Source organism: Miscanthus floridulus, chromosome 2 (genome assembly GCF_019320115.1).
Source record: "Miscanthus floridulus cultivar M001 chromosome 2, ASM1932011v1, whole genome shotgun sequence".
Classification (NCBI taxonomy): domain Eukaryota; kingdom Viridiplantae; phylum Streptophyta; class Magnoliopsida; order Poales; family Poaceae; genus Miscanthus; species Miscanthus floridulus.
The window spans coordinates 37,133,571-37,205,659 of record NC_089581.1 but is presented as its reverse complement, the minus strand read 5'-3'; the positions used below and the strand labels follow the sequence as shown (position 1 = coordinate 37,205,659).

The 72,089-nt window shown below is 46.2% G+C and overlaps 3 protein-coding genes across 3 annotated transcripts in view; all 3 read left to right on the top strand.

Moving 5' to 3' along the window:
* Positions 1–34,241: 34,241 nt before the first annotated feature.
* Positions 34,242–37,667, top strand: LOC136538480 (trihelix transcription factor ASR3-like). Its single transcript, XM_066530442.1, has 3 exons — positions 34,242–34,842; positions 34,940–35,342; positions 37,592–37,667. The coding sequence occupies exons 1-3, from the start codon at positions 34,242–34,244 to the stop codon at positions 37,665–37,667; spliced, it is 1,080 nt and encodes a 359-aa protein (XP_066386539.1).
* Positions 37,668–40,934: 3,267 nt separating this feature from the next.
* Positions 40,935–41,979, top strand: LOC136536352 (uncharacterized). The gene is made up of 2 exons (XM_066528679.1): positions 40,935–41,153; positions 41,245–41,979. The coding sequence occupies exons 1-2, from the start codon at positions 40,935–40,937 to the stop codon at positions 41,977–41,979; spliced, it is 954 nt and encodes a 317-aa protein (XP_066384776.1).
* A 27,851-nt stretch (positions 41,980–69,830) lies between these two features.
* Positions 69,831–72,089, top strand: part of LOC136521985 (ras-related protein Rab5A-like) — a 3,980-nt gene continuing 1,721 nt past the window's right edge. The window contains exons 1-4 of the mRNA XM_066515772.1: positions 69,831–70,016; positions 70,535–70,612; positions 70,692–70,859; positions 71,611–71,659. Coding sequence (XP_066371869.1) covers positions 69,975–70,016; positions 70,535–70,612; positions 70,692–70,859; positions 71,611–71,659 — 337 coding nt within the window. The 5' untranslated portion in view covers positions 69,831–69,974. The remainder of the gene's footprint in view (positions 70,017–70,534; positions 70,613–70,691; positions 70,860–71,610; positions 71,660–72,089) is intronic.

Genomic DNA, 72,089 nt, shown 5'->3' with positions numbered 1-72,089 from the left:
AATTCATGAGATACATGAAGAATGTAGGAGCATTGGTGAGACCAAAGGACATGACTAGGTATTCATACAACCCATACCTAGTAGAGAAAGCTATTTTTGGTATATTTTGTGGCTGGATTTTAATTTGATGATACCTAGAACGAAGATCAATCTTTGAAAACAATTTTGCACCAGCCAACTGATCGAACAAAGTATCAATACGAGGTAAAGGATACTTGTTCTTAATAGTTACCGCATTAAGAGGGTGGTAATCCACACACATCCGAAGAGTGTTGTCCTTCTTCACAAAAATAGCTGGATAACCCCATAGTGAAGAACTAGGATGGATAAAGCCCTTCTCCAATAATTCCTATAATTGTTTCTTCATTTCTGCTAGTTCTTTAGGAGCCATGCAGTAGAGACATCATGAAATAGGAGCAATGCTAGGTTCTAACTCAATACTAAACTCCACGTCCCTATCCGGTGGCAACCCAGGTAGATCTTCAGGAAAGACATCCAGAAACTCATAGACCATAGGAATAGAAGCAAGATCAAGAGAAGCTTCAACATGAGCAACAACTGCTAAGACTAGATCGGAGGGCATAAGAAGAGACATCCTATCCTCAGAAGAAGAAAGCCGTAAGTCAACAACTCTCTGCTTAAGGTTCAAGACTACCCCATAAATTTGCAACCAGTTCATGCCCAAAATTGTATCTATGCCTTGCCAAGGTAGCACCATGAACTAGAGGTAGTAAATGTGAGTGGCTAGCACTAATCTAATTGTGTCTGTCCGAGTATTAATGCACAATTGCACACCTAGAGTACTGATTCTATAGGCAATAGGAATAGCCATAAGACATATTGTGCCTCTGTGCAAACCCCTTGCTCATGAATGAATGTGATGCACTAGAATCAAACAACACATATGCTGGGTGGGAATCAATGATAAATATACCAGCCATCACAGGTTCATTCTACAAAATCTCCTCAACCTTAGTGAAGTTGACTTGTCTAGAGCGGCTTGCGGGCACCTTCTGCTTGATAATCGTTCTCTTGACCAAATGGGAGCTGGCTGAAGGCTAGGAAGACTACGCAGACTGGTTTTGTGGACACTCCCAAGCATAGTGGCCCTCCTTGCCATACTTGAAACAAGCACCAGACTTGTTCCATTGTCCCTGACGAGGCAGAACCTATTGTCCCTGAGGCTGCTGTTGCACCTATAGAGTAGGTGCACGGTACTGAGTAGGAGATGCCTAGTGAGTCTACTGAGTCTGGCGAGATGGTTGTCCACCCAGAGAGTGATAGGACATCCTCTTGACAACCTGCACCTTCTAAGCCTGTGGATGACTAGAAGATCCAGTGATCACCCGCTTGCGCTTCCACTCCACCTGAGAATCATGCTGAAGTCCCTCCATAGCAATGGCTACATTCATCAAAGCACCCAAAGTCTGATATCCCCCAGTGTATAGCTCCGTTTGCAAGATGCAAGAGAGGCCATGATAGAAATGGTCCCTCTTCTTCTCATCAGTGTCTACATGGGTCTCAGCATACTATGCAAGATGGTTGAAATTCTTCACATAATCCATCACAGTCATACTCCCTTGCTTCTGATCTAGGAACTTAGTCAACTTCCTGATCAGCAAACCAACGGGAATATAGTACTCACGGAAAGTAGTGGTAAACTCCCGCCAAGTCACATGGTGGTCCACATGCTGCATGGCATTGAAAGTATCCCACCACACACTGGTAGACCCCAGAAGCTGCTGTGCGGCAAAGCGCACCTTCTGCTCTTCAGTCATAGTGAGCAGCTGAAACTTCTGCTCTAGAATACAAAGCTAATGCTCCGCATCTAGAGGCTTAGCAGTTGGTGTGAACATGGGCGGGTGTGTCCTCAGGAAGTTCTGGTAGGAACAGGGCTCTGCAGGAGCGCGGGCACCACCCCCGTTCCTGCCATTACCACTAGGGCCTCCACAAATGAAGCCACCAATAGCCTGGGCAAGCATCTCCAAGGCATGTGTTGACTCACGCCGCTCTACCATCATCTCCGCATGGGTCATCGGAGGTGATGGTGGCGGAGGAGGAGCCAGAAGTGGGGCCTCATGGCTGTCCCCATTGGTGTTGCCAATGTCCTCACCATGATCGTTATCACCCTGGTCTACCCCAGTGCTGGTACTCCCACGACTAGACCTCAGGTTCATCTATAAACAGATAGGAACCAACCATTAGGGACAACCCTCCAGATTAGGAACAAGAGACTTAGAATATGATAAGACTTTTATTAAAGCATTCTTTTAGGTTATCCTATAAATTCACTAATCCAATTTATAAGTGGGGGAGTTTAGTTTAAGCAAGATTCTCTTTTCATAATGCATACATTGGCCTACCGTTCACTCAAGCCAGAATATAGCGACATTCGCAAAAAATTTCGGCACATCGCACACTCACTTTCCGCTTGCTAAATGATTCTTACACAGTGTAAGTTAGTGTACCTGCATGAAATTGATTAGATAAAACCAGTGCTGCTATCCTAGATAGACCATATTGCTAGGGATTATACTTATTTACATAATTTTATCGCATCCTACTTTTGGCAAAACTTTTCTTAGTCAAATTTTTGGTTTTAAAAAGAGTTATGAAACTCGTAGACTCATTATTGGCTCTGGTACCACCTATAGCAGAAATGCCCAAAATAGCATGCTTCCAGAGGCGCTCATCTTCCACTAGACGCTAAGCACCCCGAAAGTAAGCTACATCGAACGGTTCCATCGAGCACACCCCAAGGGAGAACTCGAACAATCCACGTTTTTCATCTAGGATCCAATACTGAGAACGAGTTTACAATACTTAGTCCATTTCTTACAACAAGAGTTCTCAGAATACATTATTACAATACCAAGTTTAGAGTGAAATTTAAACAACGGAATTGAAATAAACATCTAACGATAAGATACAAGGATCCATCTGTGCCCACCAGAAGAATCCTCCACACAACAGCCACTCCTCAAGCTGCACCTACAATAGTGGTAAATAAACCCTGAGTACATAATGTACTCGTAAGACTTACTCGACTAGTGGGAATAATTTCTTGACTCCAAAGGATATGATAAGCTTTATGGTTTGCTGGGTTTCCTTTTTGTGAAAAGCATTACTAGTAGTGAATCCTTAAGTATTTGTTTTATTAGCAGTCATGATTAGATGATTAGCTAACCATTCTATGTAAGCATCTGTTCTACTTTCAAGCAAGAGTGGAGCAATCAGATCCATTTATCCCCTTTCATCTTCTAGTTCTTACTATGATGTTAGATCATCGACAAGTCATACCATATCACACGATGATTCGTGAACCAATGTATCCTAGCTGGGTACCCTAAAACACACGTCCCGCTTGTACCCCAGGCACAAGCAAGACCAACCCACCACTCTCCTATCAGGGGGTCTAGGTCCCCATCCAAACTTGGACTCCAAGCCCCCACTCCTAACCCTCAGACTCAGTGTGGTGCTTAGATCTCCATAATCCCTGCCTCCAATCAGCCAGTTCGGAAAGAGCCAGAACCCACAACAAGAGAGCAACGAGCCTTCCCGCTCCCATAAGCAAGTATGTGCTCAGGATAATTAGTCTATGACCTGACTAGAATCAACAGCAACGGACGGTCCTTAACCAACACGGACAGGGAAAATAGTATAACCAAGCTATGCCACATTGGCCGTAGAACACAACCCATTATACCTACCAATACCCGTATCATATCCCTACCCAGTCTCCATTTCCTTTCACTATTTTATCTTGAGAGTAATAATAATAACCACTTATTATGAGTAACGACAGGTTACTCATGCTACCGATAGTCCAAGCATAGTAGCTACTCGACCTGTGCTAGTAGGGCTCATAGGTAGGTTTATCTATGCATGTAGTTTCAATATAAGTCTTGTAACGTAAATGCACATCACATATATATATCCAGTGATTATTTAAAATAAGAGTTATGCACCAGGACTTGCCTTGGGCAAGCGGATTATCAGCTAAGTCAGTCAGTGACGTCTTCGGACCTCCTCGTACTCCTCAATCACCTCCTCATACTTTTGCTCTCTGGTGGTCACGAACTCCACCAACTCGTTCTCTACATGCATGCAACGATAATGCAACACTTAGTATTTTGGCAACATCAACTCTTAAAATAAGAATACACATGCTAAGATACTAAGCTAGCTCTAATGACTATGATATTAAGCTAATCATTATCTCTACCAAATAGATTCCAAGCTCACCCTACAAGTGCTTAATTTTTATAAACCAATATAATGCCATTATTCATTTAGCCTTAATGGGTATTTAGTTACCATATTAAATAGTCTATTTTATGGCTACAAAAATTATAGTGAGCACATAATAATACAATGAAGCTACTATCAAAATTTTAGGGTTTTTGCTATCACCAATCTACCACAAAATTTTAGGATTGTCATCTAAGTTAGTCAGTGATGGCTCTAGGACCTCCTCCTGCACAAGGACCTCCTCCTCGTACTCCTCAATCACCTCATCGTACTCCTGCTCTCCGGTGGTTATGAACTCCACCAACTCGTTCTCTACATGCATGCAACGATGATGCAACACTTAGTATTTTGACAACAGCAACTCTTAAAATAAGAATACACATGCTAAGATACTAAGCTAGCTCTAATGACTAAGATACTAAGCTAATCATTATCTCTACCAAATAGATTCCAAGCTCACTCTACAAGTGCTTAATTTTTATAAACCAATATCATGCCATTATTCATTTAGCCTTAATGGGTATTTAGCTACCATATTAAATAGTCTATTTTATAGCTACAAACATTACAGTGAGCACATAATAATACAATGAAGCTACTATAAAATTTTTAGGGTTTTTGCTATCACCAATCTACCACAAAAATTCCTACAATAATTAACTTAATAATATTGAGCACTCTCAAATGATTTAATAGCTCCTGGTATCAACAAGCAAATATATGAACTAAATACACTAACAGATAGAGCATAATTTTAGGAACCTAACAAAATTTGTTTCACAATTTTTCGATATCTACATTATTTTATATCAATTACCAAAGTTCAGCTCAGAATTAAAATGAAAAGCTATTTCTATTTTCCACGAAAAAGATAAAGTGATTTCGGCCCAATGCGGCCCACGTAGGGCGCGGCCCACGCATGGAGGTGGCCCGCGGTGGGGAGCCCCGTGCGCGCTGGCACTCTTGCAAAAATGCCCTCGTGTTACCAGACAATAGCATGACACTACACGTACTATTTCTATAGACAGCGACTTTGCAATGGAGCCCTCGTATCTTTTCACCTTCACACTGGAGAGGTCCCCGCGACGCCCCGCGCTCGCCGGCGCGGCGGGCGGTGGCACTAGGTGGTACGCTGGCCACCCGAGACCCTGGCAGACCTAGCTAGGGGACCGATGCTCACCTATGGGCCGACACACGACGATGGGCGGTGGTTGCATGAACAGGGGTGAAGCAGAGCGGGCTCTCCTCGACGGCGCCGACCTGCAGCAGTGGTAACTGCGTTTTAGTGAGCCACAGCATACAACAGATAATAGAGGTGATGGGAAAGCATCAATGACGCACCACGATCCTACCCGTGGCGGTGTACTAGCCAGAGACGCCCCGAGCAAGTCTGGCCGCGTGCGGGCGGTGAGCTCGATGGCGAACCGCAGTGACACGGCTGTGTCAGTGGCATGGAGGTAGCACTAGGGCTATGGCTAGCGTGTGCACAACGAAGAAGGGTTCTAGGCGAGGCTAGTGGTGCGGTCAATTCGACGTGAGATGGCGAGGTTGGAGCTGGCCATGACAAGGCAGGCTGGGCCTTAATGTCGCGGCGGCAGGAGCAAAGATCCAAGATTAGAGCTCGGCCAGGCCATAATCAAGGCGGGGTGGGGGTGGTCGGTAAGAGGACGTAAAGGTGGAGACGTGGGCTTGAGGAATTGATGAGAGGTGTTCGCTCTCTGACTCGCCGTGACCGTGACTCGACGGTGGCGGAAAATAGAGGAAGAAAGAGAGAGATGGGGCACGACAGGTGGGCTCAGCTCGTCCTCGCCTTGGCGGGACACGAGCGGCGCGATCAGAACACCCACGCGCATGCGCTACAGACAAGGCGTGCGCGCGTTCAACCGGCGTGGCCCGTGCGGCTGTAGTGTCTTAATTGACACGGCGACAGCGGCTCGACCATGTGCGCGGTAGTGACGTAGGGGTACAGCAGATAGGTGTGGACACGACAATGATGCAACAGCAGTGGCAGCGTCGCGACATGAGACAGCAGTGGATGGATGCGACGACAGCGCAGCGTGGCCACGGCAGCACCAATGGTAGCAGCACGAGGCTGGGCAGTAGGGCGCGGGGCCAATGGCTCGCTGTGGCCGGCCTCGGCCAAGCCTAGGTGGTACAAGGTCACCGCATGGGACGCGGTTAGGGGTGCGGCTCGGGGTGGCCGTGCGGTGACCGCGCACATAAAGCCACCATCCCGAGACATGTGACGTGCATGGATTTTAAAGCGCTCAACACGACCTAACAGTTGCTTCCGGACCTAAACCATCTTCACCATGCTCAAGATAGCATATGAGACTACAAAATCAAGCTATAACACTACACCACTCCTTAATCTAATCTCTCACAATAAATTGTTAAACATAGCGATGTCTAACTGTTGACAAACTTGGATTTTCTAAGTTTTTGAGCTGGATTTGTTTTCAATTTGTGATTTCTAAGCTAGCGGAAATATAAGCTAGTGGAAATATTAGCTAGTAATATCATTTTTTGACCGCAAGTATTTCATTGCCTTCTACAAAGTTTGAACTTCAAACCTTATTTAAGTATCACACATGTTCATAGTATTTTTGTTCAATAAAAATTAGTTTACACCCCTACTTGTTAACTGTACAACTCGCGGAGCAACTTCCGTTTCACATTTTTGTTGATCGTTTTGAGTTACAGAAATTGATCTACACACTTTATCACATGCATTGACACATAAACATGATACTCATGACATAGTTTAGCAAGTTGTTTAAGCGGTAACACCGAGGGTGTTACACTTTAATAAACCATCTTATGTATGAGTGCAATACTCATTTAACAATTTGAGTATGCTTATATACTTATTGTAAGATACTTGCAATCTTACTATGTGAACAAATTTCAAAGGAGCCCATTCTTTAGTACATTATATAATATCATCATAATAATATATAGAATAAGTATAACTAAATACTCTATGTGTATACTTGCATACTTCCGACATATACTACCCATATGGTCTAGTATGATCACATATTCCATATATATACAATTTGTCAAGCCATATATACCCTAAATCTTGAGATACACACACGGGTAGCTACACCCTGGGAGTAGAAAAGGTTTTCCATATAAGTAATTCTTTGTAGCCCGCCACATAATAACTTATTCTATATTTACTTTGAGTTTTTTGTAACGATTGTACTAATTAATTTATGATATTACTATCGCTTCTCCTAAGTGATTTACTATAACATCGTGGTAAATATCATCATAAGTTAATGACAATAGATGTATCATAAATATATTTACTTTATTGTAAATTAGTACAAACATTATCCTAAATTGAGGTGGCTCTAGAATAAGCTATTCTAGGGCCAACTATGAATTATGCGTGTGTGTCACACTAATGTATGCATGTTAATTGTATACATGGTGACACAACATCTCTGTTACACTGAATTTAACTGTGAACATGTCATGTAATTATGTATTTTTCATAATGGTAGAAATAGGCAATCTTTTATAAAAACATATTAGATCCAATGGTCATTATTAATGATGACGATTGCAGTCTACCAGATTAAAGGTCAATTTTTTTAGTGTTGTGAGTATTTCTAGAATTTATCTTTTTTTACTATTGTGTCTCGTGAGGATTAACCATAGAGACTTCAATTACACATCTAATCAGTAATACTAAAACAGAACAATCAAGATTTATAATTTGCAACATATCAAAATTTGAACGATATTCTTGAATCATTATAGATATTTTCCATCCCAAATAATAGTTCAATTTAGCTTAATTTTTCTACGCCAAATGTTTCCTAGTTTTAACTAATCTACAAATGTCAAATTAGTTTAACAAGACTCTCTATGAAATATGCTTAATGACATTGCATCTATTATTTGAACTTGTACATGTTAATATTTTTTCTAAAAACTTACCAAAGTTAAAGAACTTTAGGCCCTATTTGTTTGAGCTTTTAACCACTTTTAGACTACTAGCTTTTGACTTTACAAAAGCCAAATAGCTTCTGGAAGCCAAGAGCCTAAAAGCTCACTATAATGAGCTTCTGGCTTTTTGGCTTCCGGGGGCTTTTTGCTCTCGAAAGGTCCAAAAGCTCACAGGAAGCCCACAAACAAACCCTTAATTTAGAATAACGATGCAAGCAAAGAATATACTTCTTTTTGCTAAAGCGGATCTATTAAACTCATGATTCATTAGATATCTTATAGCAATGTCAACTAGGTATCATAAGTGGATCCTACATGAAACTCTTTATCCTTGAATCAGGGTAATCTGGAAGCACAAGTTCTTCCAGCTAGATAGCGTCAACAATTACTAACTACTCGATTGTGCCACTCTACTTGCCGCTAATGCGGAATGTAGAGTGCTGAAAAATTTTAACAATATACCTTACCAATTCATTGTGGGTTTGTTATTTGTCAATATAGGTTTAGCTTATGACGTGTCTAAAAGTCCTCGACCAAATGAGTGTTTCGTTGAAAGGGTTTAGCTTATAATGTGTTAGGAAGTCCTTGCCCAAACGAATATTTCATGAAAAGCCAACAAAAAATACAGTAACGTAGAGTTGCTTCACATTTAAATTATGAAAAATAAAGAATTTTTATCAAAAAGAGATCTGCGAAGACTTTTGGGAAAATGTCATGTCATCGCTTGCTACACCCTTCCTTGTCTATGGGTGCCAGATATCCATATCCACCATAAGTCTTTTTCTTTTTTGAACCTCACCATTAATGTTAAGGCTATACCATACAAGGTGCTACTAATTAAATGGAAGGATCTTATCAACAGATGAACTATAATTTAGAAGATGAAGTAGATCCATTTGTATTAGGGTTGTTTGGTTCCTAGCCATAGGTTGCCACGACTAATTTAGGTTGGCAAGCCACATAAAGTATGGCTAGAAAATTTGGAGCCATACTTTACCCTACCTTAGAGAATCTTGCCATACTTTTTTATTCTATGACATATGGAGTCTAAGAGAATTTTGGCAAAGTTTAATTATCAACAAAACACTTATCAATTTAGTCAAACATGCATAAGGTGAGGTATGACAGAAACCAAACACCCCTTAATCTAGTTGGTCCCAACTCCCAAGCATAACATCGAACACAATGCAAGTCCGCTAGCTAGAATCCATTGGATAAATATGCAGTAACTTTGAATATCATATACCCCAAATAACTTGAGTTTGGCCGTTGGTTGTCTTTATTAGCCTAAGTGCAACTTGCTCGTGTTTGGTTGCCAACATATGCTCTTATGCATGTTTGCACAGTGCTCAAAGCAGGTCTAATGATGCATTAGTTAGTACACCAGATTTGGTCGTATTAGATAATATAGGATTGCATAAGCCGATGTGTACATAAAGATGAAATATTCCCACCCTCTATACCTCTAGAAGAAACATGAGACCTCAACTAGAACATTGAGGTGATTGATGCATGCAAAAAAAATATAAACAACCAAACACAGTTTTATCAAATGTGATTTGCCCGTGCTAACAGAGTATATGTTTACACTGGTTTTTTTATCAAAAGCTTCATTACTCAGAAGTTTCATTATAATAATCTAGCTATATACATCTCTGCTAATAGAATATATGTTTACGCTGGTTTAGGCTACGTAGCATAAGGTCTAATACAGGGTAAGACCGATGCAAAGATCCAATCACACCATATTTAGTGACTTGGGGCAGAGCAATGGTGTCAAATAAACCTTTTGTCTGTCAGTCGGTGCATGTACTTTCTACTTGAAAGATCACATGCACCTAAAAGCCTTGAGCTAGGTAGCTGCAATCAATCGAAAGATGTTAAAACCAACTCCGGTTCTACAAGCACCAGAGCATTCGGAGCATTGCTAGCTCCTTCATGTGATGACATCTGTCATTCTCTATTTTCCCAAAAAAAACCCTTATGATTCTTAGAATCAACCCGCAGTCCAACCCCTTCCCACCCCACAACCCTAGCCTGACCTCTCGATCCCTCTCTCCTTTCTCTCCTCTCCCCGTCACCGTCGCCATGTTTCTCTCCTCTCCCCACCGCCGCCTCCTCCTCCGCACCTCCACCCCTCCTGCGCAACCTCCACACATCCGTCGCTCGAGATGGAAGCCGCATGGCCTTTGTGGCATGGGGGCACACAAGATCAGTAGGCGCCTAATCGGGGAAGAGGAGGTAGCGCTGGACCCTCCCTACCCTCTCCTCCCCTCGCCGCCTACATGCCGGCATGAGCATCGTTGTTGCTCCTCGATCCGTGAGAGAGGGATCTCTGACTTCCTCATCGTGTCCTTGGACCCGACAACACACTACGGTCTTGCCCGCCTCTTCTAAAGCCATCATTTTCTTTCATTACAATCCCAACAATATAGTGCACAAGCAGCAAATCTTTATTCGTGAGTGGTGCCGGTAAACTTCCATTCCCCATTCCTACTGCTTAGATCCGCTGTCGTTGCGTGCTTCGTTCTTCGCTGTTGCTCTAGAAAAAATTATGGCCTCGGGTGCTCTCGTGCTGAGCAACAGCCCAGAGGCGACAAAGCGAATTAGCCGAGCAACTTATTATTTTCCCTTCTCCATCACTTAGGCTCTCTTGAGCATATTGTATACCAACTTTCTTATTTACCTAACTCAAAATTATTTGTTTGTTCAAGATTTTTTATTTAGTTAGCATTCACTACAGAGTTTGATAATGGCAGGGACAACTGTACTGAAGTGTCTAGGTGGGCATAATCACCATGGCAGGAAGCCATAACCAATACCATGGCTTCTGCATGCTTTATCACAAGCCAGCAAGGTCTCATTCTTTTTCTTTTACCGATTTTCTATGCTTTCCCACCCTACTTGGTTCAAATAGATTTTTCAAATGTTCAATATCTTGATTCATGAAAAAAGATAAACTATAAACGGATCTCGACATATCTATTTGCATTACTAAATAATTACTACATTGGTTGATACATATTTTCAGTTAAGTACTATGCATCTTAACTATCAACTGTTTCAACCAAATTTCATCCCTGAGTTATGTTCTCAACAATTATAAAATAGTTTTTAGCACATTCAATCCTTTGTTTTCTTCTACGAAGAGCTTAGTAAGGTTTCTATATAGATTGTTGACCAGGCTGCATTTGTTTGAATGCAGGTGGTCATCGCTTCTCATCCATCCATCTTGACCTTTTTAGATTCAAATTGATTAACTTGTCCTCAAAAAAAGGTTCCCTTAGTTGTTTGTAAAATCTGAATGTGAGGCTGAATGTTGATGTTGTATATAATTAATGTTTATCAGTTTGGTCGATACAAAGAGTAAAACACATATTAGTGTTCAAGTTGATGTTAGTTGCGGTAGTTTTGTAGCTTTGAAACGACATGGATCCATAGAACACCAACTAGGCAAAATAGGATATGGGGTGCAGTTAGTATTGAAGGCAGAGCTCAAGTGATGGAGCCATCATGGGTTGTCAGGTATGTGAAACTCCCTTTCATAGTATATGATATTATTTTGTGCAGAACTTACATATATTTCTAATTAATACAATGTCAGATTGAAACACAACTATGAACTGTAGGTATCTGCCTATCTGAAAGTAATTGAGCTACTTATTTGGTTCATTATTTCCGCTTGAAGACATGTAACATCATGGGGTTTAAGTATGGTGTTGCTCTTGTGGATCTATGCTTTTTTATGGGTTTTGCGATGTGGTATTGTTAAGCCATTGAGCTTTCATAATTTGTTGGTTGAAGCCCGAAACAATGCTCCATCTGACATACTAAACTTTAGGTTTGAATTACTAATTCAGCATTTCCTAATTTCTTCCCTCATCCCTGCTACTATATTCTTTGGTTTCTAGCTATTAGAAAATAGGCATGGTGGAAACTAACAAACTAGGTGCACTCTCACACTTACCTGCTTTGTCCATTTCCTAATTTCTTCCCTCGATCTGAGCATCTCTTCTATACTTCTCCATTGCTCCTTCCTAGATGTATTGGCTTTGCACATCTATTCTGGTGGTTGACATATATGGCACTACGGTAAGGGGACTGTCGATAGGTGGAGGACGCGGCGAAGAGGCTGGCCGGAGACATCGACCTATTTGGTGAGGTGGACGGGGAGGGCCAAACATAATGACCTGATTAGAGAGTAATCTGTAATAGCTGGAGAGGATAGTTAAAACACACGAGGGCGCAGACAAACATTCAGGTATGTGTACAAATGTTGTAAAGTGACATATGCATCTTTATGCAGTTTGCCAATATTTCGGTGAAAAATCGTTGTAGTGTTAACCCTAACGCGATTATACGTGTTATAAGTAGCGTCCGAGCAGTTAGTTTATTACTGAGCTCTTGGCCTTGGCTAGCCCATATTCCATAACATCGAGCGCGGAGCCCATGCACGTGTAGGAGGAATGGACATGACCAAGGAACCACAGCCGACCACCCATAACGCAGAGCACGAAGCCCGTAGCACGTGTAGGGAGAGATCTGAGACTAGGTTTTCTCCAAAGAACACAGAGTGAAATGTGTGCTTCTCGGCGGTTGGTGAAATATCTTGGAGATATAGAGAAACATGGTGGAGCATTTATGGAGATCACGCGTTGGAGTTTGTTAAGGAGTAGCTTAGAGCTAGCGACTGTAAATGGAGATTAAACCGTAATAGAGAAATAATGGAGACAAATTATGGCGACAAAAACTTCATTCATTATGGAGTGGAGAGTACATATCTAGAGCATTTCAAGGATAGAAATGTATAAGGTGCTCGATGTGTCATGAATTGGGGATATCGATTTCATCCAAGTCAAATAGCCAGTAAGACCCTAGTCAGGTAACCTCTTTGACCACGCAAGGTCCTTCCCATGGGGAGGAGAGCTTGTGCATCCCTTTAGTTTTCTGTTTTCTGCGGAGAACAAGATCATCGACAGCAAATGAACAACCTTTGATGTTGTGGTTGTAGTTTGTTCGCAAACCTTCTAGGTATTTGGCTGTGCGAATGCAAGTGATCAGGCGTTCTTCTTTGGCCCTGTCGATGTCCTCTGTCCGAATAACTATGGCTTGCTCTTCATTATAATGTTCCACCCTAGGTGCTCAGAAGACAATGTTCGCCGGAAGTATGGCTTCTGAGCCATAGAACAAGAAATATGGAGACACACCGGTGTTGCAACTAGCTTGAGTGCGCAGTCCCCAAACCACAGCTGGGAGCTCTTTGAGCCGTCTGCCCGGTTGCCTTTCCTCTTTCTGATATAGCCTCTTTTTGAGGGCATCAAGGATCATGTCGTTCACCCATTTGACCTGGCCATTGGCTCTAGGATGGGCAACAGAGACGTATTTGATGGAGATGCAATGGTCTTCACAGAAGTCCCAAAAATGATGACCAGTGAATGTAGTTCCGAGGTCAGTGATAATGCTGTTTGGGAGACCGAATCTGTGGATGATATCTTCGAAGAGCTCAGCCGCTTTATTAGCAGTAGCCAAAACAAGTGGTTTATATTCGATCCACTTGGAGAACTTGTCAATGGTGACGTACACATACCGGAAACACCTGGCAATGGCTTTAAAGGCTCGATCATGTCCAGTCCCCAGCATGCAAAAGGCCAAGAAGCTAGGATGGTCTGCAGTTCTTGTGCCGACACGTGTATTTGCTTGGTGAAAAATTGGTATCCTTCATAATGTCGGACGAGGTCTTCTACACCGGTGATGGTCGTAGGCCAGTAAAAACTAGCTCGGAAAGCTTTGCCAACCAGGTTTCTCGAGGCCACATGATTGCTGCAGGAACCAGAGTGAATTTCAAGAAGTAGTTTCACTCCCTCTTCTTTCGTGATGCATTTCTGTAGTATCCCTTCCTTGGCACTTTTCCACATCAAGTTCCCATCTACCAGCACGTAATGCTTGCTTCAACGGATTAGACATTTAGCTTTGGTCTTATCGGTGGGTATATCGGCGCTGGTGAGGTACTTGATGAACTGTTCCCTCTAATCGGCGGCCGGCGAAGGTACTGTAAGTACCAGCTGCTCGGCGGGGGGGGGGGGATTTCTTGAACTTCCTTCTCTTCCTTAATAGACGATGCAAAGAGGTCTTGAATGAAGACCCCAAGTGGAATCATGGCGCGAGAAGAGCCTATCTTAGATTAGTGGTTAGTGAGCTGATTTTGATCTCGTACCACGTGGTGGTACTCGATACCGTAGAACTTCCCTTCGAGTTTCCTGATTTCGGCGCAGTATGCATCCATCTTCTCACTGGAATAGGACTAGTCTTTGTTGAGCTGGTTGATGACCAGCGCGGAGTCTCCGTATACCATGAGGCATTTGACGCCGAGCTTGATGGCTATACAGAGTCCATGGAGACATGCTTCATATTCAGTGGTGTTGTTGGAGGCTAGAAAATGAATTTAGAGAACGTATCAGAGCTTGTCCTTGGTCGGCGTAATGAATAAAATGCCTACACCAGCACTATTGATGTTGAGGGCGCCATCAAAGTACATCACCCAGTGCTCGGGGCAAGTAGCGGGGATGGGCTCTTGGATCTCAGTCCACTCAGCAACAAAGTCAGCGAGTGCCTGTGACTTTATGGTAGGCCTACTTCTAAATTTGATGGAGTAAGTACTGAGCTTGACAGCCCACTTGATGATGCGGTCGTTGGCCTCTTTGTTTTGGAGGATGTCCCCCAGAGGGAACTCGGTGACCACGATGATCTTGTAATACTCGAAGTAATGGCGGAGCTTGCGCGACGTGACCAGAATGGTGTAAAGCAATTTCTAAACTTGAGGATAATGAGTTTTGGACTCATTAAGTACCTTGCTGATGAAGTAGACCAAATGTTGTACCTTATAGGCATGCCTGGCTTCCTCATGCTTGAAGACGATAGCTGTGCTAACGAAACAAGAAGTGGCGGCGATGTAGATCATTTGGGTTTTGTCTAGTCGAGGTGCCATCATGATCAGAGGCTTCATTAGAAACAACTTGAGCTGCTCAAATGCCTATAAGCTTATGTATGTCCTTTATGCAGATTAGTCGTTTCATGCTGGTGATGGTGGAAACCTTGTTGGGGTTGGGCTCGATGCCATGGGCGCTGACGATGTAGCCTAGGAGTATGCCGGATGGAACTCTAAAGATGCACTTTGAAGGGTTCAACTTCCATCTTGTATCGTTTCAGGTTGGTGAACATTTCTTCAAGGTTGGCGATGAGGTTGCCGACGGTCTTGGACTTGATGACCACATTGTCGATGTAAGTTTCGATGTTGTGGCCTATCTGTTAATCGAGGCACATCTAGATGGCCCTTTGGTAGGTTGCCCCGGTGTTCTTGAGTCCGAAGGACATGGTGGTATAGCAATACGCACCAAAAGGTGTGATGAACGATGTTTTGATCTGGTCATCGTCTTTCAGGGATATCTGGTGATAGCCAGAGTAACAGTCAAGGAAGGGGAGTAGTTCACAGCAGGCAGTGGAGTCCACAACCTCGTCTATCCAAGGCAGATAGAAGGGGTCCTTATGGCAGTGTTTGTTAAAATCAGTGTAATCAACGCACATTCCCCACTCTTTATTCTTTTTTTGAACAAGAATAGGGTTTGCTAACTACTCTGGATGATACACTTCTTTAATAAATCCGGCAGCTAGGAGCCATTTTATTTCTACCTAATAGCCTCCTTCTTGTCTGGCGTGAATCATCAGAGTTTCTGCTTGATTGGTTTAGCGGTCGGCGAGACATTTAAGGAGTGCTTGATCTTCTCCCGTGGTACCCCCGGCATGTCTGCAGGTTTCCAAGCAAACACATCAGTGTTGGCACGTAGGAAGGAGATGAGCGTGCTTTCCTATTCGGGGTCAAGGTGAGCCCCAATCTTGATGGTCTTGGAAGGGTCATCGAGGCCGAGGCTGATCTCCTTTGTTTCCTTGGACTTGGCAGAGGCACGTGGAGGCTCCAGCGCTAGGATCTCTAGGTCATCGGTGGGCACCGTCTTGGCGTCGGTGACCACGCTAGCCATCTGGATGGAGAGGTCGGTGGCTTCGGTGAGGGTGAGACTCTCTGTCTCGTAGGCATAGGGGATGGAGAGGTTGGCCCATAGGGCCAGAACTCCTGCAGGCGAAGGCATCTTCAGCACCAGATAGGCATAGTGCGGTATGGCCATGAACTTGGTTAGAGCTGGCCGACCAAGTATGGTGTGGTAGGCGGTGTTGAAGTCAGCGATGTAGAAGTTGATGTGCTCGACATGGTAGTTGCTAGCCATGCCGAACTGTACTAGGAGGGTGATCTCTCCAAGTGGTTTAGATGCCCTACTAGGTACCACACCCCAGAAGGAGGAGTCAGAGGGTGCAAGGTCTCCTATCCCAAGGTCCAGCTGTTTTAGGGTTCCAATGAAGAGGAGGTTCAAAGCACTTCCACTGTCGATGAGTACTTTCCTGAAAAGCACTTTCCTGATGGTTGCATCAAGAACGAGGGGGAAAAGCCCTATGTAAGGGATGTCTGCCCACTGGTCAGCCCTGTTAAAGGTGATGGGGACCTCGGACTAGGGGCAATAGCTGGGGTTGGCGACAGTGTCTTCCGCGTTGACGGCGAGTACCCGGCAGGCGGTGAGCTTCCGATCTCTTCTGCTCTTGGCAGCGGCGAGGCCCTCGAAGATGGTGATGACCACTTTATCATGATCCTTCATCTTGTGCTTGCTGTTCTTGTGGAGGGGGCATGGGCCTTTGAAGATCTTCTTATACTGCTTGTCATAGTTGCGCTTGGCGCGAGGTTCATCAACGGCGGTGATGATGTGGTTTGGTTGGTGGTGGCGATATTGACCAGATTTGGATCCTTCTGGCCAATCACAGCCACTGTCCTGATGGTGACTGCGGTCGTCGTAGTGGTGGTCATTGTGGTATCGGTCGTCGGGTCACTCGTCGCTACGACGACTTGGGCGATGAGTGCCCGCATCCTCATTAAAGCATACTTTGGCCTCTTTGGCGTCGGCATACTGATCGGCGGTTGTAATCATCTTGCCAATCCCTTTTGGTGGCTTGTGATTGAACTTGGTGCGGAGGTCATGGTGATGGAGTGCTCAGATGAAGGCGGTGTTGACCTCAGCTTCCGTTATGATAGGACTAGAATTCCTCATCTCAAAAAACTATCTGATGTAGCTATGGAGGAGCTTGGATGGCTTCTAGTAGATGTGGTTCAGGTCATGCTTGGTGCCCGGCCAAGTACACATAGCCATGTAGTTGTCGATCAAGACCTTCTTCAGCTCTTCCTAGGATCTGATGGAGTCCGGGGAAAGGCTTCTGAACCAGTTCATTGCAGTTGGCGTGAGCATGATAGGAAGATAGTTCGCCATGACACTGGTATGTCCCCTGGCGGCACGCACAACAGTGGCATAAGCTTGTAGCCACTATGTGGGGTTCAACCATTGCTCGTAGGGCTTAACCCCAGTGATTTTGAAACCATAGGGTCACTGGAGTGTTCGGAGTGCCCTTGTGAATGCTCGGGGCCCTTCGGGGTTGTCACCATCGTGATCTGTGGCGTTGTCAACGTTGAGTGGCTGGAGGGCTGAGCCCGGATTACCGAACTCTTGCTCATATTCTTGACGGCGGCATACTTCTTCATGGCAAGAGAAACGGCGCTCGTCGATATGACATCGCGCGTCTCAGAGATTGTTGATTTGCGCTCGAACATCCTAGTCGGCTTCCTAGTCGTGTTGTTGAGGGTAGTCGACGTGGTTGCCCTAGCTCCCCCTAGAGAGGTTGTCCATCATCGTGGTGCTGGTCAGCGAAATGAGTTCGGTTGGGGTGGTGATTAGATCTTGGCGTGGTGGATTGGCGAATCAAGCTCGTCGAGTAGGAAGGTCTCTGATCCTGATAGATCTCATTGACCTGGTAGTGCACCATTTTAAGCATGGCGGTGACCTTGGTGACCTCCGATGTTTGTGGGAGCCGGGCGAGCTCATTGGTGGCCATGGCCAAGTTGGTGCTTGGGGTCTTATAGATGTTGTGGCCATCAACACGGACAAATTCGTCGTCGAGGTTACGTTGGAGTGGGCGTGGTCTTCTTTGCGAGTCGAGCTGATCATTGTGAGCAGCCTCGGCTAGCACAAGGGTAGCCTCATTTGCTTAGTGCTACGCATGGTTGATGTTCTTATTGACGTGAGTAGTGTGGTCCTCCTTGGTTTCCCCATCCTGTGGGGGGGCTGTCGATGCTGACATTGAAAATTCTACCTCCACGGAAGGGAGGGAAAGGAGGTTGTATGGTGGTGGCTTTGGCGATAGTCTCCATAGAGCCCTAGGATTAGGAGTCTAGATGGTTTGGAGGGATGCTTCGGGGCATTGGCCGACGTGTAGCATCCCTTTAAACCATCCTTGAGGAGAATCTGTACTCTGAGTTCTAGGGCTCTGGAGACCGTCGCTGAAACCACCACTGAACTACTACCTCTCCCTCCATTCCATGGCGGCGCAATCTTCAATGTTAGCATCGATAGCCCCCCTCGGAATGGTGAAACTAAGGAGGATCGCGCCACTTGCAAGAACCGAAACATCAACCATGCGTAGCGCCAAGCAAACGAGGTTGTCGTTCTCTTCTTTCGGGCTATCTCGTCTACCGCTGCCCTCTTCCCTTGGATTTTCTCTAACACTAGGGATGGACTCTCTAACGAGATGCTAACGGCTCCCTCTTCTGGCTACGTTGGTGGCTAGGCATCTACTACCTGTAGTCAATCGCCCATCGACATGCTCGAGAAGTACACCACTCTTTCCTATAAATGGATCTTTGCATAAGTGAATCAGTCCACTGCTGGGCAACGATAGAAGATAAAAAGCATCAGGAATATACAATTGAGATATTTACCTGAGGAGGTAGATTTTTGTAGTGAAAGGGTCTTGTCTGCCCTGGCAAGTTGAACGAGGCAAATGGAGCGAACAACTCTGTAGCCCACTCTTGCACTACGTCCCTCGATAGCATCTCCGTCCTCTCCTAGGTACCATCGGTCTCCCCCATGAAATCAAAGGCTACATGAGCCCTCTCCTTGCAGGGCTAGATGCGGCGCACTATAAAGCTCACTGCTACCAATCCATCATTGGTCTTCATGCCCTTTATTAAGCTAAGGAGCTCCCTCACTTGCTCCATATTATCGCTGCTTGGCATCTCCGACCAGCTCTTCTAGCTCTCCGGGATGTGGTCGGCATCACAGCAGATGGTAGGGTGGCTCTACTTCATATAGAACCACCTAGCGTTCCACCCCTTCAGCGATATGTTCAGCGGCATAGTAAGATACTCACCCACCATTCCATCATGCAGGTGAAGGTACACTCTGCCGACCACCTTGGAACCACAACCACCTCTTTTCTTTAGCTAGAACAGGTGACAGAATAGGTTGAAGTGGGGAAGGATTCCAAGATATGCCTCATAGAAATGGATAAAGATTGAGAGGTGCAAAATGGTGTTTGGGTGGAGATTGCACAGGCTAACCACCCAGAACTCCAACAGATCCCTCATGAATGGATGAACTAGAAATCCCAACACACGCCAGAAATAATCCTCAAATACCACTGCTTCATCAGTATGAGGCATTGGGAAGGGCTCACCAAGGCCTAGCCGCCATCCGACGGTAACACGGTCAGGAAGAACGCCCGCTTCCACCAATCTATTGAGCTCCATCTCTCCCGTGCGCGACGGCACCCACTCTTCATCACGACTAGCTTCAGCACTTGCCTTCTTGGGGCTCGTCTTCTTCGGCTTCATAGCTCCCTTCTTTGGCGCCATCTCTTAGATCTGGTCATGGTTTGGCGGTGGAAGCAAGTGTAGATGTGAATCTAGAAATGCCAGGGCTGAGGAGGAAGATGAAATGGCAAAGTGGCAAAGGTGGGAGCGCGAGGTGCGGCGACGCAGTTATAAACCACTTCTCCCACCCTTTCGCATTCGAGGGTTTTTGGAAAACTGCTCCCTTGGTTTGCGCCTCTCCGAATTCTCCGCAATAGCAAGGTGGGACGCTACTTGGGCTTTCGCGCAACTACAGCCCATATCGCCGATTTATCTCTATAATTTGTTATGGCTCACCGAATATTCACCGACTTCTCGGCCAACCGTTATGGCTCAGTAATCACTACTGTACAGCTATTACTCTGGTATTTTCTCCGTGATTTGTTTTCTCCAAGATTTCCTCTTGTGGCGAGGGGACTGCGTCATCATTACATCTCAGTTGCTCAGCGCGTTGGGGATTTTTCTTTAGTTGACTGTTGTTTCTGACCCTGGCACCATGTGATCACGTCACCTACTATCAGGCTCGAGGACTAAATGGGCACACTTCACCTTGCGATGAATGTGTTTTTTTCTCATTTTGGGCTATACCCGAGGACTGGTTGCCTGCTCGGCTGGACTTTTACTATTCTTCTACTTTGGACCCTGGCACCACATGACTATGTCATCTACTGTTAGGCTCGAGGACTAAGTGGGCACACTTCACCTTGCGGTGAATGTGTTTGCTTTAATCTGGAAGACTCCATGCCTCTTGAAGCTGAAGACTATCTCCCTTTCTCGTGGTCAGACACTAAGTGGGCAAACTTGGTCCACTACGAAGAAATTTTTTATTCTAAACTTGAGCTTCTTACACCCTTATGGCAAGCCATACTTGGGTCACACTGCTCATCGATGACTCACACTGCTCGGCGATGGTTCACGCTGCTCGGTGATGGTTTACGCTGCTTGGCAACTGCTCACAGCTGCTTGGCAACTCATCACCGTGGTCGGACCATGAGTTTGACTGCTCAGCTCTAATCGCACCTGCTCAGACAAGCTCAAGATGGTGTTGCACAACGGGTACAAGGCGCTTGGGGACAAGCTGTGGAGGGGTATGACCTCGGATACCCACGGCAGACCACATGGGCTGCCCCCACAGGGGTGGCCCAGCCCACAAGATGAAGCCTTACGGGGCACAACTCTGCTCGGCGCCTCCTACAAGATACCGGGAAGATATCCTGAAGATACTACGAGATCTGCTAGGATACGTATGATCCCATGATTCCAATAATCTATTATTACTTTCTGGCTATCTCTCAGATCAAACCGACTTGTAACCCTGCCCCCTGGGACTATATAAGGCAGGCAGGGACCCCCTCCAAACTCACGCAATATCATACGAGATCCAATACGATCTAACAGAACACAGGAGTAGGGTATTACGTCAAACTGATGGCCTGAACCTATCTAACTCGTGTGTCTCTGTTGCCTTCTTGTTCTTGATTACATGGCTCTCTGCCAATCAATCTACCTTCATGGGATACCCCTTCGAGGACTACCGATGATATTCTGTCAATAATATCTTACCCAGGCAAGCCTCGGTGTATAACCCCTACTTTTCTGCACTTTAAATTATATTTATGCATTAAGTTTTAAGGAGTTGGATGAAACTCACTTGCATATATAAACCTTTATCCCATGAGTCTTACTAGTATGACCGGATCATGTAGATTGCTATGCTATAGGACTCCGGTAGAAGTCAAGTGATTGCCTGTCACTCGCAAGAGATAGGAAATATATTACTATATTATTATCACTTGGAAAATATAAAATGGTGGAAAGGAAAATGGTGACCGGGCAGGGATATGGTTTGGGTATTGGTGGGTGTAAGAGGTTGTGTCCTGTAGCCAACGGGACATAGCTTGGTTACACTGCTTTCCCTATCTGTGTCGGTTAAGGACCGGTTGTTGCATAAGGCTCTAGGCAAGTCACAGACTTATTATCCTGAGCACATACTTGGGTATGGGCGCTTGGAAGACTTGTTACTCTCTTGTCATGGGTTCTGGCTCTTTGTGGACCGACTGTCATGGTGGTTTTTGGGTTAGGAGGTCCTTGCACCGCACTAAGTCCGGGACTCAGGGGCGGGGGCTTGGAGTCCCAGTTTGGACGGGGACCTAGACCCCATGACAGGAGGATGATGGGTTGATCCTACTTGTGCCTAGGGTACAAGTGGGGCGTGTGTTTTCAGGGTACCTAGCTAGGGGCATTGACTCGCAAATCGCCGGGCAATCCGGTATGTCTTGTCTACGGTCTAGCACCGTAGTAAGAACTTAAAGATTAAAGATGGAAAAATGAAATTCTGATTTCTTACCACCGCTTGAAAGTAGTACATGTGCTTACATATAATGGTTAAATAATAAACTAATGCGGATGTTAATAAAAATCGAATATAAGGACGCACGCTTAGTAATGCTTCCTGTAGATGCAATAAACCCATAAGTCAGATAGCCTTGCATATCCTTGGAGTCTTTTCTTTCCTCCTATCGGGTAAGTCTTGCAGAGTACAATTGAGTACTTAGGGTTTTATTTCCCCTGTTATAGGTAACAGGTGGAGGCTAGAGCTGACCTTTGTATGTGGATTCCTCCTGGTGGGCTCAGAGAGGATTTCCTTTATACTATGATCATAGTTTTTATTTATAACTCTTACTAAATGTTTTTATAAACAAAAGTTTATAATCTATTGTCATAATTTACATATCAATGCTTCATCATGTCATGATTAGATAAGTATTTCCGCTGTAACACTGATCACATGTTTATATTCCGCTGTTAAATTAAATTGTTTACAACTCTGATAATATGATTATATTCCATTGTTATAACAATAAATATTATACTATGATGTTGTATTAAAAGTCATGTAAGAAATGGTTAAGAATGATGTAAGCTTTATTCTCTCATTTGTGATCTTGGTGAAAAAATGTGGATTTTTGGGTTCTCCCTTGAGGTGTGCCCGATGGCACCACGTAATTTGGTGTTCTCCTTCGAGTGCTTAGTGTCTAATGGAAGATGAACACTCCTGGGAGGCATTAGATGGTTCTGCCACAGGTGGTATCAGAGCATAAATGAGGAAATAAAGCTTCTAAAACCTTTTCTAAACTAAAATTTGACAACCTATTTTTGCAAAAAGTTAGGGCATTCAACTACGAAGTTATATAAGTAGCCCTAATACTATGGTTATGTATCCAGGATAGATGGCACTCTGCTGACTTAGGTAGGCTTAATCAATTTTTTCTACAGGTACACTGACCCCGAGCATAGTCCGATAGTATCGACTAGCTACAGGGAGAGAATGATGTGCCAAAAATCTAAGAACGGTTCCCCTGTATGTTGGAGATAGTGGAAGGACATATAGGATGTGCATTCATGCATATCCTATTTGTGCATTGTAGCGCTCCTATTACTTGCAGACACGCCATCCATAGATGTCACGCGTGTTGTATTATGCACGACTGACTTGTTCCTGTTCTAGATTTATTTCTGAACTGTGGCTTCGTGCTCCGCGTTCACCCGTGGTTCACGCCGGTCGTGGCCCATGTCTTCCCGTACCCCTTTTCTACGCTCTTGTTGGGCCCTTGCCAGCAGTCATACTAGTCAGTAATGGCCTCAGACATCGCTCGCCTTGAACGCGTGAAATTTTGGTCAATTCGTTCATAGTGACCCCGCGTAGGAACCTTGGTGGACTGTGCTAGGGCCACTGCCCGATCTGTCTTTATAAGTAGAGCCTAGCTTAGCCATTGGTACCACCGCTCGATGCACTTTAGCTAGTCTAGCTTTTCTTTTGAGCAAGCTTTTCGCTCAGCCTTCCTCACAACCACCGCCAGGAATGGCAGGAGCCTAGGTTAGTAGCTACTGCCTGAACATTAAGGGTTTTTCTAGAATCCTACATGCCACCCTACAAAAGCTCAGAGTCAAAGATAGTCTCGAGTATGAGGGCCATGAGTATGAGGATCATGGCACCGAGCGGTGTGAGGTTACCGTCTACATCGAGAAGAGTGAAGAGTTCCCCGACCTCACTGAACCCTGGAGTGTGACCGCAATCGATTTTCGCTTCATCAACACCTACCATGTTGTGGCTCATAAAGCCTTGTGGTACCTCGGCTAGATATATGAAGAGCCCATTGCCCATACCACCATGAGGTTCTTTCCACCTTTGGACAAGAATCAGCGGGCATGGAGGGCTCGCATGGAGGCTTTACAAGGGCGGGATGCACAAGAAGATAGTCCTACAGTGGTGCAGTTGACCATGTACCTACTTGCTCTAGATGAGCAGTATGATCGGCAAGCCTTGGAGATGAGGAAGTGTCTCCATCGAGCCGAGGAAGCCAAGATCTTCACCCGGATGCTCTAGGTGCAACTTGCCGAAGCACATGCCAGTGCGGTAGCTGCTGAGAGCCGGGAGACTGCCATGTCGGAAGCTCTGAAGGAGGCTGAAGACTAGCATGTTCATCAGCTGGGTGAGGCCTATCTTGTCACCAAGGCCAAGCAGAGGACGCTGGTTGCGGAACGGTAGGATCCCTTGATCGTGGAGGGAATCCCTGTCCACCTGCCAAAAAGAATGAGAACCAGTGTTGTAATGCCGCCAGCACCTCCACCCTCAGAAAGTGTCAAAAGTAGAACCCTTGGTTCCTCTCACTCAGCCAGCACCAAGAGAAGAGGCAGATCCATAGCCAGGGTGGTGGAAGAATCCACCGACCCTAGGAATGAAGATACGTGGTCTAGAGTAGCTTAGTTGAGTTGGAATGTTGTACCCATAGTATAGTGTTCTTCGTCACTGTCCTCTGGTATTGTACTCTTGCCATTGTTGTCGTCCATAGTTGTTGAGATCGTCCGACCGTAGGGAATGATGTGTCGTGAATGGGAGACTAGATGCCTGTATGATGTACCCATATAAGAACGTTGGAATATGCATTTTATTTATTTTGTTGTGTTTATTGCGTTCATCTACCTTAAGTTTCGCTAGACATGCTTAAAGTTTTTGAGGGCGATGATAGGTGGGTTACAAGAGAAGTTGCCATTCAGATATCAGCAAACCAGTCATGATTGGAGAACGTTGGACACTGTATCGACTAATTGTGGATGTCCCAGCAGAGCACTTGAATCTCTTTAAATCAAATCTGTTGTTGGATTTAAATTGCTTGTCCCATGTTATGAAGGGAACCCTTATTGTTTGAATCTTCCCTTGCAATACTCCTCTTATTCTGTGGTCTATGACCCCACCGCCTTCATGGCGTGTAAGTTGGTAGTAGTTGCCTGGTTAATAGCTTATGGTGCCATGACGAAACTGAGGGCTCCCTGTGGAACAGCTACCACATGGTGATGCTGCTTGGCACGCGCTGGTATCGAGGTTGTTGACCAAGTACCTTTACCAAGTCACACCACCATACGGCTTTTGCTACAAAATATTCTCCTTGGAAATATTCAGGTGTTTAAACGGGAAATTCATAACGGGTTGATGAAATAGTGTTCTCTCAAGGAAAACAAGAGGAGGTGGTTTTGGAGGAAGAACGTGTGACATGCTCTTAGTTTACAGGAAAGATGGATGTGGCCAAGGAAGGGAAAGAAAAGGAGAGTAATAAGAAAAGTTAGTCGTGGATAGTCGGGAGTGATTGTAAAAGCCTGAGTGGATGTCATGTCCTAAGCCCTATGTCTAGTTGACCACACTACGCATGCTGGGTTATTGCGCTGCATGCCCTATGAACGTCATCTGTGTCGGGTCCTTTAGCCCCCTGTTCTCACGTGGCCGTGGCAATGTGCCGCACTCGCCATCCTTGTGCACTATGTGCCTTTCTTTTTTTCCCTGGCATCCGGTCGGCTCTCGACCCCCACGCCTTGTCCCCATACCAGACCCCCCTCTTCCCCCTCCCTTCTTTCTTCTTTTGGGGACACGGTCGTCCGCATGCCTGCCTCGTCGAGCAGACCCCTCTCCTCTCCTCTCCATTATCCTCTGCCTGCTCGCGCAGGGAGCACGCCATGGCTGACTTTTTCCCCACAGCATGAACCATCTGTGTATCTCATTCATGCCACCTCTACTTCCAGTGTGTGGCACCCCACCTCCGTTCGCCACTATAAGATACCCTTGGTCATTGCTCTTCTTCTTCATCCCCATTCCCCTCGCATTTATAGTAGAGCTAAGAAATCCAGTCATCATTCGTGGAACTAGGCTTGGCAGTCTGAGGTGATGGTAATCTGAGAGGAAGAAGTGATCTAGTTGTCAAAAAAGTTCAAGTCTACCGTTGGTTAGTCGATCTTAGGGTTCACGATGTTTGATTTCTCAGTCGACTATTTTTGGATCTGTTGGTCATACGCCATGTTTTGGATACTCATTATCTTGTTGCTTCTCCATTGTCCTCGTCTATCTCGATTTCTGGATTAAGTCTCGGTTGTATTAGGTTGCTCTTAACCATGTATCCCTAAATCGCTGTGTGGTTTAGCATTCAAAGTCGTGTAATCTTTTGTGTAATCCCTGATCTACGGAATGTAATCGTGTTTCCCCTCTTCTGGTTCTTGCTTCGAATCTTGTGATGAGATTCTTTTTAAGGAGGGTTGGTTGTAACACCTCTGGTGTTACGAGCTTTCTTAGCACCGAGGTTTAGGCCTAAGAGGATTTACCGAAACAATTTTCTCGGATTTTAAAATTTTAACTTATGTTTAAAAATATCCGATAACGATTCTAGCAAATAAAAGGGCGAATGGCTTGTTTATTTGATTAAGCATGAAAACCATTTTTATAAGCAAAATAAAATATAGTTTGTATTTAGTACTTGAACAAATTGGGAGCGCAAGTTTAATAGAGGAAAATGCAACTCCTGTTTTGGTAAGTAAAAGTTATTCAATAGTATATACATATGATAGCTCAAAAATCAATTTTAGAATTTAAAGACTAGCTTTTTGCGTCAACGGTAAAAATTAGAAATTATATTTTAAAGCGTTGTTGTGGTGATTTGTTTTGTGCAAAAATAATTACTTAACACCCTAATATTTTGTTCTATGGCTGGGTATGGAGTAGGAGCTGTCGTGTGAAATGTTTAGTGATGGCAGTCGATAGGATTTAGATCTTTTGGAGTGCTGATGACGTATTGTTGTTCACATCCGCGTCACACGCATAGGCAGGTAGCCAGCAGAGCCACGCGACGCCCATGCATTCAGCTGCTGTATTTGCCTCGTTGTCATCTAGTCGTTTCGTAAATTCAAGTGATTGGTGTGATAGCACATAGTAGACGAGCGGTAGCGCAGCAGCTCTGTAGGCTTCATTTACTTTTCTAGGCGTGGCGTACAATGTACTTGTTGCATGGAAATTATTCACCGTCATGTCTCACGTCGTGGCTTTGCATTGCTCTGCACCCCGACATGTCCGTTTGTCTACGCCCCTGTCTTCTCTTCATCGCTTGCGTCACGTCCGCATTTTAATGGGAGCACATGGTGGCTCTATCATGCCCATGCCCCCACCGCTCCCACTTCTTACGTTGCTTCTTGTGCATGCTATGACCGAGCTGCTATCCTCGTCTCTGCTCTCTCTCACTCTCTCGGTCGCTGCCTCTGTTGCCTGCTTTGCTTGTCCCTGTCTACTTCTATCTCTGATTTGCTCTTTCGAGCCGAGCAACCGACGTGCCTGCGCCAGCACGTGTGCCTCTGTTGCTTAGTCACATCGCGCCAAGACACAGCCAGGCCGGGTCACCTCTGTGTCATCCTCCTTGTGAGTGCGCCCGAGCCTTGGAGCACTGCCGCTGTGGCCACGTAGTCCGTCATTTTCCCTTTTCCCTTCACGTGTGCGCACGTGGCTCTACCTCGCCTACTCTCCTCCACACGCAGCGGCGCCCCTCCTTCTTCCTTCCCTGCTACCGAGCCCCCAGCCCATGCTGGTCCACTGCCCTGCAGCACGCGCCTTGGCCGCGCCTGCCGTGCCCTGCGCCCTTTGTGTGGGCGGGCAAGCGTGCATGAGTTCCCATGCCCTCGCTAGACCATAGCCCTAGCTCTGGCTCGCCCTTCCCGCTCTCTCTCGGCTTGCCTACTCCGCCTGGTCATCGTCGTTGCGTCTCCCTTCCACCGTCATTTCCCGCTTCGGTTGCCGACCACCGCGCACGCATGAGTGCGCAACGCGCCCCTCGGCCTCGCGCTGAACCCGTTGCTCTGGGCGACCTCCTATTGGCTCTGTGGCCGCTCCTATCGCCAGCCATCGCACGCGCAGTGCACCGAGTCCCACGCCGGACCACGGTCACCGTCGTCACCGCGTGCGAGAGCACACCATGTCGCCCGGTGTTGAGGAGCTTGTTGCGCCGTGGCCGCCACTGCCAGGACGCGCACTCCTCCCCGCACGCGTGTCACCGTTGCGCCGACACCACGCCTAGATGTGCCATTCCCATCGCCGATCGGTGCTCCATGTTTGTGCTATGCTTTTGAGGATGAAGAGGAGGGTAAGAAATGAAGTAGAAATTTTATACAGGGTTCTTATCGCAAAATACGTGACTCATACAAATAGTACATGTTGGACTGTGGGTTAATTTCGAGAAATCGTAGGGTCCTTTTTGCATAAATCACTAGGCCGGTTTGGGGCAGGTCGTGCGTGCGCTGGTTTGCTGGACTGCTTGCGTCCACGCGTTGGGCCGGCTGGTCTGCTCTCGCGGGCTAGACTCCCCACTAGGCCATGTGTCGTTCCTGCGCCTGGGCCGGCCAATGGCCGCCGCGGCTGGGCCGCTCATGCTGCGCGCGCACCCCGCCCTGCTTAGGCTGCTTGCTCGCTGGACCAAGCCGAGCTGGGCTGCTTCGGGCCGAAGGAGCTTTAGTTTTTTTTAGTGTTTTGTAATTTTAATAACCGGCTGAATGCTTGGAAATTCGTAATAAATAGTAGAAAAATCATAAAAATGTCAAACCAGTTTTGTTGAGTTTCTAAAATCATAATCTACTTAATAGTATATTTTGTTCGCATAGGTTCGATATGTTTTTAAGTTTGCTCTAATTATTTTAAAATATTTAATATTGTTAAAATGTGAACTTGTATGAATTTCCGTAATAAATTGGTGATAGTGTTGACTCTAAAAATTTTATAGTAAATTACTAATATTATTAGCTGCTCAATGTAATTTTGTAGCTCTAAAATAATTAGTTTGCTAGATAGACAATGATGCCCTATTTTGAGTAAAGATTAAATCGATAGGATAAAATAAAGAAACAATTTGGGTTTCTATAACTAAAACATTTGTTGGAAGATAACGCCTTATTCGACAACATGGATATGTTAGCCTAAGTACGATTGTCGTTAGAACTAGCTCGTTAACTTGAGAGGCATAAATCATATATTACGAGTCGCAATTGCAGTGATTAATTACGTCTTTGCATTGCATCGCATTGCATATCATAATAGGAACGTCGATGGATCGTGGAGTCATCGGGAGTTGCTGGAGAAATGGTGCTTTTGGAGATCGTGTCGCCATGATGGAAAGCTAACTTCTGATTATATCTTACCCAGGCAAGTCCCGGTGTATAACCCCTACTTTTCTGCACTTTAAATTATATTTGTGCATTAAATTTTAAGGAGTTGAATGAAACCCACTTGGATATATAAACCTTTATCCCATGAGTCTTACTAGTATGATAGGATCATGTAAATTGCTATGCTACAGGACTCCGGTAGAAGTCGAGTGATTGCCTATCACTCGCGAGGGATAGGAAATATATTACTGTATTATTATCACTTGGAAAATATAAAATGGTGGAAAGGAAAATGGTGACCGAGCAGGGATATGGTTTAGCTATTGGTGGGTGTAAGAGGTTGTGTCCTGCGGCCAACGGGACATAGTTTGGTTATACTGCTTTCCCTGTCTGTGTCGGTTAAGGACCAGCCGTTGCATAAGGCTCTAGGCAAGTCACAGACTTATTATCCTGAGCATATACTTATGTATGAGCACTTGGAAGACTTGTTACTCTCTTGTCATAGGTTTCGGCTCTTTCTGGATCGATTGTCATGGTGGTTTTTAGGATAGGAGGTCCTTGCACCGCACTGAGTCCGAGACTCAGGGGCGGGGGCTTGGAGTCCCAGTTTGGATGGGGACCTAGACCACGTGATAGGAGGGTGACGGGTTGATCCTGCTTGTGCCTGGGGTATAAGTGGGGCGTGTGTTTTTGAGGTACCCAGCTGGGGGCATTGATTCATGAATCGTCGGGCAATCCGGTATGGCTTATCTGCAGTTTATCACCGTAGTAAGAACTGAAAGATGGAAGATAGAAAAAGAAAATTCTAATTGCTTACCACCGCTTGAAAGTAGTACAGTTTCTTACATAGAATAGTTAGATAATGAACTAATGCAGCTGTTAATAAAAATCGAATATAATGACGCACGCGTAGTAATGCTTTCTGCAGATGCAATAAACCCACAATTGAGTACTCAGGGTTTTATTTCCCCCTGTTGTAGGTGACAGGTGGAGGCTAGAGCTGACCTTTATGTGTGGATTCCTCCTGGTAGGCTCAGAGAGGATTTCCTTTACGCTGCGATCATAGTTTTTATTTATAACTCTTACTAAATGTTTTTATAAACAAAAGTTTATAATCTGTTGTCATAATTTACATATCAATGCTTCATCATGTCATGATTTGATAAGTATTTCCGCTGTAACACTGATCACATGTTTATATTCCGCTATTAAATTAAATTGTTTATAACTATGATAATATGATTACATTCCGTTGTTATAACAATTAATATTATACTCTGATGTTGTATTAAAAGTGATGTAAGAAATGGTTAAGAATGATGTAAGCTTTATTCTCTCATTTGTGATCCTGATGGAAAAATGTGGATTTTTGGGTTCTCCCTTGGGATGTGCCCGACGGGACCATGTAATTTGGTGTTCTCCTTCGAGTGCTTAGTGTCTAATAGAAGACGAGCACTCCTGGGATGCATTAGATTAGGCGGTTCTACCACAGGGCCACCCCTGAGGGCGTGGTCCATGTGGTCTACCATAGGTATCCGGGGTCGTACCCCCCACATGGACTGTTGCTCTCTCTATGGCCTACTCTATTATAGGGATATGTCTGTTTGCGACATGTGTTGCTTGTTCGTGTGTGCTTGTCATTTGTCTACCAAATGATGTTGTAGTAATGATACATGTTGCAGTGATACCTTCTTTTCTATACTGCTTCTTGACGTCGTGCAGTGTATGATGTCATGGCTGGTCCTTTTTTTAGGCGTGCCAAAATTATAGGTGGGTAACAAACATTTCAGCGGCATAGTTCAGATTCAGTAAATAAGTCCCTTCTTTTATTGTAAATGGAGGAGAAGAGAGCTCCCCACCATAAAATGAACCAAGCTAAAGTGAACCAAACTATAACTGCAGGCATGAAAATACAGTTTTTAAAATTTGATACACTCATTTTCCTGGCATGAGTAATTTCAAAGTACTTTCATTCAGAGATCTGACCGCAAACTCAAGTTCGTTGTAGATTAGAATTTATGCTTTCTTGCTACACATTTTTTCTTTTCGATTGCTGCTGCTCCCTGCCCCCACACACTTAGATAAGGGCATCCCCAACAAGGGTGCAAAACGCTAGCAAATAATATATTTTAGTCTAGGTGGAGGAAAGAGAATGCAAAATTCACAGTCGCCAGCGAGATGTCAAGCGCTATGCTCGCACGGAGCCCAAGTAACTCATAGTCTATGAACTTGTGGCCCTCCCTTTCTTTTACTATATGCAGCAAGCATTTTCTACTTTGTTTACTCTCTCTCTCTCTCTCTCTTCCACGTTGCTGGCGATTTGCATCGCTCTGTTGGGGACGCCCTAAGTTGAAACTTGAAAGTCATTGACCTTACATGTGTATCTGAATTTCCGTGGTTGCTCCCTAGCTGTGGTCACCAATAATTCAATTAGTTATGTGAAAGCTCTTTTGCTTGGCATAGATTTCTGACCTAGTGAAGGGCGGGCCTGGTGCAAGCGGTAGAGTCTTATCGCCTGTGACCGGAAGGTCCCGGGTTCGAGTTGCGGTCTCCTTGTATTGCACAGGCGAGGGTAAGGCTTGCCACTAACACCCTTCCCCAGATCCTGCACAGAGCGGGAGCTCTCTACACTGGGTACGCCCAGGGGCGGATCCAACGGTGGGGCGGGGGGGGGCTCGAGCCCCCCCCTACCCATACCGGAGCAGTGGAACCCTTGTGGAGCCCCTATGAATTTTTAGGCAAAGTTCTATAGTGTAGGGGGGCTGAGACTTAAGATCGAGCAGCAGTGTTGTTCAACCCCCCCTGAAAATTTCCTGGATCCGCCGCTGGGTACGCCATAGATTTCTGACCCAGTGTAACAATTAGCTGGTAGACAATATATGCAATTGCCTCTTTTGAATAGGTCATGTTTGACATCTCATGTTTATAATTTTTGGTGAAATTCGAGTGCACACGTAAAAAAGAAAAAACTCCATGTTTTTGTCTAGATAGCCATGTGAGCATCATTTGGAGCTTTATATTTATTAGTCTAAAACTTGTTGACCTTACATGTGTACCTGATTTTCTTGGTCCCTCTAAACATAATAACTCTTTACCTCTCCTGTTTGCAGTGCGATCGAAGAGAACTAATCATCGAAGGAAGGTCACAGTGCTTTTGCCTCTACCGGTTGCAGTGGAGTGATGATTTACATGTATCTGAATCCTCATTTACAATTGAAGTTCAGTACTCTTTTAGTTTGCCTATAGCATTATATTTCTACTCTAATTGTTGCGGTATATTTGGATGGGCATTCTAAGCTACCGGCTATAGTGTTCGGTATGGTTATGAATTTTGATCTTGAACTGTAATTGATGCGCATGTAATGTATGACAGGATAGAACTATAATGGCTACTCTATGGCTGAATAGAACCATGATGGCTGATGTGTGCTATGTATCGTATGATATCTCTTTGCTCTTGTGCCACGGCCCACGGCAATAATGAATATGTGCTTACTATCTTTACTGTGTCCATTGATAATATATTGTTTTTTTTCTCAAATCATTGTAGGGCGCCGGAAGGGCGTCTGATGTTCTAGTCTGCTACACCCCAGCCTCCTTTTCTTCAGCCTTTTTCCCTGCCACCACACCCTCCCTCTCCATGTGATGCCTCTGATATCGGTCGTACAATTGCTCCCTAAGACCATGTTAATTTAGTCACCTGCACATCAGCTCACATTACCAAAATAAGATGGCAATTATGCCTTAACATGGGGTCTGATTACTCCCTTACATGCAAGACAGTATGACACCACTCTCTGCCTGGTCTCAGCAAATGATTGCAGTTACTCTGCCCACTTCCCAAAACACCAGTCTTTTAACAGAAGTACTGCTATCACAGAGCCACAGTGCTAGCTGATCAGTCTCCATTAAGCTGGGAGAACAAAAAAGACATCCAAATGCATATGCAGGAAACCCTAAGCAAATCAAGCTTCATGGCTTTTTAATCTCCCACATGCATTTGCTGGTGAGCAGATAGAGCATGTTCGCTCGTTGGTTTCAGCTAGCCCAAACTAGTCAGTCAATAGTGTTTTTCTTTCACACTAAACCAGCACCAGTCAGTCCAAACCAGCTTAAAAACCAACCAGCGAACAGGAGCCACGAAGGAGAAAGAAAAAGGCAGTCAAATTCAATAGGCCCCCACGTGATCCGGGTCAAAAATGCCCACAGAAAGGGGAGAGCGAGAGAGAGATGTGAGGATGAAAAGGCAGTGCATAGAGCCAAATAGATGCCACTTTTCTCCTTGGTCCTTGCGATCTCAGTCAGTCTGTTCGCTAGTTGGTTTCTGGAACTGATAAGTCCAACTGATGCTCTGATTTATTGTAAGAGAAAAACATTATACCATGACTAATAAGCTCGGGCTGAAATCGGTAAGGGAACAGACTGAATATGTCATGTGATTCTACAGTCTACTATACAACCATGAAGTAGAAGTAGTTATCGGTGGTACCTCACCCTCATCACCTCATGCATGCAAGCTCGATGCAATCCTCATCATAGACATATAGCTTAGCTTCCACCGAAATGGCACCACTTAAGCTAGCTAGGAGCTAATAACAATGGCCACCTAGCTAGCTAGCCTAGGAGCTCCGTCCATGGCTCCCCTCCTTTCCTCTTGAGATGAGATCCTAACATGTCATCACCATCAAATAATGCACTGATCTATTTCTCACCATGTCTGCCTTCCCAGTTGGCCATTTCCCACTACAAATAGCGAGCCGATCGATCTCAGCACACAGCAGCAGCCATGGACGACACCATGGGCGGCACCCGTGACCTGCTCGGCCAAGCGCGAGACGACGAGCAGGCCAGGAACGTCATGGTCGGCGCCGGTGCCCTGACCGTGGAGAGGGACTACCGGAGGGGGAACTGGACGCTGCCGGAGACGATGCTGCTGATCGAGGCCAAGCGGAAGGTGCACGAGGAGCGGCACCCGGGGGACCAGGGCCTGGCGCGGTGGCGCTGGGTCGAGGACTACTGCTGGCGGGCCGGCTGCCGGCGCAGCCAGAACCAGTGCAACGACCGCTGGGACAACCTCATGCGGGACTACAAGAAGGTGCGCGCGTACGAGCTCAGCGGCGCTGGGGCCGGTGCCGGCGGCAGAGCGCCCAGCTACTGGGCGATGGGCAGAGAGGAGAGGAAGGAGAGGGGCCTCCCGAGCAACCTCCTCCGCGAGATATACGACGCCATGGGCGATGTCATCGAGAGGAGGATGAGCATGGGCTGCGGCGGCAGTAGTGGCGGACCCGGTGCTGCGTTCACGGCGGCGTCTTCTTCCAGCCTACTCGACGTCCCCATGCAAGCTTCCCCGCTCGCTCAAGTGCTGCCACGACCTCTGCAGCCTCTAGGTACTCGTTGGTCATCACTGTCCGATCAGTTCTATTTCTTGGGCGCCATTTCTGTGGTCCACGACGATTATATGTTTTGTTTCTCCATATGATCAAGAACAAGAGACGCACGGGCATTCCAGCCCCGAGTCGCCGGAGAGGAAGAGGAGGCGGCCGTCACTGGACGAGCTACGGCCAGGGAGCAGCACGCCGTCAGCGCCCGGAACGCACGGACACCGTCAGGAACAAGGACGCCACCGCGAGGAGGAGGAGGAGGAGGAGGAGGACGACGACGACGAGAGCTCCGAGGCTGAGTACTCCGACGACGACTACAACGTCCTGAGCGGCGCGATCGGACGGTGCGCGGCGATCCTGTCGGAGGCGCTGGAGAGCCGGGAGGCCGCGGAGGAGCGGCGTCACCGGGAGGTGATGGCCGTGGAGGAGCGGCGCGGCCGCGCGCGGCAGGCGCGTCGCGAGGCCGGCGAGCAGTGCGTGGCCGGGCTGGCCGCCGCAGTGAACCAGCTCGCCGCAGGGCCGTCCCTTGGCACGTGCAACGTGTGCGACGGTACAAGGCCTCCACTTTTCAGGGGCCTCCAAATATATATAGAGTATATATACGTATATATGTATTGCTTGGTAAATAAGAACGTACAGCAGTAGCTTTGGCCTTTGGCCCATTAGCAAAGCGACGTGTACAACAATTGACCAAAGCCCAATAAACAATGGCTTGTTGCCCGGCCGCTGTTCAGTTGGCAATGTTGCCGATCCCAATTCCCCAACTGAATCAGATCGCAAATCTTAGGTCTCACGTACTACCTCTCGACGTCTCGTCTCGTGTCGCCGCCATCGCCTGACGCCGTACCGGCCGCCGGCAGCGTTTCGCGAGTGACAGGGCGTGAGCCGTGACGATCTAGCTGCAACCGCAACAGCGAGAGCGAGGCGCTAAGGCCCTGAAGGTAATATAAATCATTCATATTTATTTTTCAATTCATTCACTGGTAGCCGCGAACAATAATAAGTAGTTGATCGATCTCTAAATTTTGTTTTTTTTTATCTTTTGATCTAGACACCTACTGGAATAGCATTCAAAGATTGAAGCCATGTCTTCTACAAATCGTTCTAGAAAATTTGAATCAGGTTTTCAAAAGCGTAAGAAGAAACAAAGAATAGAGGAATTAGTCCAATCTCAGCAAGGATATTGATCTCGCTAGAGAACAAGGCTATGATAATGAGCTAAAGATTCTTGATCTTGACATAGATAATGTGAGAGGACAAGGCTATGATAATGGTTCAAATATGAAAGGAAAACATCAAGGTGTACAAAGGAAGCTTTTGGATGTAAATCCTAGAGCTTTTTATTCAGCTTGTGGTTGTCATAGCCTTAATTTAACACTTTGTGATATGGCTACTAAGACTTGTGGCAGAGCTAAAGATTTTTTTGGAATCATCCAACGTATCTACACAGCATTTGCTAACTCTACAAAAAAATGGCAGATACTAAAAGAAAACATAACTGGACTGACTCTCAAGTCAGTTTCAGCTACACGATGGGAGAGTCGCATTGATAGTGTTAAAGCTATCAGGTTTCAGTGTGCAGACATTCGGGAGGCTCTACTTCAGGTATCCAACATTTTCATATTGGTACTGATTTAATAATGTACTTTTGTTGGTTATCTCATATATTAAAAATGTTTTCCTTCTTTTAATTTAGGTATCTGATATTGATAACGATCCAGCAAAGAGTAGTGAGGTTAAAGGTTTGGCAAATAATGAACTTGGACAATATGACTTTATAGTGGCAGTTGCTATTTGGTATGAGGTACTGTATGCTGCTAATTTGGTAAGCAAACAAATGCAAGAAAAGGATATGCTTATTGATGTTGCTATCAAGAAAGTGAAAGGGCTTATTTCTTTCTTCGAGGGCTACAGGGAAACTGGTTTCTTACAAGCTTTGGAGTCGGCCAAAGAAATTGCACTTGAGATGGATATTGGTACTACATTCACTAAAAAAAGAAAAATTACAAGAAAGAGGCATCACGTTGAGAACCCAGAAGACACAAATATTGCCACAATGTCTCCAGAGGAGTTATTTAGAATAGAGTATTTTAACACTCTTATTGATCAAGCTATTGTCTCTCTGGAAACAAGATTTGAGCAGTACAAAGAATACCAAAAAAATTTTGGTTTCTTATTTACTTCGGAAACATTGCGGTCGTTGGATAACCAAAGCTTGAAGTCTTCTTGTGATAATCTTGAGGCTGTCCTTAAAAAGGATGAAAAATCTGATATTGATGTCAAAGAACTATATATGGAGCTGAAGTTTCTACAAGACTTCATTCCAGAAGAAAGAATGGGGCCTGTTGAAATTTTGCGGTTTTTAAAGGAGCATGGTTGTTTTCCTAATGCAACTATTGCATATAGAGTTTTGTTGACTAAGCTTTTCTAAGTTAAAGCTATTGAAGACTTATTTGCGTTCTACAATGACACAAGAAAGACTTAATGATTTGGCTATAATAGCACTTGAAGGTGAACTGTTGGAGAAGATTGATTATGAGCATATTATTGAAGACTTCATTTCAAAGAACACTAAAAGAATGATGTTATTCAAGTAAAGATTATGTAATATAGGTATCATTCTTGAATCTTGATATATATTTTATTGCAACATACTGCATGCTTTATAATATCGTATATTTAGTTTTTTTTTCTAGGCTAATAGGCCTCATTTCTTAGTATCGTACAGGACCTCTAATTTTCCCGGGACGGCCCTGCTCGCCGGGTCCATGCTGGCGCTCGCCGCCGCCAAGCACAAGGACAAGGGCGGCGGCCCCGCGGCGCCCAAGTGAGACGAGATCATCGTCAAGCGGAGAGCTAGGGGGACCGGTCTCGTCTCTCATGATGATGCCGCGCGCCGTGTGCAGCTGCTGGAGCAGGATGCTAGCTAGCTGCTGCTCCGATCCGCGCACGCGGCGGGCCATCGAGTGGGCTTCGACCAGATCGAGATCATCCTGCGCCTGCCAGAGCGCTGATGCGTGGGCGTGGCGATGCTCTCGTCTCGCGCAGCTCGAGACCGTCAGCGCGTGTGCTGCGGCGAGTCCGAGACGCCTGGCCCTTCTCCGATCCGCTTCTGCATGCATGTGACTATCGCTGGGTTGCTTTCATTCTGAACTTTCTGATCGTCGTCCTGAATCTGACAGGTCTAGACTACTGTCGCAGGATATGCATCCATGGTAGACAAGCTTTTTGTTTAGTTTGTTGGGTTAATTTATGGTGTCAAAAAACTGGTTCATGGATAGTTCATCATGTTAGTTGGTAACTTAAATCAGTTCATGTGTAAATGTTTTAGTTATCCATGGGCCTCGTTCGCTGGTCTGAAACTTGGCTGAAACTGGCTGAAAAATTCTGTTTCGGCTGAATTGTTGTGAGAAAAAAAAACTGTTTCGGCTGAAAAAAGAAGCCAAATAAGCCGAATATGGGTAAGCCGAATAGAGCCAACGGTTTGAATTAGCTTGCACTAATGTGGTACCAATCAGGAATATAATGGCTTTGGTAAAGGAGCGTGCTTTACAATCGATTATACCGTGTTGGAGGAGGTGCACTAAGTACCAAAAATAGTAGCTCCTTGGATATAGTTTTAGTGGCATGAAAATGCAATTAATCAGATTTCGAAACATCAAAGCTCAAAAAAATGTGGTCATACAAGCTTATTAGAGAGATCTTTTTATTCATCAATCACCCCCTCATTCATAGATCTTGCTACATACATTCAATGGTTATCGGATCATCTTCGTTCTACCTTTGATGTTTTTCATCCCTAGCAGCATGCTTTTCTCCATCACCAACCTCTCGCCCCCGACCCATATCCTTCACGGCTTCACCGGCTGTCTTTGGTGCATGGCTCACACCAACGGATGCACTGCCACGCTAAATAGTCGTTGGAGTGAGCTGGCCCAGCATCCAACCCTTCCCATTGATCACCCGGTGCCTTGTTTTCAATTCCCGCTCACCGATGATCTCCGCCATGTGGCAACCTTCCATCCTCAAATCTATAAAACTATGAACCCCAAATCCCAAACCCTTGCCCTTCTGAGAAGATTATGTCGCCTGAGTTAGAGAAGATGGTGAAGAGGGGTGAGAGAAACATTTGAGTATAATTACCTCGTGCATACAATTTCCAATTTCCAAACCGAGATATCAAAATTAAAGCTACAAACTGTACGTAAAATTATGTTCACCTCGCGCATACAATTATGTTTACCATGTCAAATAAGCTAAGTTAAAAAAAAAACTTAAGCAATAATAATGTTACTACCCTTCCAAGTATTATATTTTAGCCATTTGCTACTAGTTAGCAGTAAAAAGGCCTAAACGAGAGTTTTTACGGTGCTTCGAGCACTGCACACATGGGTGGGTGGATCTAGCATTGGATCGGAGTAGGCTTAAGCCCCCAATAAATCTGCACCTATGAAAGCTTAGAAGAAGAGGTTAAAACGGAAGATAATGAGAGAAACCTTTCCTAACTTATTTTCTTTAGATCTGCATCGTGCGCAGCTCTAAAATACATATCATCAGGACTTTCGTGGAACTATATACTTGCTATATTCTAAATTGTAAATTGTTTTGGCTTTTCAATACATAGCTTAATTATAGACATAATATAGCAGAATTTACATATACCTAGAAAACATAATATATCTAAGTATGTAATAGAATCTATATGTACCTAGAAAAGCACCTTACACTCTCGTAAATTAACATAGTAAATATATATATATATATATATATATATATATATATATATATATATATATATATATATATATATATAATATTGCAGCTAGGGAATCTCACGAAACACCGCCGGATGCCAGCTTGGTAAGACCTACTCATATAAAACATAAGGACAAGGACTCGAACAACCTTTCTGCATGGTACGCAGCAGATGTGAAGTGAAGTGAAGATCTCTGTCGTCATAGAATATCTGCTTTTTCCTTTACCGATAGATTGAACACGCACTGTTGTCTCACTCCCATTAATTAATTGAAAAAAAAGAGTACTTAAAGGGCACTCATGCATGTGTCGATCTGTTACGTGCTGCCAATCTTGTCGTAGGTAGTGATCGTCGTTATACATGCATGCCATGCGATGCAAAGGCTGCAGCTAGCGCATGTCGTCCGAGGTCCATGCACATGCACTGCCCAGCAATTATTATGGAGATGTCTACCGGTTGTTTTAGCCCTCCAGGGCCGTCCCTTGGCACGTGCAACGTGTGCGACGGTACAGGGCCTCCACTTTTCAGGGGCCTCCAAATATATATAGAGTATATATACGTATATATGTATTGCTTGGTAAATAAGAACGTACAGCAGTAGCTTTGGCCTTTGGCCCATTAGCAAAGCGACGTGTACAACAATTGACCAAAGCCCAATAAACAATGGCTTGTTGCCCGGCCGCTGTTCAGTTGGCAATGTTGCCGATCCCAATTCCCCAATTGAATCAGATCGCAAATCTTAGGTCTCACGTACTACCTCTCGACGTCTCGTCTCGTGTCGCCGCCATCGCCTGACGCCGTACCGGCCGCCGGCAGCGTTTCGCGAGTGACAGGGCGTGAGCCGTGACGATCTAGCTGCAACCGCAACAGCGAGAGCGAGGCGCTAAGGCCCTGAAGGTAATATAAATCATTCATATTTATTTTTCAATTCATTCACTGGTAGCCGCGAACAATAATAAGTAGTTGATCGATCTCTAAATTTTGTTTTTTTTTATCTTTTGATCTAGACACCTACTGGAATAGCATTCAAAGATTGAAGCCATGTCTTCTACAAATCGTTCTAGAAAATTTGAATCAGGTTTTCAAAAGCGTAAGAAGAAACAAAGAATAGAGGAATTAGTCCAATCTCAGCAAGGATATTGATCTCGCTAGAGAACAAGGCTATGATAATGAGCTAAAGATTCTTGATCTTGACATAGATAATGTGAGAGGACAAGGCTATGATAATGGTTCAAATATGAAAGGAAAACATCAAGGTGTACAAAGGAAGCTTTTGGATGTAAATCCTAGAGCTTTTTATTCAGCTTGTGGTTGTCATAGCCTTAATTTAACACTTTGTGATATGGCTACTAAGACTTGTGGCAGAGCTAAAGATTTTTTTGGAATCATCCAACGTATCTACACAGCATTTGCTAACTCTACAAAAAAATGGCAGATACTAAAAGAAAACATAACTGGACTGACTCTCAAGTCAGTTTCAGCTACACGATGGGAGAGTCGCATTGATAGTGTTAAAGCTATCAGGTTTCAGTGTGCAGACATTCGGGAGGCTCTACTTCAGGTATCCAACATTTTCATATTGGTACTGATTTAATAATGTACTTTTGTTGGTTATCTCATATATTAAAAATGTTTTCCTTCTTTTAATTTAGGTATCTGATATTGATAACGATCCAGCAAAGAGTAGTGAGGCTAAAGGTTTGGCAAATAATGAACTTGGACAATATGACTTTATAGTGGCAGTTGCTATTTGGTATGAGGTACTGTATGCTGCTAATTTGGTAAGCAAACAAATGCAAGAAAAGGATATGCTTATTGATGTTGCTATCAAGAAAGTGAAAGGGCTTATTTCTTTCTTCGAGGGCTACAGGGAAACTGGTTTCTTACAAGCTTTGGAGTCGGCCAAAGAAATTGCACTTGAGATGGATATTGGTACTACATTCACTAAAAAAAGAAAAATTACAAGAAAGAGGCATCACGTTGAGAACCCAGAAGACACAAATATTGCCACAATGTCTCCAGAGGAGTTATTTAGAATAGAGTATTTTAACACTCTTATTGATCAAGCTATTGTCTCTCTGGAAACAAGATTTGAGCAGTACAAAGAATACCAAAAAAATTTTGGTTTCTTATTTACTTCGGAAACATTGCAGTCGTTGGATAACCAAAGCTTGAAGTCTTCTTGTGATAATCTTGAGGCTGTCCTTAAAAAGGATGAAAAATCTGATATTGATGTCAAAGAACTATATATGGAGCTGAAGTTTCTACAAGACTTCATTCCAGAAGAAAGAATGGGGCCTGTTGAAATTTTGCGGTTTTTAAAGGAGCATGGTTGTTTTCCTAATGCAACTATTGCATATAGAGTTTTGTTGACTAAGCTTTTCTAAGTTAAAGCTATTGAAGACTTATTTGCGTTCTACAATGACACAAGAAAGACTTAATGATTTGGCTATAATAGCACTTGAAGGTGAACTGTTGGAGAAGATTGATTATGAGCATATTATTGAAGACTTCATTTCAAAGAACACTAAAAGAATGATGTTATTCAAGTAAAGATTATGTAATATAGGTATCATTCTTGAATCTTGATATATATTTTATTGCAACATACTGCATGCTTTATAATATCGTATATTTAGTTTTTTTTTCTAGGCTAATAGGCCTCATTTCTTAGTATCGTACAGGGCCTCTAATTTTCCCGGGACGGCCCTGAGCCCTCTCATCAACTAAAAATTTCTCAGACACTTACAATGTCTTATAGCTATATATACACGCTTGTAGCTATATATATACCGTCTTATTTCTATATTTATAATTATTTCTTCAGGGTAATTTATTGGATAGAGTGATGTAATTTGGAAATAACATAAATATATGCCACATTTTTTCAAAAAGATTTACAAATTATTTCTATGGATTCCAAACATCAGAGAAATATATGTTAAATTGTTCACAAATTCTTTAGAAATTAAAAAAAATCCACACAAGAAGGTGAGAGAGGAGAGATTGTCGCAGGCAGGGACGCACGCACCGGCATGATTGCTTGCTTGACGCTAAAGTCGAGCGCATGCACGTACGCGCCAGCATGATCGCTAGGGGTGGGGATGTGGTGAGGGGGGAGGCCGACGCTTCCGCATCGCACGACCCAAAAAACAGTTGATAACGGCTCTGTTCGCTTGTCTTATAATCCGTACTTTTCAGCTTGTTTTTTCAGCCGTAAAAGCGTTTTTCTCTCACAACAAATCAGCCGAAACAATGATTTGGTTTGTTTTTTCAGCGAAGCGAACGGGACCAACAACCGGCAAATCAACCAGTTGATCATTACCTAGCCTTTCTGATTATATATAGCAACTCGCAATCTAGCATCATTGTCGACAGTTGGCGCACCAGGTAGGGGTGTGCACTTGATCCATGGCGAGCCAGATGGACCTCAAATCAACAGCGCGTTCTCGTCATCAATCTCGTGGAGATCCATGCCGGTCTACGACGACGATTCATCGCTGGCTACATCAGCCCCCGCGACAGTAGATCCGATCTCGGAACCACATCCGAGGTCACCTTCACCGACAACTCACCGCCCGCCAGGTGTTTGCCGTCAACGCCAACCAGATAGCGTCATACGCCGCCGACCAGACGCTCCGTCTAAAGCTAAGACTTCACCACCGATCAACTGGTCGGACCGCTCGGTTCATGGACTCCATCGTCGACCAGTTGATCGGACTGTTCACTGGTCGCTTCTACTCAATGCTCACTTCACCGCCGATCAGTTGACCAGACTATTCGTCGCTCGTGCTTCATCGCCAGATACATCGGTTACTCCTCGGTGCTCGAATTCTTCGTGCTCGAAGACTAGTGGGCACACTTCACCTTGCGGACATCGCTAGCGACGTCGGGACTCCTCGTTCCTCGGTGCTCGGACGTCGCCAGCGACGTCGGGGACTCCTCGATGCTCGGTCGTCGCCAGCGACGTTGGGGACTCCTCGCTCCTCAGTGCTCGGTTGTCGCAGTGATGCCGGGGACTCCTCGCTCCTCGGTGCTCGGACATCGCCAGCGACGCCGGGGACTCCTCCCTCCTCAGTGCTCGGACATCACCAACGATGTCGGGGACTCCTCGCTCCTCGGTGCTCGGACATCGCCAGCGATGCCGGGGACTCCTCGCTCCAAGGTGCTCGATCATCGCCAGCGAGCCCGAAGACTCTTCGTTCCTCGGTGCTCGAACATCGCCAGCAACGCCGGGGACTCCTCGCTCCTCGGTGCTCGGTCATCGCCAGCGACGTCGGGGACTCCTCGCTCCTCGGTGCTCGGACATCGCCAGCGACGCCGGGGACTCCTCGCTCCTCGGTGCTCGGACATCGCCAGTGACGTCGGGACTCCTCGCTCTTCGATGCTCGGACGTCGCCGGCGACACCGGGGACTTCTTGCTCCTCGGTGCTTGGTCGTCGCCAGCGACGCCGGGGACTCCTTGCTCCTCGGTGCTCGAACATCGCCAGCGACGTTGGGAACTCCTCCCTCCTCGGTGCTCGGACATCGCCAGCGACGCTGGGGACTCCTCGCTCCTCGGTGCTCGGTCATCGCCAGCGACGTCAGGGACTCCTCGCTCCTCGGTGCTCGGACATCGCCAGCGACACCGGGGACTCCTCGCTCCAAGGTGCTCGGTCATCGTCAGCGACGCCGGAGACTCCTCACTCCTTGGTGCTCGGACATCGCCAGCGACACCGGGGACTCCTCGCTCCTCGGTGCTCGATCATCGCCAGCGACGTCGGGGACTCCTCGCTCCTCGGTGCTCGGACATCGCCAGCGACGTCAGGGACTCCTCGCTCCTCGGTGCTCGCACATCGCCAGCTACACCGAGGACTCCTCGGTGCTCGGATCTTGCTACGTCTCATCGATGTGCTATCAAGTTGCTCCATGTTGTTCGAATCAGGGTGCTGATCTTGGGCAACACGTCTGGGTCTTGATACGCGCATGTCAGACGAAGTCAGCAAGCTTTCAGACGTCTTTTTCTTTGACCCTGCTACAAGATTCATTCTTCATCTTCCAGCAGGCTCGGGGACTAAGTGGGCACACTTCACCTTGCGGTGAATGTACGCTTTTCTCATCTCGTGGCTACGCCCGATGACTGGTTGCCTGCTCGGCTGGTCTTCTACTTTCTGACCCTAGCACCACGTGACTACGTCACCTACTGCCAGACTCGGGGACTAGCTGTGGGGGTATGACCCCTGGTATCCACAAGACAAGACATGGGCCGCACCATCAGACATGGCCTAGCCCACAAGATCAAGACGTGCACAATGTTGCTCGGCGTGTACCGCAAGATATTGTATAGTACCAAATAGGCTACTTTACTTGTAACCCTACCCCTCCAGAGTATATAAGGAGAGGCAGGGGTCCTCTACTCGACATCATGTATTCAATACAATACACCAAAGACACAGGACGTAGGGTATTACATCGATCAGACGGCCCGAACCTGTCTAAATCGCTGTCTCTGCGCCTTATGTCACCATCCGGTTCCTGATCACGCGTACCCCCAGCGACAAATCTACCATCGCGGGATACCCCTCGGTGGACTGCCGACGATATTATATCGACAATCATTGTCATGCATGCATTGCCTAAAATTGTACATGCATGCAGCATGCGGGTGCTGCTAGTTAGCTATCGATGGATCGGTGACATCTGTGTGTAGTAAGATGAGATGAACAGGAGCTATCTAGAGATGGAGGCAGAGCCAGGCCGGACTCCAGGAGGATGCCTTCAGTTTCTCAGTAGTCGTCTCAGGTAGCCGTGCTTGCATGGCTGGCACGTATGCGCCCTACATGCATGCATGCATGTGACACATTCTCTTGAACCTTGATCGATGGCGACGACGTCATTTGTTTCAAATTTGCATGTAAAAGAGTAGGATAAAGTTTAACGGCAACGCATCATGAACACAGTTTAATCTTTTTCTTGCGATAACCGTTCGATGAACACAGTACCACTTGATCAAGCTAAGATTCAACGAGTTGTTACATTGGGTCATAAAAAAGTGATGCTTCTTAGCTCCTGTTTCGAGCTCCAAATGCATCGCCCCATATTTCACAACCTTCTCTCTCTATAGAGTAGCTAGAGCACTTGAGGAGGAGCCACTTTTTTTTACCTCCGGCTCCTTGCGTTTTTCTTATAATCCGTATTTTCAGCTTGTTTTTTCAACCGAAACAGTATTTTTCTCTCACAACAAATCAATCGGAACAATATTTTGGTTTGTTTTTTCAATGAAGCCAACAGGGCCTATATCAGAAAACAGCTATTCCTTCTAAAGTGTTTAGTACTACGGCTCCTCCAACTCCTCCACAAAAGCTGTTGCCTGAGCCAGAGTCTGGAACCGTGACAAAAAAAAATACTCTTAGTGGAAGATGTATAATCCATTTTGCCCGAAGAAATGATGTGTAGCTAATGAATACGGAATATGCATTCATGATCCAAGAATCGTACGTTTAGGGGCGCGACGGTGGCTGCTAAGAGATCCTATGCTTGGTTCCTTTTCTAGCCTCGCCTTGCTAGCCTTGCCTCGCTACGCCAGGAAATCCATTTTGGTTCTCCATCGCGCATTGCTCGCAAGAAAATCCTAAGACATTCTGGCAAAAAAAAATCCAAACAAGCAACTTCCCTTTATATCCTCGCTTGGCAAGATTATTACACTGGTGATGAATCCAAGCATCGCTTGGCAAGATTACACAGGTGATCAATCCAAGCAGGTTTATATAAAAAGTAACCTATATTCCTAAACATGCACGGATTTAGGATCTTTTTATTTATATATAGGAGTATATAGGTGTAGTAGTATACTATCTGTTTTCGATGCTTGCATGTAGGTGAGGTGGAGTAGGGTAGGGTACAAGAGAAAAGCGAGCATATATGCATGCAGGGCAGTGATTCCAACTTTCCAAGCAGCATGGCCGCATCCTGTTATGAACGACGTATAGGAATAAGAAGTAAAGAATCAAGCCACAGAGGAGACACACGATTTAACGTGGAAAACCCCTCCGATGTGAAGGGAAAAAACCACGGGCACCAGCCAGCAACAATCTCACTATCTCAAGAGTTTTGGGTTACACGCCTATGGCTGCTTACAAGAAAATCCCGTCTCCACAAAACCCTAGCAAGGGTGTATATACCGTACCGTACCGCGGGGGCTCCGCCCCCCGCACCCCCCGAGCACAGGGGCGAGACCTGATGGGCCAGCTTCAGACTCCGCTACGCTCCGGCCCAAGCCTCCGGCGACGGGCCTCCGCTTCGCTCCGTCAGAAGCATGGCCTATATCTTGGAGTGAATTTGGAACAACTCCAACAAACTCCACCTTGAGACAAATTCATCTTGTATCATAAATCAACCCTTCATCCTAAACATAACAAAGATAGAAAACCACTGGTGCCAACAATAGTCTCTTGGACTATCTAATTAAACCAACTAAGCTTGAGCACAGCTCAAACTTAGCAACAGGAATAGGCTTTGTCATCATATCAGCAGGATTATCATGAGTACTAATCTTGCATACCTTCAGCTTACCTTCTTCAATCACATCACGCACAAAATGATACTTGATATCTATGTGCTTAGTTCTCTCATGGAACATCTGATCTTTAGTGAGGTAAATTGCACTTTGACTGTCACAGTGCAAACTTATGCAAGATTCAACTCCACAAAGCTCAGCGTACAAACCTTTCAGCCAAATTAATTCTTTGCACGCTTCACAAATAGCCATATATTCTGCTTCAGTAGTAGACAACGCAACAACTGACTGTAAAGTAGCCATCCAACTCACAGCACAACTGTCAACAGTAAACACATAACCTGTAAGTGATCTTCGCCTGTCCAGATCAGCAGCATAATCAGAATCCACATAGCCAATAAGACCCTTATCAGTTCTTCTAAACTTTAAACAGGAATCTGCTGTGCCTCTGAGGTACCTGAAAATCCACTGAACTGCCCTCCAATGTTCTTTGCCAGGATTAGACATATATCTACTAACAAGACTCATAGCATATGACAAATCTGGACGAGAGCAAACCATGGCATACATCAAAGACCCCACAGCACTAGAATAAGGAACCCTTGACATGTATTCAATCTCTGCATCTGTACTAGGACACTGAGCAGCTGACAACTTAAAGTGAGGTGCAATAGGGGTACTAACAGCCTTAGCATTTTGCATGTTGAAACGCTGAAGAACTTTCTTGATATAATTTTGTTGACTAAGAAATAGCAAACCAGATTTTCTGTCTCTACTAATTTCCATACCAAGAATTTTCTTAGCACTACCAAGGTCTTTCATATCAAACTCACTACTCAATAGCTTCTTTAACTTAGTGATTTCAATCTTACTCTTGGCAGCAATCAGCATATCATCAACATATAACAGCAAATATATAGGTGATCCATTAACATGCTTGATGTAAACACAGCTATCATACTTAGATCTTTTAAAACTATGTGCTAACATAAATGAATCAAACCTCTTGTTCCACTGACGAGGGGACTGTTTCAAACCATACAAGGATCTCTTCAACTTGCACACATATTTTTCCTTGCCAGGCACTATGAACCCTTCTGGTTGGTCCATGTATATGTCCTCCTCAAGCTCTCCATGCAAAAACGCAGTCTTCACATCTAACTGCTCAAGCTCAAGATCATGTGAAGCAACAATACTAAGGAAAGTACGAATTGAACTGTGTTTTACCACTGGAGAGAACACATCATTGTAGTCAACACCCGGAATTTGACTGTAGCCTTTAGCAACTAACCTTGCCTTATACTTTGGAGGCTCGCTTGGAGATAAACCCTCCTTTCTCTTGAAGATCCATTTGCAGCTGATGGTCTTCTTATTCTTAGGCAAAGGTACAATCTCCCATGTACTATTCTTCTCAAGAGACTGCATCTCCTCATACATAGCTGAAATCCAATTCTCAGTATCACCACAATGAATAGCTTCTTTATAGGTTGCTGGCTCATGAACATTCTCCACCTGTTCAGCACAACTCAAAGCATAGTAAGACAAATTACACTCTTCAATAAGACGTTTAGGAGGTGCAATTGTCCTTTTTGACTTGCGTTGAGCAATAGGTAAATTCTCCTCTAACTGCAAAATAGGAGTTTGCTGAACATCATCATGAGCATCATCCTCAGCAACATCATTATCATGGTCACCATGCTCATCAACAGGCTCCACCTGCACACCTGTATCATCATCAACATGCTCCACCTGCATGCGCATACGCTGCAGCTCTTTTTCTGAAACATGATCTGAGGACAAACTGTCAGTAAACATCACAGATTCATTGAAAACAACACTCCTGCTCATAAAAGTCTTTCCTGTTTCAGGATTCCATAATTTATAGCCTTTGACTCCCGAACTATAACCAAGGAAAAGACACTTAACAGCTCTAGGCTCTAATTTTCCATTATCAACATGAGCATAAGCAGTGCATCCAAAAACTTTCAACTGTGAATAATCAGCAGGCGTACCAGACCATACCTCAATGGGAGTTCTTTTATTTAGTGGAATAGAAGGCGACCTGTTTATCAAGTAACAGGCAGTATTAGCAGCTTCAGCCCAAAAATGCTTGCTCATCCTGGCATTAGACAGCATGCAACGGGCCTTAGATATGATGGTTCTGTTCATGCGTTCGGCCACACCATTCTGTTGTGGAGTATGGGGTATGGTGTGATGCCTAACAATGCCTTCCGATCTGCAATAATCATTAAATTCACGCGAACAAAATTCTCCACCATTATCAGTACGAAGCAATTTTACCTTCCTTTCAGTTTGCCTTTCTATCATTACTTTCCAGTCCTTAAAAGCAGCAAAAGTATCATCTTTCTGTTTCAGAAAATAAGGCCAAACCCTTCTAGAGTAATCATCAATAATTGTAAGCATGTAACGAGCACCACCAAGTGAGGACTTACGGGAAGGACCCCATAAATCAGCATGAACATAATCAAGAGTACCTTTAGTGGTGTGAACAGAAGTGTTGAAATGTACCCTTTTATGCTTCCCGAAAATACAATGCTCACAAAACTTTATTTTACTCGAAGTGCAGCCATCCAGCAGGTTTCTCTTCATCAATTCTGCCATACCATGGTGACTCATATGTCCCAAACGCATATGCCAAAGGTTAGTTTTACTAGGTTCATCATTAGTAACAGCAGCAACAGCAGAATCAGAACCAGGTAAGGTACACCCTCTAAGGACATATAACTTTGCAGAATTAAGATCACCTTTCAAGCAAACAAGAGAACCTTTTGATACCTTCAGAACGCCATCTGAACCGGAATATTTGTAACCTTCTGCATCAAGCGTGCTCAATGAGATAAGATTTCTGGACATCCCTGGTATATACCTGACGTTTTTTAGCGTGCGTGTCATGCCATCATCAGTCTTGATCTGAACTGATCCAATCCCCACAATGTCACACGGGTTATCATCTCCCATCCGCACAACATCCCCTTTCTGCACAGGCTTATATGAGCTAAACCAATTTCTGTTAGTGCAAATATGAAATGAACATGCGGAATCGAGAATCCATTCATCATGACCAGCAACACAACCAGCAAATACTACCAGACAATCTCCAGAATCATCATCAGACGCAGCAGCAGCAACAGAGACCTTACCAGCCGACTTTTGTTTCCTCTTCTCCTTATTCTGTACTTTTCTGCAATCCTCAACATTATGATTTGTCAGCTTGCAATAAACACAGAACTTTTTATTACCATGCGGCTTGGACTTTGAACGGCCTCTCCTTTCGTAGTTCTTTCTACCATCATTGCCATCATTTGAGGATCTATTTTCAGTTCTGCCTCTCACATGCAAAGCATCGCCCTTGGAGGACGACGTCCCATCATTCTGCACCATGCCTCTCATCTTCTCCCTAGACTGGAGAGCCTCATAAACTTCCTTTAGGGTTAGTTCATCACGGCTCAAAAGTATGGTGTCACGAAAATTTGTATACGAATTTGGCAAAGAACATAGCAGTAAAAGACCTAAGTCCTCATCATCATACTTCACCTCCATCGACACTAGGTCGGCGACGATCTTCTTGAATTCAGCGATGTGGCTCATCACTGAATCCTCCTCCTTCATCTTCAGGGTGAACAGCTTCATCTTCATCTGCATCTTACTGGTTAGATCCTTGGACATACAGATCGATTCCAGTTTCAGCCATAGTTCTGCAGCAGTTTTCTCTTTCAGACACTCCTGCAAAATATCATTATGAAGATGCAACTGAATTAGGGCGAGCGCCTTCTGATCCTTGCGGATCTCTTCTGGAGTCCACTCGGCCTTCCTCTTTCCGAAACTATTCAGCGCCTCATCATAGTCATGAGTCTGCGCCAGAATCCCCCGCATCTTGACTTGCCATAGCGAGAACCGCGTGTCGTAGTTCAGCAGCGGAAGATCGAACTTCATCGACGTCGTCATGAACCCTAACAGCAACCAAAGCTCTGATACCACTTGTTATGAACGACGTATAGGAATAAGAAGTAAAGAATCAAGCCACAGAGGAGACACACGATTTAACGTGGAAAACCCCTCCGATGTGAAGGGGAAAAACCACGGGCACCAGCCAGCAACAATCTCACTATCTCAAGAGTTTTGGGTTACACGCCTATGGCTGCTTACAAGAGAATCCCGTCTCCACAAAACCCTAGCAAGGGTGTATATACCGTACCGTACCGCGGGGGCTCCGCCCCCCGCACCCCCCGAGCACAGGGGCAAGACCTGATGGGCCAGCTTCAGACTCCGCTACGCTCCGGCCCAAGCCTCCAGCGACGGGCCTCCGCTTCGCTCCGTCAGAAGCATGGCCTATATCTTGGAGTGAATTTGGAACAACTCCAACACATCCCGCATGGGTTGCAACTGAGCAGTGATCAGAGTCGTCGATCAGAGAGACAGAGCGAGGGGGCCGGCAGACGCACTACAAGGGAAGGAAAGCTTTTGTCCAAGTCCGTTGCTCAGACACAGGCCATCGATCAGGCATCAGCTCACTCCTCGGACAAAGTTTGTTTTACCCTAGTTACCAGCCAGTGAGACATCTGGACACTGGTGGAGGAGCCCGGCCACGGCCAGGGGCCCAGGGAGTGGCTGGCTGGCTGGCATGGCAGCATCGCCGGGGGGACGAAAAATCGCGGTGGGGGAGGGAGACGAGATAGCTAGACTGTCAAGACTGTGGCGCTTACCTACTGCATAGTCAGCCTGTTCGGTTGGCTGGTTCGTATCGTTGGTTCGTGAAGAAGTACTACTGGCTGGTTTGTGTGAGAGAAAAATATTATTCCAGCTAGAAATTTATGATCATTTACGACAAGCCACAGCCAAACTTACGACAAGCCACAGCCAAACCAACAGGCTGAGTAACACGACTGGGCAATGAGGCGCAGGGCATTGATGCAGCGGAACCAGGCGCACAACAGGAGGGGGGGAGAGGGAAACTAATCAGAGAGAGAGAGAGAGTCGTGCGCCATGCTCCGTGCTCCGTGCTCGATCAGTTTCTTGACGTTGATGAGGCTCAGCAGCAGGCTGTGCGCAGCGCAGAGGGCAGCTATAGCTAGGTCTTGTTTAGATTAACTCAAAGTTCTAAGTTTTTTCACTCTTTTTTCATCACATCAATTTTTAGACGTATGCATGGAGCATTAAATGTAGGTAAAAAAGTAACTAATTACATAGTTTGGTTATAAATCACGAGATGAATCTTTTAAGCCTAGTTAGTCTATGATCGAACAAAGTTTATCAAATACAAACGAAACATGCTATAGTGTCCAGATTGCAAAAATTTGCAATCGAAACAAGGCCCTAGCTAGCTCGTCCTAGGGGAGGGAGGGAGCTGGTGAGTGAGAGGGAGAGAGAGAGACGACGACGGAGGGGTGAGGAGGACTGGAGCGCGGTCAAAGGGATCAACCCCCTAGACACACTGCCATCGCTGCCGCGCGCGTCCGTATAGCCCTGCCGCTGCCGCTGCCGCGCGATGGCGAATGGCACGTCAAGCCGCTCAGCGAGGGGCGGAGGGCTGGGGTGCCCTGCCCCCCCCCCCCAATCCCCATCGTCCTGCCCGCTCGTGTCCAAAACAGCAGCGGCGACCGCGACGCCTCGTCCTCCTGAGTCCTGTCCTGACCTCCTCCCTCGGTTCGGTCCGGCGGTCCCTCTCTCCCCCCTCCATCACTCCCGTCCCACCCCTAGACAGAAAACCGGTCGTCTAGCTATTCCACCGGGAGCTAGAGCTGCCGGCCGCTCTGCTGTCGTCGACGTCGACGCACGTCGTGGCCGGCAGCTTCGTTCATACTCCGCGTATACATGCCGTGCAGTGCGCGGTGGTGACTGCTGACTGGTGGTGATCGAGCCGTGCCGCGGTCTGTTGCCATCTCTTTCGGCTTTGCTCCTATTGCCACGTTACGTTACTCTGACTGATGCTTTTTTATTTGGGAAAAATCACGTTACTCTGAATATCTGATGTCTCGGCGACTCGGCTGCACTGCACATATATATGGCACTATCCTACAAAACATTTTCAAACAAGGGCCTAGTTCGTAGGCATTATGTTCTAGTTAAGAAAAGTTTCTGATTTATTAGAAACTTTAAGAAACTGATTTTCCTTGTCCTCGCTTTCGGGTACAAACCAAGGTGTATCTAGGTCTAGATGTACTTCGGTAAGGTTTCATGATGTCTCTAGACAAGGTTGGTGTTTGGTAAGGGTCTAATCCAAAATCCACAAGAAGCTAGTAAGATGACAAACCCTACAAAACAGACTTGTTAATATACACATATGAGGCAAGAGTGCCTACTAAGAGCATCTTTATCATTGTCTAAAATTAATCCCCTCTCCCTACAACAAGCAATAAAGAAGATTAGTGTAAAAGATGAGCTCCACCAGTTCCTTTTACAATTTTTCTCCTCAAAATTATTTCTCAATCTAAAAAAAACTCGACCCACATAGGTAAGACAGCCCCGAGCATTGTGCTTAAAAAGAAGACCTTCTCATGTAGGTCGAGAAAACCCCCGAACCTCTGCCCCACCCATACACAGCGGCACCGCAACTCCCGTGAGACTAGGCTGGCCTAAGACATGTGCTTTGGCGTGGGACAGATAAGGGGATTGTTTTCAACGCGCAAAAAAACTGTGCCTCCTCTGGCCAACAAATCTGCCCCCGAGGGGTTCGAACTCTGACCGACAGAGTGCAAAACGCACAACAAACCAACTGGTCTAGCGTTTGCTTGCTATTTCTCAAACTCACAAAATATACTCCCGGTCTCCCTCGAAGAAATGAGAGAAACTAGATTTTTTTTCTCAATCCTCTTTCTTTCTTCCACGCATTGGCATCTTAGCCTGCCCATCTGGAGCCATCAGGGGGTGGGGGGACGGTGTCGATAGAATATCATCGGCAGTTCTCCGAGGGGTATCCCACGAATGTAGATTGATCGGTAGAGGAGCGTGAGATCAAGAACAAGGAGGCAACAGAGACACACGAGTTAGACAGGTTCAAGCCGTCAGTATGACGTAATCCCCTACTCTTGTGGTATGTTGGTTTGTATTAGCTATCGTATGATATGTCGTGATTTTGGAGGGGGTCCTTGCCCGCCTTATATAGTCTGGAAGGCAGGGTTACAAGTTGGTTAGATCTGAGAGATAACAGGAAAGTAATAACAGATTACAAGAATCATGGGATCACACGTATCCTAACAGATCTCGTAGCATCTTCAGGATATTTTCCCCATGTCTTGCGGAAGGCGCCGAGCAGAATCGTGCCCCGCAAGGCTTCGTCTTGTGGGCTGGGCCGCCCCTGGGGGCGCAGCCCATGTGGTCTATCGTGGGTATCCGGGGTCGTACCCCCACAGCTAGTCCCCGAGCACCTTGTACCCGTTATGCAATGTCGTCTTGAGCTTGTCCGAGTAAGTGCGAACCAAAGCCGAGCAGTCCAACTCATGGTCCGACCACCGCGATGAGTCACCGAGCAGTTGTGAGCTGCGTGCACCATCGCCGAGCAGCGTGAACCATAGCTAAACAACATATTCTAAGTACGGCTTGCCATAAGGGTGTAAGGAGCTCAAGTCCATAATTGAAAATTTCTTCGCAGTGGACAAAGTGTGCCAACTTAGAGTCCGACCACAAGAAAAGGAGATAATCTTCATTAGCTTCAAGAGGCACGGAGTCATCAAGAAAAAACAAGCACATTCACCGTAAGGTGAAGTGTGCCCACTTAGTCCCCGAGCCTGACAGTAGATGACGTAGTCATGTAGTGCTAGGGTCCGAAGTGGTAAAAATAATAATAAAAAACCAGCCGAGCAGGCAGCCAGTCCCCAGGCGTAGCCCCAAAATGAGATAAAACATGTTCACCGCAAGGTGAAGTGTGCCCACTTAGTTCCCGAGCCTGATAGTAGATGATATAGTCATGTGGTGCCAGGGTCAGAAACATAGAAATAATGAATGACCAGCCGAGCAGGTAGCCAGTACCCGAGCTACAAGCGACGATATCGGAGAAATCCAGCCTTGGAGAAAAAATCAGAGTAACGGCTGTACAGTAATGGTTACTGAGCCTCAATAAATGGCGGAGAAGTCGGCGATTATTCGGTGAGTAGCAACTGATAGTAGCGATAAATGGGCGACATGGGCTGTGGTTGCGTAGAAGCCCAGGTAACGGCCCATATGCTGCATCGGAGAAATCGGAGCGACGCAGATCGCGGGAACGGTTCCCAAAAAACCCTTAAATGCAAAAGAGTGGGGAAAGTGCTTTATAACAGTGCCACCACATACCCCGTACCCACCTCTTCCACTTCATCTTCCTCCTCATCTCTCGCATCGCCGAATCTGCAACCACATTTGCCTCCACCGCCAAACCCTAACCAGATCTGGGAGATGGCGCCGAAGAAGGGAGCTGCGAAATTGAAGAAGACTAGTCCCAAGAAGATGGGCGCCGTGGCCCGATGCGACGAGGAGTGGGTGCCATCATGAACAGGAGAAAGCGGAGCTAAACAGATTGGTGGAAGCCAACGTTCTCCCTTACCGTGCTATCGTCGGATGGCGGCCAGCCCTCGGTGAGTCCTTCCCAACACCCCATATTGACGAAGCAGTGGTATTCGAGGACTATTTCTGGCGTGGGTTAGGCTTTCCAGTTCATTCATTTCTGAGGGATCTGTTGGAGCTCTGGGTGGTTACTCTGTGCAACCTCCACCCCAATACCATTTTGCACATTTCAATCTTCATCCATTTCTGTGAGGCATACCTTGGAATCCTACCCCACTTTAATCTCTTCTGTCACCTATTCTAGGTGAAGAAGAGAGGCAGCACTGGTTCCAAGGTGGTCGGTGGGGTGTACCTTCAGCTGTGGGATGGAATGGCAAGCGAATACCTTACCATGCCGGTTAACACGTCACTGAAGGGGTGGAACGCCAGGTGGTTCTACATGAAACAAAGCCACCTAGCGGTTAACTGTAACGCCGACCACATCCCAGAGAGCCAGCGGAGTTGGTAGGAGCTGCCGAGTAACGATGATATGGAGCAAGTGAAGGAACTCCTTGGCTTAATAAAAGGCATGAGGACCAATGGCGGATTGGTAGCGGCAAGTTTCATAGTGCGCCGCGTTCAACCCTATAAAGAGAGGGTGCACTCAGGCTTCGAATTCAAAGGGGAGACCGACGGTACCCGAGAGAGGCCAGAAATACTATCCAGGAACGTCGTTGAAGAGCGAACTACCGAGCTGTTCGCTCCGCTTGCCTCATTCAGATTGTCAGGGTACACAAAACCCTTTAACTACAAGAATCTGCCTCCTCAGGTGAATATCCCAACTGTGTTTTTTTGAGAAGTTTTTTATTTTGTCATTGTCGAGCAATAGACTGATCCACTCATGTGAAGATCAATTCGCAGGACAGGGCAGTGTATTTCTCGGGCGTGCCGAAAAATGATTGGTCGCCGACAGTGGACGCACGACCACTGGCTCAACCCAAAGAAAGCTCCGTTGGCGTGTCCTCAGAATCCGGAGGTATAGATGTTGGTTGGACAGAGAGTCCTCCCCCGGTATTGGAGAAAATCCAGGGGAAGAGGCCGGCGGCAGATGAACCGGCCCAGAAGAAGAGGAAAACAGCAGCTACTGCTCCCCACAAACCAGGCGGCATCTCGCTTGGCGATGATCAGACCAATCGAACATGAAGGACCGCGGTGTTTGATTGGTCTGACGACGATGAAATTCTAACGGATCCTCCCCTGAGCACGAAAGAGCCTCCACGTAGCATACGTGCGGGAGAACAAACCGGGGTGGACGAAGAAGTCCATGAGGTGCTGACGAGGAAAGTCCCCGAGCAGCGGGCGGAAAAGGCCCCAGAGCAGCAGGCAGAACCGAGGTCGACCAAGGAAGAGCCGAGAATTCCCCCATAGAGCACAGGAGTCAACCCCACGGCTGCGCCTAGAGGCTCAGGCAGGCATCGTCGGTTCAAGAAATTGAACCGTCAGACCAAACCGTAAGTGTCCTTGTGTTGAAGTTACTTTGTTGTATATTCTTTACTTTTGTGGTGACTGAATAACTGATTTGACACAGTGCAAGGTGAACGACAGATCTAGCCCCATCCGCTCAGACTGAGCAGCTACCAGAAGCTGGCCCTGGAGCAGGGGAGATGCCAGTAGACCCCATCCTGGAGTCCTCGAGTGCTCGGCAGCACGCGGGGGAGCCAATTGCTGCCCCTGGTGGACTTGGTGGCAGCGAACGGCTGTCTACAACGGCAAACGAGTCGGCGACGACACCCTCAGCAATGGCAGAATCTGGAGCAGAAAAAGCTTTCGATGCCGAAGGAGCAGACGGCACTCCTTGATGCTGCGGAGGGCAAGGTCGGACCCGCTATCCGACCACCAAGCCCCCAGGTGGTGCCCCGGTTGAAATAGAGGAGGACAAGGTGGAGGAGATCGTGCATGACAAACCTAGACCCCAATCAGGATCCTCCGAAAGCACGGTGACGACATAGTAATTGTCGAAGAGGAGGACACCACCAAGGAATTCAGGAGACTGGAGACTGTCCTTACCGGTGTGATGAAACAGATCAAGGTTAATGCTGCGCCTAGAAGGGTCCTGGTTGTTTTTTGGAATTGGGTAACAATACTGTCATTGTGCATTTGTAGAAAACAACTCGAGTTGCCGAGTAGCGCTGCCAGCTGATAAAGCAAATGGAACCCCTTGTTGAGGAGAACGAAAAACTCAAAGAGGTAGGAACCTCTCGGAGAAGAATATCTAGAGGGCCCAACGTGAACGAGACATTGCGGAATCCAACGCGTGGGACCTGGAATACCAGAAAGGGGTCCTAATCGAAAAGCTGGCTACGGTGTCCGAGCAGGTGCGGAGCCAGTCCGAGTAGCTGGCCGCTGTCTCCGATCAACTGAAAAGTGCTTCCGAGTAGCTAGAGAGGAAAATCAAATAGCTTGACAGTGTATCCAGACAGAAAGCAGGTATGGTATATCAACGAATGTACTTTTGTATTGCTAAACAACCACATTTTTTGTGATAACTGTTGCGCTTGTAGAGCAAGACGCTGAGCTCAGCCAAATGCGTTAGGCCATCGATCAACTTCGCTAGGAGAAGGCAAAGAAAGCAGAGCGGGCGGACAAACTTGCTGAGGAGCTGAAAGGTGAATTCCTCCTGGTTGGAATTACTGTTGAAGTAGCTTCATTGTATGATGGAACATTGTAACGCTTGCAGGCTATCGTCATAAAGTCAAAGCATAGTTTGACATGCTGGTGTAGGAGGCCAAGGTCCAAAAGGAGAACTTCGACGCTGTAGTCGCCGCAATTAAGCCAGTGCTTGACTGCGTCGACCTAGAACCGGCCACTCAGCGAGACGGCAGGTGGCAACATTCAGACACCGTCGTCTAGAGGTGCAAGGCAGCATGGGAGAACTTCAAGATCTTCAACCGTGACGTCATTACTACCGTCGCTACCCATGTCCTCGTGGTTGTTCGGTCCCATTACCCAACCATCGACCTTCAGTCAATAGGGGGTGGGTTCACTGAAGGACTGAGTGATGCAGAGACCCAACAGTTGGAGGATGAGGTGGAGGACGCAGCGAAGACGCTAGCCGGTGATATAGATCTGTTTGGTGAGACGGATGGTAATGGCGAAGCTCAGTAATTTGCTCATAGAGTATCATCTGTAGAATCTTGATAGTGTAGTTAAAACGCACGAAAGCGCAAGGAACAATTATTTATCAAATAAATGTTACAAGGTGCATGTATATGCAGTATATGCAGTTTGTTTGTATTTCGGCGAAAAAATCTTCGTAGTTTTAATCCTGACACGATTACGCGTAGTTCAAGTAGCATCCGAACAGTTGGTTTGCTACTGATCCCTATGGCCTTGGCCAGCCCATAGTCCATAACGTCAAGCACGGAGCTCGTGCACGTGTAGGAGTAATAGGCGTGACCTAGGAACCGCAGCCGACCACCCATGACGCAGAGTGTAGAGCCCATGGCATGTGTAGGGAGAGATCGATGACTGGGTCTTCTCCATAGAAAATAGCACGGAACGTGTGCTTCTCGGCGGTTGTTGTACGAACTTGGAGATAAAGGTAGTATAAGCGGCGACCAAGCAATTAGTTCTGTGCTGCGCTCTCGGCCTTGGATAGCCAATAATCCATAACGTCGAGCGCCGAGCCCATGCACGTGTAGGAGAAACAGGCGTGACCAAGAAACCGCAGCCGACCACCCATGATGCAGAGCACGGAAAAGAAAATAGGCTGCTCGCTGATCGACAAAATATCTTAGAGGTTTAGAGTAAAGTGTTTGGCAATTTGGAGAAACTTGTTCGATGAAAATCTTTGGAGATTTGGAGGAGAAAGTTTGGCGGTTCGGAGAAAGCATGTGGCGTAATACGTTGGCGATTTGGAGGAAATGTGTTCGGCGACTAGGAGAAAATGTATTCGGTGATTTTTAGCGAAAATATTTCAGCGATTTGGAGAGATCGTTCGGCGAGAACTTCGGAGCATTAGAGAAACTTATTCAGCGAAATCATGGTCGACAATTTAGAGAAATTGTTCGGCGATTTTGTATTGGAGCTCGTTATTGAGTATCATAATGCTCGGCGACCATATGTGGAGATTGAGAAGTAATGGAGAAAAAATGGAGACAAATTATAGAGACCAAAACTTTATTTATCATAAAGTGGAGAGTACATATCTGGAGCGTTTCAAGGATAGAAACGTATAAGGTGCTCGATGTGCCATGAATTGGGAACATCGATTCCGTCTAAGTCACATAGGCGATAAGACCCTGGTCGGGTGACCTCTTTGACGACGTAAGGCCCTTCCCAAGGGGAGGAGAGCTTGTGCAACCCTTTGGTTTTTTGTTTTCTACGGAGAATGAGGTCACCGACGGTGAATGAACGACCTTTTACGTTGTGGTTGTAGTATCTCCGCAAGCCTTCTAGGTATTTGGCTGTGCGGACGTAGGAGATCAAGCATTCTTCCTCGGCCCTGTCGACGTCCTCTGTCCGAACACCCATAGCTTGCTCTTCATCATAGTTTTCCACCCTAGGTGCTCAGAAGGCAACATCCGCTGGAAGTACGGCTTCCGAGTCGTAAACCAAAAAAATATGGAGACACACCGGTGCTGCGACTAGGTTGAGTGCACAGTCCCTAGACCACAGCTGGTAGTTCCTTGAGCCATCTATCCGGATGCCTTTCTTCTTTTTGATATAGCCTCTTTTTGAGGGCATCAAGGATCATGTCGTTCGCTCGTTCGACCTGGCCATTGGCTCTAGGATGGGCAACGAAGACGTATTTAACGGAGATGCGCTGGTCTTCGTAGAAGTCCCAAAAGTGATGGCCAGTAAATGTAGTTCCGAGGTCGGTGATGATGCTGTTCGGGATACCGGATCTATGTATGATTTCTTCAAAGAGTTCGACTGCTTTCTTCGTGGTAGCTGAGACGAGCGGTTTGTACTCGATCCACTTGGAGAACTTATCGATGGCGACGTATACATACCAGAAACTGCCTGGCCCTAGCTTGAAAGGCCCGACCATGTCCAGTCCCTAGCATGCAAAAGGCCAGAAAGCTAGGATGGTCTACAGTTCTTGAGCCGGTATGTGTTTTTGCTTGGTGAAAAATTGACATCCTTCGTAGCGCCGGACGAGATCTTCGGCATCAGAGATGGTCGTGGGCCAATAAAAACCAGCTCAGAAAGCTTTACCGACTAGGTTTCTCGAGACCACGTGATTGCCGCAGGAACCAGAGTGAATTTCGAGAAGTAGTTTTACCCCTTCCTCTTAGGTGATGCATTTCTGCAATATCCCTTCCTTGGCACTTTTCCTCATCAAGTTGACGTCTACCAGCACGTAATGCTTGCTTTGGTGAATTAGACGTTTAGTTTTGATCTTGTCGGTGGGTACTTCAGTGCTAGTGAGGTACTTGATGAACTGCTCCCTCCAATCGGCGACCGGCGAAGGTACTGCAAGTACTAACTGCTCGACAGGGGGAACGTCTTTGAGTTCCTTTTCTTCTTTAATGGATGGCACCAAGAGATCTTGAACGAAGACCCCCGACAGAACCATGGTGCGAGAAGAACTTATCTTTGAGAGCTAGTCAGTAGGCTAATTTTGGTCTCATACCACGTGAAGGTACTCGATACCATAGAACTTCCCTTCAAGCTTCCTAGTTTTAGCGTAGTAAGCGTCCATCTTCTCACTAGAACAGGACCAGTCTTTGTTGAGCTGGTTGATAACCAGTGTGGAGTCCCTATACACCATGAGGCGTTTGATGCCGAGCTCGACGGCTATACGGAGACCATGGAGACACGCTTCGTATTTCGTGGCGTTGTTGGAGGCCGGAAAGTGTATCCGGAGAACATAACATAGCTTATCCTTAGTTGGCGTAATGAACAGAATGCCCGCACCGGCACCATTGATGTTAAGGGCACCGTCGAAGTACATCACCTAGTGCTCAGGGCAAGTAGCGGCGATGGGCGCTTAGATCTCGGTCCATTCAGCAATGAAGTCAGCAAGCGCCTGTGACTTGATGATAGGTCTACTTCTGAATTCGATGGAGTAGGTGTCGAGCTCAACAGCCCACTTAATGATGCGGCCATTGGCCTCTTTGTTGCGGAGAATGTCCCCTAGAGGGAACTCAGTGACCACGGCGATCTTGTAGTATTTGAAGTAGTGTCAGAGTTTGCGCGATGTAATAAGAATGGTGTATAACAGCTTTTGTACCTGAGGATAACGAGTTTTGGGCTCATTAAGTACCTCGCTGATGAAGTAAACCGAACGTTGCACTTTATAAGCGTGCCCGGCTTCCTCGCGCTCGACAACAATAGCTGTGCTAACAACGTGAGAAGTAGCAGCGATGTATATTAGCAGAGTTTCATCTGGACGTGGCGCCATCATGATCGGTGGCTTTGTTAAGAACACCTTGAGCTGCTCAAAAGCTGAGTCTGCCTCCTTCGACTAGGAAAAATGCTCGAAGGCCTTGAGGAGCTTGAAGAAAGGTAGCCCTTTTTCGTCGAGGCGTGAAATGAAGCAACTTAAAGCAGCCATGCAACCTATAAGCTTCTGTATATCCTTGACGCATGTCGGCCGTTTCATATTGGTGATGGCAGAGACCTTGTTAGGGTTAGGTTCGATACCTCGAGCACTGACGATGTAGCCCAGCAGTATACCGGATGGAACTCCAAAGACGCACTTTGAAGGGTTCAGCTTCCATCGGTACTTGTTTAGGTTGGCGAAAGTTTCTTCGAGGTCGGTGATAAGGTTGTCGATGGTCTTGGTCTTGACGACCATGTCATCTATGTAGGCTTTAACATTGTGGCTGATCTATTGGTCGAGGCACATCTAGATGGCCCTTTGATAGGGAGCCCCGGAGTTCTTGAGTCCAAAGGACATAGTTGTGTAGCAGTATGCACCGAAAGGCGTAATAAATGATGTCTTGATCTGGTCTTCTTCCTTGAGGGAGATCTGATGATAGTTGGAGTAACAGTCAAGGAAGGAGAGCAGTTCACAGCCGGCAGTGGAGTCTACAACCTTGTCTATCCAAGGCAGGCCGAAGGGGTCTTTAGGGTAGTGTTTGTTAAGATCAGTATAATCAACACACATTCTTCATTCTTTATTCTTTTTTCAAACGATAATAGGGTTTACTAACCAATCTAGATGGTACACTTCTTTTATAAATCCGGCGGCTAAGAGCCATTTTATTTCTACCCTAATAGCCTCCTTCTTGTTTGGCGCGAATCGATGGAGTTTCTGCTTGATCGGTTTGGCAGTCAGCGAGACATTCAAGGAGTGCTCAATCTTCTCCCATGGTACTCCCAGCATGTCTGTAGGTTTCTAAGCAAACACATCAGCGTTGGCACATAGGAAGGAGATGAGCGCGCTTTCCTATTTGGGGTCAAGGTGAGCCCTAATCTTCATGGTCTTGGAGATGTCAATGAGGCCGAGGCCGACCTCCTTGACTTCCTTAGACTTGGCGGAGGCGCGAGGAAGCTCTAGCTCTGGGATCTCCATGTCATCGGTGAGTGCTGTCTTGGCTTCGGCGACCACGCTAGCTATCCAGATGGAGAGGTCGGTGGCTTCGGCGAGAGCAAGACTCTCTGTCTCGCAGGCATAGGCAACAGAGAGGTTGGCCCATAGAGCCAGGACTCCTATAGGCGAAGGCATCTTCATCACTAGATATGCGTAGTGCGGTATGGCCATGAACTTGGCTAGAGCTGGCCGACCAAGTATGACGTGGTAGTCGGTGTCGAAGTCGGTGACATAGAAGTTGATATGCTTGACACGGTAGTTGCTTGCCGTGTCAAACTATACTGGTAGGGTAATCTCTCTAAGCGGTTTGGAGGCCCTGCCTGGCACCACACCCCAAAAGGTCGAGTCAGAAGGCGTGAGATCTAACAAACCGAGGCCTAGCTCTTTTAGGGCTCTGGCGAAGAGGAGATTCAGAGCGCTCTCACCGTCGATGAGCACTTTTCTAAAAAGCACCTTCTATACGGTTGCATCGAGGACGAGGGGAAAACGCCCTATGTAAGGAATATCCACCCACTGGTCGGCCCTGCTGAATGTGATGGGGACCTTGGACCATGGGCGATAGATGGGGTTAGCAGTGGCATCTTCCATAGTAACGGAGAGCACCCATCGTGCGGCGAGCTTCCGCTCTCTTCTGCTCTTAGTAGAGGCGAGACCCTCAAAGATGGTGGTGACCACCTTATCGTGGTCCTGAAATGCATTATTGTTGCCCCCAGGTGGTCAGCGACCTCCAGCTCCCTTGTTGGCATCGTCGTCAAGCCTCTTGTCCTAGAACTCCTTAGCCAAACCAATGCAGTCCTTCATCTTGTGTTTGGCATTCTTGTGAAGAGGGCACGGGCCGTCGAGGATCTTTTGGTACTGTTCGTCGTAGTTGCACTTGGCGCGAGGTTGACTAACGGCGACGACGATGTGTTCTGGCCGACGGCGGCGATTTTGGCCAGGCCTGTGTCCTCCTGTCTGATCACGGCCACTGTCGCGATGGTAGCTACGGTCATCGGGGCGGCAGTCGCGGTGGCGCCGATCATCGGGGCAGTCATCATAGCGGTGAGATGGGTAATGAGTGCATGCATCCTCGTTGAAGCGCACCTCGGCTTCCTTGGCATCGGCGTACTGATTGGTCGTAGTTATCATCTCGCCGATGCCGGTGGGTGGCTTGCGGTTGAACTTAGAGCGGAGCTCTCGATGGTGGAGTCCTCGGATAAAGGCGGTGATGACCTCAGCTTCCGTGATGTTGGGAATAGAATTCCTCATCTCGGAGAAACGTCAGATGTAGCTGCAGAGGAGCTCGGATGGCTTTTGGTTGATGCGGCTAAGATCATGCTTGGTGTCGGGTCGAGTACACGTGGCTATGTAGTTGTCGGTGAAGACTTTCTTCAGCTCTTCCTAGGATCCGATGGAGTCTAGTGCAAGGCTGGTAAACTAGCTCATCGTGGGTGGCGTGAGCATGACAGGGAGATAATTTGCCATGACGCTGGTGTCTCCTTCGACGGCACAGACAGCAGTGGCATAAGCCTATAGCCACTGTGTCGGGTTCATTCTTCCTTCATAGGGCTCGACCCCAGTGATCTTAAAACCACAGGGCCACCGAAGTATTCGAAGTGCCCTTATGAAAGCTGGAGGCCCCTCAGGGTTGTCGACACCATCGTCTATAGCATTGCGGTCAGGGATAGGCTTGAGAGTTGAGTCTAGGTTACCATACTCCTAGCGGCGACGCACTTCATCTTCGTGGCGCCCGAAGTGACGTTGCTCGATACACCGTCGCGCATCCCGGAGGTTGCTGAGGTGTACTCGAGCGTCCTGTTCGACCTCCTGGTCGTGTTGGCGATGGTGTTCGGCGTGATGGCCCCTAGCTCCCCCCTAGAGAGGTAGCGACTAGTCAGCGAAACGGCTTTGACTGGGGTGGCAATTGGATCTCGACGCAGCTGATCGGTGAATCATGCTCATAGAGCACGAAGGTCTCTAATCCTCGCGAATCTCATTGACCTGACAGTGAGTCGCTTTAAGCATGGCGACGATCTTGGCAAGCTCGGGCGTTTGAGGGAAATGAGCGAGCTCATTAGCGGCTACTGCCAAATTGGTGCTTGGAGTCTTGAAGACGCCATGGCCGTCAACGTGGAGAAATTCTTTGTCGAGGTTGTGGTGGAGCGGGAGCGGTCTTCCTTGAGAATCGAGTCGATTATTCTGAGTAGCCTCGGCCCTCGCAATGGCTGCCTCATTTTCTCACCGCTGCACGTGGTTGACGTTTCGGTTCTCCCGAGCAACGCGCTCCTCCTTAGTTTTGCCATTCCGATGAGGGCTGTCGATGCTGACATTGAAGATCGCACCACCCCAGAAGGGTGGAAGGAGGAGTTGCTCGGAGAAGGTTTCGGCGAGGGTCTCTGTAGAGCCCTGAGACTCGGAGCCCGGAGTTTCTTCTGGGATTGTTTGGAGGGGCACCCCGAGGCTTCGGCCTAAGTGTATCATGTTGACGACTGGCGGAAGCTGGACGGTGACCTAGTCGGTGAGTAGATGGGCACAGTCCACCTTGTTGGTGAGTTTGCCCCTCAGGGCGTGTTGGTAAGCGGCGGCGGCGTTGGTGAACCTGAAGGGTAGGGCCGTAGCCCCTATGGTTTCCTGAGCAGCCTCCGATAGATCTAGATCGGAGGGTGGTCAGCGCTGAACTAGAGTGTCCAGAGCCGATTCGACGGTGGAGAGACAATCGATGAGCTTCAGTCTGACCCGATCGATGGATTCGATCAGATCATCGTTGTTGATCTGCCTCCTCTGGTAGCGAGGAAGCGGGCGACGAGTTATTGCTGAAGGAGACCTCAGAATCGACTCCGAGATCGAATCTATAGTTGCAGGTGCGAGGGTGGTCGGCGTAGAACTGATCTGCACTGGCTCGAGGAGCTCTCCGACTCTTTCAGCGTTGATTACCCATGAGATGGATCTAACCATGAAGATCTGGCCGGGCTGCAGAAGGGACGAAGAGCCTGTGGAAAAAGCCATCTTGTTCGACAAGGAAATAGCACGCACACCCCTACCTGGCACGCCAACTATCGATAGAATATCGTCGGTAGTCCTCCGAGGGGTATCCCATGAAGGTAGATTGATTGGCAGAGGAGCATGAGATCAAGAACAAGAAGGCAACAGAGACACGTGAGTTAGACAGGTTCAGACTGTCAGTATGATGTAATACCCTACTCCTGTGGTCTGTTGGTTTGTATTAGCTATCGTATGATATGCTATGATTTTGGGGGGGTCCCTGCCCGCCTTATATAGTCCGGGAGGCAGGGTTACAAGTCGGTTAGATCTAAGAGATAACCGGAAAGTAATAACATATTACAAGAATCATGGGATCACACGTATCCTAACAGATCTTGTAGCATCTTCAGGATATCTTTCCCATGTCTTGCGGAAGGCGCCGAGCAAAATCATGCCCCGCAAGGCTTCATCTTGTGGGTTAGGCCACCCCTGGGGGCGTAGCCCATGTGGTCTACCGTGGGTATCCGGGATCATACCCCCACAGACGGTGTCACTCCCCATGTCAAGATGTGGGTTGGACATCACCACCCCACCCCACATTGAGTTGTTGGGCGAGTGAAGGGTCGAGATGGCGGACTAGAGGGGGGTGAATAGTCTTTTCTAAAATTAATCGCGTCGGCTAACCGAAACAAGTGCGGAGTTAAAACGATCGGTCTAGCTAAGACTACACCCCTCTATCTATGTTCTGTAGCACCTTCCAAAGATACTAATCAAGCAACAAAGGTGCCAGGCTAGCTACAGCTCACCTAACCAATTCTAGGAGCAAGGTCACACAAACCTATGCCACCAGTACTTTAAGCAACAAGGAAGCTCCTACACATGCTAGTAAGCAAAAGCACAAAGCTACCTAATGCTCACTAGCAATCCTCAATAACAAGGCAACCAATGCCAAACTAGAGAGTATAAATACTTAGCTACACAAACTAAGCAAAGTGACTAACAAGGTTACACAAACCAAATTAGCCACACAAGGGAGCTACTTCTATGCTACACAAGCAAGAAGGTAACTAGTAAGCTACACAAGCTAACTAATTACAAGAGCAACTACAAAAGCACAATGTATATGAAAGTAATTACAAGCTTGTGTAACGAGGATGCAAACTAACGGGAAGAATAAGGTTGACACGGTGATTTTTCTCCCGAGGTTCACGTGCTTGTCAACACGCTAGTCCCCATTGTGTCGACCGCTCACTTGGTGGTTCAGCGGCTAATTAGCATCACTCGTTAAGCCCGCGCGTTGGGCACCGCAAGAACCTACCCCGAAAGTGAGGGTAGCTTAATGACACGCTCAACTAGAGTTGCTCTTCGCGGCTCCTACGGGACGAGCACAATGCCCCTCACAAAGCTCTTCTCCAGAGCACCGCACAAGCTTCTTGCAGACTTCAACGGAGACCACCACCAAGCTGTCTAGGAGGGGGCAACCTCCAAGAGTAACAAGCACCACCGGCTTACAACTCGATCACCTAGTGCCACTCGATGCAATCTCACGATGCAATCGCACTAGAATCGCTCTCTCACATAATCGAATGATCACTATCAAGTATATATGAGATAGAGGGCTCCCAAGCACTACTACATAAGCCACCAAGGCTCTAGTGTGCTCAGCTACCAGCCCAAGGTCGACCATGGCTTCTATTTATAACCCCACGAACAAATAGAGCCATTACTCCTTTACTGGGCAAAAGTTGGGACGACCGGACGCTCCGGTCCGATCGACCGGACGCTGGACCTCAGTGTCCGATTGTGCGATGCATGCCATGTGTCCCCTGCTTCAAATACTATTCGCCCAATCTCAACAGTCATCTGTCGACCGGACGCAACAGCTTGAACTGACCGGACACAGCAACCCCAGTGTCCGGTCATTTCCAGTAAGGTACCAGACATGACCAGACGTGTCCGATCGGTCGCGATCGGACGCAGCACCAGCGTCCAGTCGCTTCTAGCTTCTCTGCTCTGCCTACGTCATTACACATCACCCTGACCGGACGCACACAGTCAGCGTCCGATCACTTCCAGCTCCAGCGTCCGGTCGATGACCGATGCCTGCACACTGTCTGCCATCACTAACCGAACGTTGAAACCCAGCGTCTGATCACCGCGTGACCAGAGTCCGGTCGATTCTGTGGGACCTCTCTTTTCTATATAGGGCGCCGGTGGAGTTTCAAACCCATCTCGCCTCCATTACATCGCCATGTTGATCCATATCAACTCCAACTTCTTCTCCTTTGCAAATGTGCCAATACCACCAAGTGTACACCACCATGTGTATGTGTGTTAACTTTTCACAAACATTTCCCAAAGGATTAGCCACTCAACTTGCCACGCCACTCAATCCTAGCGATGATGCAAAGTTAGATCACTCGAGTGGCACTAGATGACCGATATACAAACAAGTTTGCCCCTCTTGATAGTACGATCATCTATCCTAAACTCGGTCATCAACTTCTCCACACACCTATGACCGGTGAAATGAAATGTCCTAGGTTATACCTTTGCCTTGCGCATTCCATTCCATCTCCTCCAATGTTGATGCAACACATGCATCAACATGATCAACAATGATATGATTCACTTCATATCATCACGTGATCATATTAGTTCATCAATCTTGACTTCACTTGCTTTTCACCGTTGCCATCGTCTATCGGCGCCAAGTCTTGCTCAAGCTTCACCGCCACGCGGTCCATCACTCCAAAGCCTTCGACTTGCCCTTCACGCTTTCAACCGGTCTATCAAGCCAAGTCTTGTCTTGATCTTCTCCACCTTGATCACATTACTCAATGTCATGTCTCATGTGCAATGAGCTCCTTCATCATCACATGTGTGAGCTTTGCAACATCTCCAAGCCATTTTTCACCTTCATGGCATATGTTGCTCACACACATGTACCTATGGACTAATTACCTGTGTATCTCACATAAACACAATTAGTCCACCTAGGTTGTCACTTAATTACCAAAACCACACGAGGACCTTTCAGCGAGCCGCCGATCCCCATGCCAAGCCGCAGGTGGGCTGCCTCCTCCTTGCGTCATGCCTTGCCGAACCATGGGAGAAGGAGAAGAGGGAGAGAGGGGAGAGAGAGGTAGCTAAGGACTAATGAGGGAAAAATGACTCACTTACATGTGGGTCTCGTGTGCAAGGATGTAAATGAGATATATTTTCTCAAACTGTCGGAGCAACCGTCCCCTAAATTTACAAATCATATTTTTCTCAATTCTCTACGGCACTTTAAGAGAAAGAGGAAAGAGAATCCTGTGAAGATGCTCTAGAAGGATAATCAAATGTAAATGCTTTGAAATGTTTTATTTAATTAAAAATTCATGATGCTGGGTATATAAGGTGAAACTTTGACTAGTAGTTTATCTTTTGAGATTATAAATTTCAAATAGAGATAGTTAAATATTGATAACATATTTTTTTATTGATTAGCATCAATCTCAATCAATCTATCTAATTGTTTTCATATTGCTGGTCAAATTGAAATAATGTGGGGATCATCGCGGCAAGCGTGTAGAGCAACTACCCAAAGATGACCTAAAAAAAACTTACATTTTTGAACAATTGAATTGAATATAAAACATTGGGCTTGGACTAACGCACTGCATTTGTTAAGCTTTTCAGTAGGTTGAACAGGCCCTGGGCAATTATGTAACTTTACAAGGGTTAGAGTGGGAAACCCCTTTTTCTTATAGGAAAAAAACGAAGGGAGAAGGAGAAGCATATAGCAACAGCGGAACACGGGAACGGCGGAAGCAAACAACTAGAAATTCCCCAGCCCTGTTCCTTGCGTGCGGTTTGATCTCGTCGGAGGCCGGCCGCGGTTCCCCAATCCGCCATCGAATTCGATGGCGACCAACGCCGGGAGTAAGATCCGCAACGCCAAGCTGGTGCGAATTCCTGTCTCGAGCGCTCGATTTCAGTTCTTGGTTTCGCCGCAGATCGAATCGCGGCCGGCCGGATCTTGATCGCCGGTACTGGGCTACATGGTGCTTAGCGCGTGGGGTTGTTACGATCGTATACTTTCTTTGCCTGTGGATTATTGCGCCTGGACAAATAGATGAGGTCCTTGCGTTATGGTTGTTGCCTTGTTGGTAGAAGTTTTTTAGAATTTATGTATGCTTTTTTTTTTGCGAATTCTACAATTTATGCTTCTGGATAAGTGTTTTGGCGTCTTGGTAATTTATGCACAGAGAAACAGTAATCGTAATTTTAGCTGGTAAGGTTGTCAAATGTAGAGTGATCAGTTTAGTTGACCTTTGATACTGGTGGTAAGTGGTAACTGGACTCTTAAACGGTCCCTGTTCATGAATAAATTCCGTTGCTCGAGGTTTTAGGGAACTTGCGGTTTGCATTTTAATCATTCGTCATGCGAATGCTAGTGTTTCATTATATTTTGATTTGTCAGGTTCTTCTTGGAGATGTGGGCGCTGGCAAATCTAGCTTGGTTCTTCGGTTTGTTAAGGGACAGTTTGTTGAATTCCAGGTGAACCTATTGAAATACTTCTCGTGCTGAGAGAGCGGATCGTTAGCTTTTGTCCTGATACATTGGTCCATCTTTGTAGGAATCAACAATTGGAGCAGCTTTCTTTTCCCAGACCTTAGCAGTCAATGATGAGACTGTTAAGTTTGAAATCTGGGATACTGCTGGGCAGGAGAGGTATCATAGCTTGGCCCCCATGTACTATAGGGGTGCCGCCACCGCCATTGTTGTCTATGACATCACAAATCCGGTTAGTAATACACTAATGATCTACCTGTTTTATAGATAAACGAATGAATTAGGAATTCACAGTAGTTTTCCCAACCTTGTAATTTTGTTGATGACTTTTTGTTAATGCAAAATGGTTAAAACTTCTTCTTTTTTTTACTGAGATGCCATAAATGAAGTTAGCAAAAGTTTTCTGATGGTTGCATTCATGGTGTACTTGTGAGGCAAACAGTTTAAACTAGATTTTGATTTTAAATATGGCAAGTGACAACTTCTAGTTTGCCATCCTTACGGTAATGCAAAAAATTGTTGACCTTTCAATGTAGGTGTCTAAGAGGTACCAGTGGTGTGGCCTATGATTATGCATACTTCTATTTGTTGCCAAAATACTTTGGTAACACATAGTTGACAATACACCCAGTGCTCTGCGCTTATCATTGTGTATCTATGTCTAACTTGTCTGACCAATGAACGATGAACACTTTGTACCCTGATATTTTGTACATCTCTTATTTTGTTAGCCATATTCCAACTCAATTTCTACCCTGAGATGTTTGTACATCTCTTATTTTGTAGCCATATTTCTACCCTGAGATGTTTGTACATCTCTTATTTTGTAGCCATATGCCATACTTCATAAAGGAATTGAGAAGCAATATAGCATTCTAATTCAATCATACAACTGTTCTATTTCTTATCCCTATCTTAAGTGCAATTACTCCACCCAAGTTCATTTCTTTCTGTGTACTTAACATTATTGCGTTTACCTTTAGGCCTCCTTTACTCGTGCCAAGAAATGGGTTCAAGAACTTCAAGCTCAAGGTACATCATTTTTCTACATGAATACTGAGGATACTCCGTTTATTTTAGTTTTTTTTTCCTGCCAAGAATTGGTTTGTTGTGTTAGAAAATGAAAACATGATCCTTCCATTTCTCCTTATAGTTGATAGTTAACCTATATGGCATTCATCACCCAGTGTCTGGTTTTCAGTATTCACTGATTGTGTATCTGGTGGCCTTCTTTTAAATTTAAATCCCCAAGGCAGGAGGACATAGTAGTGTTAGTAGTGTTTAGTAATTGGTGGATAAAGATCAACGGTATGATCACCAAGCCATTGAGGGCTCTGAACTCGCTAATCATCTTGGGACAGGGATGCTTTGGAAACATTGAAAAGGATGTGTTTTTTAATGGGGCTTGCCTGATGTGCTGCGAGTGGCTGCAATTAGCTAGAGAGGAAGCAAATCTCTAGGG

Coding starts and splice junctions, on each gene's coding strand:
- LOC136538480 (XM_066530442.1), top strand. CDS start 34,242: ATGGACGACACCATGGGCGGCACCCGTGACCTGCTCGGCCAAGCGCGA. Junction 34,843..34,939: donor ACGACCTCTGCAGCCTCTAG/GTACTCGTTGGT, acceptor CATATGATCAAG/AACAAGAGACGCACGGGCAT. Junction 35,343..37,591: donor CTGGCCGCCGCAGTGAACCA/GCTCGCCGCAGG, acceptor CGGGACGGCCCT/GCTCGCCGGGTCCATGCTGG.
- LOC136536352 (XM_066528679.1), top strand. CDS start 40,935: ATGGCTACTAAGACTTGTGGCAGAGCTAAAGATTTTTTTGGAATCATC. Junction 41,154..41,244: donor TTCGGGAGGCTCTACTTCAG/GTATCCAACATT, acceptor CTTTTAATTTAG/GTATCTGATATTGATAACGA.